Raw genomic sequence first — 70000 nt, forward strand, 5'->3', positions numbered from 1 at the left:
AGCATATTTGTATCAATAACAAAATATCACGATGCGAGAAAATATTGTTATATTGCCCAGCTCTACTAAACATATGAATTTCATAGATGCCAAAGACATTTATAAAGCACTTTACATGGTACTATACACAGCATTATACACAATGTTTTACTCAACACTTTTTTACTCACACAATTTCTATACACAGTTCCTTCCACAAATCTATACACACGTCCTAATACTGTTAGTACTGTGTATAGAATGGTGTATAGCACTGTGCATAGAAGGGTGTATAGAATGGTGTATAGCACTGTGTAAGGAACTGTGTATAGAAGGGTGTATAGTACTGTGTAAGGAACTGTGTATAGAAGGGTGTATAGTACTGTGTAAGGAACTGTGTATAGAAGGGTGTATAAATTGTGTAAAGTGCTGAGTAAAACACTGTGTATAAAAGGTGTGAATAGAATATAGCGTGTATAGCTGTGTGTGAAGTAAAGTACTTTGTAAAAGTCTTCTATGAAATATTTTTATTAGAAAAAAATAGAAAAACAAATAGAAAAACATGATCAAACACAAACATTAGAATAAACACAAATAGTACTTTTATGTGTGTGCCCAGAAGGCCAGTATTTTCGGGCAGGATTTTTCAGCTCCCACCTGACCTAGTTTATCTAATCAGTCCTTTATTAAAGGAAATTGAGTGAGTTGCTGGTGGAACTGAGCAAATCCATACAGTGTCTGGATTTCCCAGAGAAGATCAGCACTGTGTTCTTCAAACCAACATCTCAATAACTACTGTCAAAAACACAGAAATTACTCAGATAAACCGTTCAAAACATTTAAAACCCTTGTATCTCCATTCTTTCTTGTTTTTCACTTTTCCGATGTAATCTGACAGTTGTTCTTTATATTGTGTCAATTTCATGATGAATGGACCAATAGAAATGCTCCAGAATATACTTAGAATAAAATCTTTTTGCATTGACTTCCATTGAAAGGTTTTTTCTTTCTCCTAAAAGAAAAACAAGGATTTGGCGTGACAGCAGCGATTTACCCAGTACTGTATTTCAGACCCAACTGCAATCAAATATGCCTTCAAGCACTATTTTTTTATTTATTCAGCTTCATCAATATATGACCACAGTACAGGGGTCTTTATATAAGATTCCACTAAAATGCTCCCTTTTAAAAGCTCATAGTGCAGAGGGGCGTTTTTCGTGTAAATTCTATAAACACTGGCAGCTCCCAGCCGGCAGTGGAGCTGAAAAATTGGATCTTTTCATCATAATCAATTCAATCTCTCTTTCAACCCGTCCTCCCATATCCCTGCATTAAAGTCCAGCAGGTGATAAACTCCCTCTCCAAGACTTCAACCAGATTATGCCATCAGGACAATTACAGTGGAGCGCTTCAGTGTGGGGATGTGCCTCACCCGTGTGAGCCGTAATAGAGATAGTGTGTGAGCTGAGGGGTGTGTGTGGAGGGGGGGTTGTGGGTTTGCTTGAAAGGGAGAGACCCCCTGCTGGGCTGAAAAGTAGAGATGTACCCCCGCCCCCCTTCACCACATTTGGATTTCTGGGTTTTTGCGTCTCTGTACTGTATCAGTTCAGATTACTCTTATCTCTGTTCTTTAGCACAGTGCTCTTCTGCCCAGCAGTACGTACAGACTGCACCCTCAGACTGCACATGTACAGACTGCACCATTGTCATGTACAGACTGCACCACTGTCATGTACAGACTGCACCACTGTCATGTACAGACTGCACCCTCAGATCAAAATGCAACATTCAATTAATGGATACTTCACTAAAATTAGTATTCATCTGTCTGTCTGTCTGTTCATGAATCTGCCCATCTGTCTGTCTGTCTATCCATGAATCTGCCCATCTGTCTGTCTGTCTGTCCATGAATGAATCTGCCCATCTGTCTGTCTGTCCATGAATCTGCCTGCCTATCTGTCTGTTTACCTGTCTGTATGCTTGTCTATACATGGATCTTTTTATCTGTCTGTCTGTCTGTCTGTCAGTCTGTCCACAAATCTGCTCGTCTTTCTGTCTATCCATAAATATGTCTGTCTATCTGTCCATTTTTGTGGCTGTCTATCCATGCATCTTTCGGTCTGTCTGTCTGACCATGAATCTTTTTGTCTATCTGTCTGTCTGTCAGTCTGTCCACAAATCTGCTCGTCTGTCTGTATATCCATAAATTTATCTGTCTGTCTGTCTGTCTATCTGTCCATTTCTGTGTCTATCTGTCTATTCATAAATCGTTCTGTCCATTTATGAATGTCATCCTACCTAGTAGTCTATCAGTGTTGATATGTGCCTGTGTATCTGTCCATATGTCTGTTTGTATATCCATGATTCTGTCAATATTCCTATCTGTTGTCTCTCTCGCCATCTTTATGCCTGTCTGTCCATATCTGTGTCTCTCTGTCTGTCTAAATCTCTGGCTGTCTGTCTGTTCATGAATCCGTCTATATCTCTGGCTGTCTGTCTATCCATGAATCTGTACATATGTCTTTCAGCCTATCTATCTGTCTGTCTGGCTTTTACCAATGTCTGTCGGCCCTGTCTGTCTGTCTGTATGTCTATCTGTCTGTCTATGAATCTACCCTTTCATATCAAGCAATCTATCAATGTGGATCTATCTGTTTATATGTCTGTCTGTCGATTTGCCTGTCTATCTGTCTGTTCATGGTATCTGTGCGTCTGCCTGTCATTCTATCTAGCAATCTATCAATGTTGTTCTATTTGTCTGTCTGTCTTTGTGTCTGTCAGCCTGTCTACACATCTAATTAACCAGTGTTAGACCAACACTGAACTGAACTGTGAGTGTTAAATTAACTGTGTATCTATTTGTCTGTATGCCTGTCTGTCTATCTATCTATCTGTCCATCGTTGAATCTAATATTTCATCTCTAATATTTCGTCTCTTTGTCTGTCTAGGCATTTTTCTGTAGGTCTGTCTGTCTGTCAGTGTATCTGTCTGTCATTCTATCTATTGTTCTATCCAACTATCTGTCACTCTCCCTCTCTTGCTCTCTGCCTTTGCATGTCCCAGGGGTCGTGGTAGGGTGGTGTCTGGGTGTGTGTGAGGTAGGTACAGTGTGAGAGTGTTTGGGGGTTGGGTGGTGTATGTGGGCTAGGTACAGTGTGTAATGGGTATTGGGGGGCTGGGGAGGGGGAGCGCCGCGCCCCTCTGCCATGCTGTCACGCTCTGTGGGGGGTGCGCTCTCGCCTCCTTTGGGACATCTAGGAGCAGCCTTGTTTGTGAGTGTGTCTCATTTGCCTCCAACTCTCTCTCTATCTCTCTCTCTCTTCCTCCAGAGCACACACACACACACAATAAATACAGCAGTAAGCACACACCCTCGCATGGAGAACCCTCAAACTTTTCTGCTATTTATAAGTGTTCTCTCCTTTGTGCTAAACTTTACCCTCCTCCTTTCTACAAAATCCACCCCCCTCCCTCCGAGCTTGGATTCTCACTATCCAGCCCTGATTGCTCCAAGCGAATTGCTTCTCCATGTCATTTTTTGAGAGGAGGAGGCTCTTTTCTTCTTTTCTTCATTAAAGCTTCTTTTTGTTTCTTCTCCATGGCTTGGTTTTAGGGGCGTCAGAAGGGGGGGCACACCCTAGTGTCGCAGAGGGTGGGCCGCTTCTAGGGTTCAGGCCCGGAATAAAAAGGCTGTTTGTGGAGCTCCAAAGAAAAAAAAAAGCTCTTATGATTTCTTTAAAGGCATCTTGGCTGAAGCGTCAGAGTGCTGAGACAGTATTGAGAGGCCAAAGCTGATTCAGAATGGAGCTCCTTGCTTGTCATTTCAGTTTTCACCCTGTTATATCTCCTGCAGCCGAATTAACCTTTCCCTTTCCAGCTTTCCTTCCCGGACAAAAGTCACACGCTGAGGCGCTTTTATTTGCCTCAAACAAAGATGAAAGTGTGAGAGACTTTACTGTTGTGATTTAGGCCATGGTTTAAGCTGCAGAACTGTTCTCGGGAACCCTTACGAATCTGGGTTATATGGACATAGAAATTCTAAAAGTGAATTCGCCATGAAATGACGTTTTTTTCATCCGTCGTGCTCAAGAGCGCTTCCATCGCGCCAGACATTTCCAACTGCAGAACGTTGAGGAGAATTAAAAATGCATAAAAGTGACTTTAGAAACTGCCGATATTGTTCCTCATAAATTATTCATTAATGCATTAACCAACAGTCAGTCAAAACTGTGCCCCGTAATTTGAGAGCTGACAGATGACTCCCTTTAACTTAACCCATTTACACACACACACCCCCACCCACTCACACACACACATTCTCACACTGCCCACATTAAGGAGTGTTGAGGTCAAGTCAGCTGTGAAAATGGAAAAATAACAGAGCAGTCCCAAGCTAGCGCTCACACATAATCAATGTTATAGGTCTGCCCACCAGTTTTATACATTTTATATATACAAGTATTGTATTCATAAAAATTGATTTATCTGCACATTATTTTTGTGAAATGATTTTACTGCCTTTAAGGAGATTATAATACATGCCATTTTTATATAAAATATAAAAGTGTAATGATCTGCCAGTGCAGTGGGGTGATTTCACTAATAATAAATTAAATTTCCCTTTCATTTTATTTTCAGATTTATGAAATATTTGTATGATGTTTGTGGAGTTTTAGGTACTGCAGTCACATTTTATTTCATGTGACTATCTTTCAGCCTTTTTGTTTTAGTTCTACTTAGTTCAGTTCAGGTCAATTAAAATTAATTTAATTCAATTTAGTATTCTTTTGACTTTTGTGAAATATTTGTTATGTATATTTATATAGTTTTATGTACCACACATTCCCATGAAATTTATTTTACATAATAAATGTATAGCCTCTATTCAGTTCAGTTCAATTCAATTCAATTCATTTAAATTCAGTTCTGTTCAGTTCAGTTCCATTAAACTCTGCTAGAGTCAAATCAATTCGGTTTTGTTCAGTTCAGTTTGAATCAGATCAGATCAGTTCAATTCAGTTCAATTAAACTCAGTTTGAGTCAAATCAGTTTTGTTTAGTTCAATTCAGTTAAAATCAGATCAAAACAGTTCAGTTCAGTTGAATTAAACTCAAATCAGATTAAATCAAATCAGTTTGGTTCACAATTCAATATTCTCGTACATTCACATTTCACCATTTAAATAATTATGAAAAATCATGACTGTACCCATGTTGTTGCATCATAATCTACAACTGATGACACATTTTTGCATTGCTTTATATTTTGATGCATTGTTACACCAGTAGAAAACATGTCTGTGTTTGTGACTTCACAAAATTAATGCATTCAAAGCAAGCCTTTTCCATAAATGGTTGGCATAGACTGGATGGAGGGGTGTATGGTATTGTTTTTGCTATTAAACTAAACTATTTAACAAATCTTTTATTTTCATTTAAGATGCTAACACTACAAAATATGATATCCTGGCATGTGAATATCACCTTACAGCTAGTCCACATGCCTGCAGTTGTCCCAATATTTTTGTCCATATAATGTATTATTAACCAGACAAAGATAAGCCCTAGTCATGGAAATTTGGTGGAAATTCTCTATTAAGAATGCTGGACTGCAACCCTGGACTGGGCTTAATCCCTTCCCGGGAAACCCCGACCCTATTACACCTTATTCCCAATGCCTCTGACAGTAAACCCAACCTGAACTTGCACTTAAACTTGAAAGCAGGACACATTACACAGTACACGTCGTCAATCACCAAGGGGTTTTGGAATGCGTGTAAAGGAGGTGTGTAGGGGGCTTTATGGAGGAGAATGGAGGAGATGATTGTTGAGTTTTTAGCCTGTTTGAATGCATTGTATGTTTTTGTGCTCATCTTATTGTTTGCCTGTCATTGACGGTCATTGTGAAGATTAATGGTGTTTAGTGCAGCTTTGCACCATAAAGCACTTTGTGGTAAACGCTTCCTTTTAATGTCACTGCAAATTTACAGGACGCATAAATAAAGCACAAGAGAGGAGCATAAAAAGCGACTAGAGCCTGTTGTGTTAGCAATCATTGTAAGAACAAACATAAGCAGGCTTTATGTACATATATTTTGCGTTGCAAATGCATTCGCATTATACTACGCATTGTGCTTTAGCAAGCGTCCTCTCTGAAAGCCTCTTTGAGAGCTGCATTAGAGGGGCAGTTGTAAAATCTCTGCTGACACTGCATGGCCTGCCCAGCGCACTGGACGGTCGTAAGAAGCCTTTCCGGAGGCCCCGCATTGCTGGAGCCTCTCAAGGAGACATTATCTAGCATCTCTCAGTGTTCGCTTTAGTCGTCCGTGAATATTCAACGAAACCTAATTAATCCCCCCCTTCTTCATTTGAAACAAAAGCAAGGAAAAACCCACCAGGAGTCCTTTGCACCATTTGGCCGGTTCGGTCCATCTCAAGTGCCGCTTTGTCCTTCGCTCCCGAACCATATGGTTTGCTTTAGCATTCCAGGCTAATTGTTTTTAAGGCTACTTCATTAGCTATTGATGCATCAACTCAATCAAGGCGGAGTTGTGCAGGGCCTAATTACTGCTGGCCCGGCAGCTGGGGTGCCAGAGCGCAGGCTGTGCGGGACCGAGGCTTTGTGTTTGTGAACCTGCTCGCTAACAGATCTGTCGCTAAGAGACCTCCGCTTCCATGCTGAGTGTGTTATTGCGCCACGTCGCAGGCAGTTGAACAGAAGTGCTGGCGTCCAAACAAAAATGCTCCAGTGCAATCAATGGACAATGATCCGAAACCTGAGCTAATGTTGTGCGCTGTGTTGTGCATCTGCTAACTTCCAAACAAAGAGGAGAACGCAGATACCAAGGGGCTCTTCAGTAAAGAAGATTTCCTCCATTGCATCAAGTGAAGCAGTTATGCTCCTTAGCACAACGTAACACCTTGAGTACACTTCATTTTACCCATCAGCAGGTCTCTCCTGGGCAAGACCGGGCAATCCTTTAGTCAGAGCGGTAACAAAGCTTGGCTAATATTAGAGACAATGAAAAAGGGACTGATTACAGAGTGATTTTGGAGTTGCTTCTCAGTGTGGTCAATAATACCTATTGAGTTGAGCCTCAAAACTCAAAACATCTAAAATTGCCACCCCCTCTCAATATGTTTACTGTTTATTCTCATCTGGAGGTTAAAACTTCCCCTAGGCCCTAGTGAAGGCCTTCAAATTCCCAAATTCCTGATCATGGAGTGCTGTGGTGTTGGCAGGATTTCAACTAATGATCTCCTGTCTCTTGACAAGCAGGCAGGTAGACTGGGAAACCATGTGCATACACAACATGTCCAAATATTTTAATGAATGCATTCAGCTACTTTAAGATTTAAAAAGTGGAGTAAACCAAAGAGTAAGTCCATCAATGGCTCAGTGAGTCAACGAGACAATCTGTCAAAAAGCCAGTAAGTCAGTAAGCCAGTCAGTGAGTCAGTGAGAGAGTATCTTAATGTATCAGTCAGTGAATCAATCAGTCTGTGGGTCTGTGATTGGTTCTTCCATCAGTAAACAAGTCTGTGAGTCACTGAGTCAGTCGGGTTCTTACATGACCTGACTATCAGTCTGTCAAAAAGTGGAGTAAACCAAAGAGTCAGTCCATCAGTGGCTCAGTCAGTCAACGAGACAATCTGTCAAAAAGCCAGTAAGTCAGTAAGCCAGTCAGTGAGTCAGTGAGAGAGTATCTTAATGTATCAGTCAGTGAATCAATCAGTCTGTGGGTCTGTGATTGGTTCTTCCATCAGTAAACAAGTCTGTGAGTCACTGAGTCAGTCGGGTTCTTACATGACCTGACTATCAGTCTGTCAAAAAGTGGAGTAAACCAAAGAGTCAGTCCATCAGTGGCTCAGGCAGTCAGTTAGTCAGCGAGTCCATCAATTAGTGTCTTAATGTATTAGTCAGTGACTCAATGGATCAGTCAGTCTGTAAGTCTGTGAATCAGTGTGTCAATTGGTTCCTCACTCAGTAAACAAGTCAGTGAGTCACTGAGTCAGTCAGTGAATCACATGTCTAGGAGTAAGCCATGGAGTCAGTCCACCAGTGGCTCAATCAGTGTCAATCAGTGCTTTAATGGATCAGTCAGTGACTCAATGAATCAGTCTGTCTGTGATTCAGTGGGTCAATGAGCAAATCACAGAGTCAGTCCTGACCTGCCTAGCAGTCTGCCGAAAAGTGGAAGGCGAACTCACTTTAGAAAGGTGGAATAAGGTAGTGGAGTGTGTGTGTTCATGCGGGACTGAGCAGTGGAACAGGCCAGTCTATGGAAGCCATGCTGTTGCTAACTAATTACCTGCCACGTGTGTGTGCCTCTCCGGCCCACTCCTCAGGAGAAAAGAAGTAATTTGGACGGAGAAGCTCTTGCGCTACCCCCCTCTGTCAGTGGGGCAGGTGACATGGGCACAGTGGGAGCGGTGGACAATTACCTCAGCCTGGACGCTGTCACTTCAATCTGAAAACCCTTCGGGCTGCACACTTTATTCTACACTGTTTGGTAGTACACACAGACATACACACACTCTCTCTCTCTCTCTCTCTCTCTCACACACACACACACAGTCTCTGGTGCCAAACTTCTAGTACAGTTGCAGAAAATGCAGAAATGAGCACAATATTGTTTTCAGAAGCAGCATGAATTTCATTCTGATCAAGTTAAAAGCGAGCGGGTTCTCTTCTCCCATGGTATTGCCTGTGTGTTTTGTGTCTTTTCACACCGAAGGCTCTAGACCTCTCATGGACGTCATTCAGGAGCGCCCACAGGCACAAGGACCCAAGGCACATGCAGCACAGGTCCGCAGAGGTGTGTGTGTCTGAGGAAGAGAGAGTAAGTGTTAACATACAGTAATGAGTGGAATATAGAGTGTGATGTTAATGCATGGCTGTAACTCTGTTTGAAAAGTGCCGGGGGCAAAGATGAGATGAGCACTTAGTGAGGGAAAGGGGCTGAACAGGGATGCAGTTACGAGAAACGGTGCTATCTCTGCAGCTGTATCTTTACTTTGTCTCTGTTCTATCAATCTCTCCTAAACTGAAGCTCTCTATATAGCTAAAATTACAGTAGATGTACCGTGTACTGTATACTGTACAGTAAAGATACTGTAATACACGGTCTATATGTACACTATAACTATACAAATGTTTGTGGACACCCCTTCAAATGAAAGTTGCACCCATTGCTGACACATCTCAAGGCTAGTGCACACACTTACAGCTTGCCCAGTCCCTATAGAGAGGTACTGTCAATAGAATAGGACTATCTGACGCAGATATATGACCCCCCTATTGAACCTACTGGCACCATGCCTAATGGCAGGCATGGACTTGAGGGGTATAAAGCCCCCCAGCATTGAGCTGTGGAGCAGTGGAACTGTGTGGAAGATAAGGAATGAGTTGGGGTGACGAGCAATCTTAATGCTGAATGCAATCAAAGCTTTACAGCAATGCTGCAAATACCTTCACTGGACAGTAGAGACTGATAAACACCTTTTTAATACCCTTGATTTTGGAATAAGCAATGAAGGAGCAGGTGTCCCAATACTTTTGTATATATATATATATATATATATATATATATATATATATCCAAACATGCTGTTTCCTCATCCTAGTGCTTGAGCAGGACCCAGGAAACAAACAGAGGTCCCAACCAATGCACCTTCCACAAATCAGCTGCACCACACACAGGCTTTATTTATTTACTGATTTATTTGCATTGAATGGTCGGGTAGGAATGGCCTGCAGGGGACAGGAGGGTAATTGATGTTTTGAGGGTCATGGTTTTGACGCTGTGAATGGAGGCCAAGGCCAAATGTACTGCTCCGGCAGGGGAAACAGAATTACTGTATACTGTACACAATGCACCAGCACCGGCACAAAGCACTAACAGAGCATGAAGGTAATACTAATAAATTAATGGCATTCTAATATAACTAGCCCTGCAGGTTCCTTCCTGCCTCTCTCTTACCCTTTTCTCCCCCCCCCCCTCGTACCCGTAAGGCCTCGTGTTGTCGCGACCGTGATTAATGAGAAACGACTCCGCAGCTTACACTCCGAGCTCCCTGAGCTAATCTTCAAGGGTGGTGTGTGTCACACGCTTACGCTCCTTTATCACAACTAGACTCTTTTCCTCACACACACACACATGCTTGGAACACACACAAACACACACATACACTAGCTCCAAGTGGCTTATGGGGTTGTTGGGGATTTTCAAGCTCCTTTGAAGGCAGGGAGAGGAAAGAGGGGGCATTTTTTAGGGGGCGATGCATTAGCATGTTGCTTTTGGGAGAAATGCTTTTGGGACAGATGAAGGGAGGATGGGAAGAATGCTCTGAAAGTGCTGCTGGGGACACAAAGATGATGTATACCCACATCATCTTTGAGAACAGTGAGTGATGGCTGTGATGTGTTGTGTCCGTGCCATAGAAAGCAAGGTGCTATTTTTGTAGCATTGTGTGCTAATCAAAGGAGTTAGGGAGCGGACTGTGGGGAGGACTGTTGAGTTCACTGAGCTAAGCTCGGACACTTCCTCATCATCCACCTGGGTCAGCACTGGTTGCATAAACCGGTTGCATAAAATGACTGGGCCATGTTCAATGCTACGCCATATGGACAAAAGTATTGGGACACATGCTCTTTCATTGTTTCTTCTGAAATTAAGGGTATTAAAAAAGAGCTTATCCTGCTTTTGTTGGAGAAATTAATGCTTTCCACTAACGTTTGCAGCATTGCTGTGAGGATTTCATTGCATTCAGCAACTAGAGTGTTAATGAGGTCAGGATGTTGAATGATCACCACCCCACCTCATCCCTTAACTCCCTAACTCATCCCAAAAGCATTGGATGGGGCATCATCATTCCAGAGAACACACTTCCACTGCTCTACAAGTCTGAGGTCCAGTATCAACACCATATTTTACTACCTGGATCACATAGCAACCCATATTCCCATAACTAGCAGAGTCTGGAGGTGATGAGCTGCTCTCTAGTATCAACAACACCATGTTCTCCTGAAGTCATCGTCAAGTTGTACTGTTCTTCTAGTGGTTGTACTCTCCTCTAGTGGGTGGAGTTTATGTAAATTATGGGGGTGTAGTTATAAGGAGTCAAGACTGTTACATAACAGTTTTGGGGTTTTGGAATTGGCTCTTTTTCCAGCTGTTTCGGTTATACCTAATTTTCTTCTAAAGGAGGAGCAGCCATGTTAGAGGCTGACGGTTTGTCAGTTCCATGTATCGACTAGAGATGCACCGATCCGGCTTTTTCAGTTCCGATACCGATACATAAACTCTGCATTTCAGTCGATACTCAATACCGATCCAATACCATTGCTGTATTAATAAACCGTAGACCTCACCATGTGGGAGAGACTTAGGGCATCAGGATTGACTTAAACATTACTTTATATAATATAACAAATTAACACATAGATATAAATGTACTAAATTGCCATTTATCATTTATTTATTTGCACATTTATTTAGTGCAGTCTCACACCAACAAATTAAAGAGACAGGATTGGTTCCATGGATTGACTTGATTATCTGATACCCGATCCAAATCATTTTGTTTATATTGGGACCGATATCCGATCCTAATATCGGATCAGTGCATCCCTAGTACCGACCTCTCATTATTCAACTCTGTCAAAAATTTGAATACAGTTTGATACTCTAGAGCCCCTTTAAAGTTTCTTGACCTCGGTTGCACTCAGTTGCCGCAGTTCAATCAGTTTGTAATGTCTGGGGCCAAAGTTTAGTGCATGTAGGTCCTGTAAGTGTGTACGAGAGCAGTGAAGAAACTGAAGCAGGCAGCTGTAATGTAATGCACTCGGGCCTCACCGCTCTAATGATGATGATGCTAATGAGGGGTTAGAGAGGGCAGCAGCTTACACAGCGAGTCTCTCTCTCTTCCCTACTCTCTTTTACAAACACACACACACACACACACAGTAATGCTGATGACGGTAATGAGTGTGTGTGGAGGGCAGGAGGTTATGCAGTAGGGTCTGTTGGGAGTGCGTTCTGAGCTGTCGTCATGAACACGGTCAGCAGGGAGTCTCTCATCTCAAGGTGAATCACTGTGTGTGTGTGTGTGTGAGTGTTTGAACTTCTCCAGACCAACAGCTTGCTTCCAGCTTGTGTGTAGAAACATAAACAAAGGGGTGTTTTCCAGTCCAGTTACTCCCACAGACATGGCCTTGTATGTGTCTGTGTGTTTTTGCGTGAGTGTGTATGTGTATATACACTGTCATTTAAAATTTGACATTTTCCATACTGTAAAACCAGTGTATTAAATGATTTCATAAATTTATAAATAATTAGGACAATGTTAAAAGCTGAAAAAATGAAAATGAGCTTGAGATAATTCTAATATTACTGAGAAACTGAACAGAATCAAGAAGAGAGTTATGATTAAACACTTAAAAACCACAAGGTAGGTATGAGAAACATTAAGTAAACAGAAATAGATAATGTGCTTTAAAGAATAGTTGAAATATTGAATAAAATGTCTACTACCACTACACTACAGACACCTCTGCTGCAATGTTCTGTTGGATATACACAATATAGACAAAAGTATTGGGACACCTGCTCATTTATGGTTTCTTCGAAAATCAAGGGTATTAAAAAAGCTTATCCTGCTTTTGTTAGAGTAACTGTCTGTACTGGTAGTGAGGTCAGGATGTTGGATGATCACCACCCTACCTCATCCCCTACTTATTCCAAAATACTGGATGGAGCACCTCCATCATTTCAGAGAACACAGTTCCACTACTCCGCAGCTTAATGCTGGGGGGCTTTATACCCCTCTAGACCACACCTGGCATTAGGCACAGTGCCAGTAGGTTCATATTTATCTGCTCTAAGAGTCCTATTCTATTGGCAGTGTACTAGTCTATATCAAGGTGTATGTATATATATATATATATATATATATATATATATATATATATATATATACGTATTTGTAGGTGTGCGTGTGTATTATAAATATTTTGTCTTGTGTGTTAATTTTGTATGCACCTATACACACAAGCAAAAAAAGAGTGGTATGTGTGTGTCTACATGTATGTGTGTGTGTGTGTGTGTGTGTGTGTGTGTGTGTGTGTGTGTTCCAGTTCAGCTAATTGTCAGGCAATCCCTCTCCTGGATGGTGTCCTGCTCCCTGATGGTTTAAACCCGGCTGTTTGTTCAGAGCGCCTGTCAGCCTTCATGTTGCTCAGATAGTAAACACAAGCCTCAGTCACAGCATTGGCCCCCTAGCTCTCACCCCCGTCACAACCTGACAATGCACCTGTTCTTCAGCCAACAGCCCTCCTTTATCACTCAGTACAGGTTTAACTCCACTTAAATTAGAGGACGCTGTAACTACTACAGACTATAGACCTTTACAGCTATGTGTCATTTTGTGGTCGGCGTGATGCTCAATATAAGGAACTGCCCAAATTATAAGCTGTTGTTTTTAGGAAAATGAGTTCTGTAAAACCTCCATAAACCTTTATAGCTGGCCTTTTCTGGGACATGTTATGATTTCAAACTTGAACCATACCAAAGAATTGTATTTATGATAACAGTGGCTGTATGTGGTGGTCCTGCTATCTTTTTGGATGCCTAAATATTTGTTTACCTGTTCTTGTGTTGGGGGTTATGTACCTGTTCTGGGAGGGTGAGGATCTGCACATGCCACCTCTGACACATGCGCATGCAGCCACCGCCTTATTTCAAACTGTCACAGATACTCTGATACATTGGCTAACAGATGCCCATGCTGGACAGCATCATGCTAAAGTGATGTTGGGAGATAAAGAAAAACGTACCCACCCAGACAGAGTAAGGCCAATTATTCTCTCTTGGGCTCGAGCTGCTGATTGTCACCTTTACATCAGTGATAAAACACACAGCCAGACAGACAGACTAGACTGACAGATAGATAGACAGATAGACAGACAGCTGACTGGACAGATAGACAAACAGATAGATAGACAGACAGACAGATAGATAGATTTGACAGACAGACAGACAGACGAGCAGAAAGACAGATAGATAGACAGATGGACAGACAGCTGACTTGACAGATAGACAAACAGACAGACGAAGTGGCAGAAAGACAGATAGATAGATAGATAGACAGACAGACAAAGGGGCAGAAAGACAGATAGATAGATAGATAGATAGATAGACAGACAGACAAAGGGGCAGAAAGACAGATAGATAGATAGATAGACAGATAGACAGACGGGCAGAAAGACAGATAGATAGATAGACAGACATACAGCAGAAAGATAGATAGATAGATAGATAGATAGACAGATAGACAGACAGACGGGCAGAAAGATAGACAGACAGACAGACAGACAGACAGATAGATAGATAGATAGATAGATAGATAGATAGATAGATAGACAGACAGACAGACAGATAGATAGATTAGGACACTGTATATATGCCTCTGTCACAGTATATTCCCCAGCGCTGCGACACTGGCTATGTGCCCGGCACTGAGCCATTACACACTGAAACAAAATGATGCATTTCAGCATGAATAAAATATGACATCAACACTGAACACAATTATTGTTTCTGATAGGTAAATAAACTAAAAGACAGATCTGTGTTGACGGAAATGTTTTTATCTAGTCACCGCATTAACTTTTCACTTCCGATACTTTAATATTATTTAATAAATTTTGGTAATAGAAGTTTCCAATAACACTTTTGGCTGGCCAGTCGGACATTGGCTTTTTAAGGGGTTAAAGTGCATCCATATATTGAAAATTTGTTCTACAGGACAAGTGTGCTGAGCTAACAGTAGTGAGGTGTGGAGAACCCTTCTTTAGTAACAGTGGCTTGATGTAGATAGTCCGACCTTCTGTTTGGATGCTTAAAGTGTTGTTTGCCTTTATTTATTTATTTATTTATTTATTGCTATGTAGATAGCAAATTACCCAACCCACTCTAGTATTTTCAACCTATCACGGGTGATACCCCGACACTGGGCGGGTGAGGACTGACACAAGCCCCCTCCTACACGTACTACCATCCACTGCCTCTTTTGAACTGCAGCTGATATTGCAATTCAGGAGGAAATGTTACCTGCCTGACTGCATTGTGCCACTTGTAAAGTTTGGTGGAGGAGGGATAATGCTATAAGATTGTTTCCCAGGGGTTGGCCTATAGGTCCCTTAGTTCCAATGAAGGCTAATCTTAATGCTTCAGCATACTGAGACATTTTTGACAATCTTTTTCTCGGCCTGCACAGAACCCTAACCTCAACCCCATCAAACACCTTTGGGATGAACTGGAACGGAGATTGCGAGCCAGGCTCTCTCATCCAACATCAGTCTCTGACCTCAGATATGCTCTTCTGGATGAATGGGCAAAAGTTCCGTCAGACACACTCCAATAGCTTGTAGAAATTCTTTCCAGAAGAGTGGAATAAGCTGATAGAGCAGCAAAGGGGAGACCAAATATTTAGACATAATATCTAGATGTCTTACTATGTCAATATATTGTATTACCAAAATGGTTCAACCATTGTTGAGTCAAATAACACTTTTCCAGAACTATACTATAACTAATACAAGGTCTTGATAATCGCCATCAGGTAAAAATGGGCCAGTCCAATTTTTTTTGTAGGCCAGGGTCATGATTTTGCATTTGAAGGGCAGGTACAGAAGGCCAGTGAAGAGAAGTAAAGGAATGACAGGGCTTACAAGTCATTCTGCTGTGCTCTGGATCTGAGGCACCCATAGGTACAAGACCAGAGAATAGATGATTGCAGTAGTTGAACCGGACTGTGGAGGTAAGTGTAGGCGGCCTAATACAGCTATTACCTATAACACATAGAGTCATGCAGAGTCCCTGCTTATCATTCTGATGATGAAAAGATGAAGATGTTTAGGTGGAAGGAAGATCATAAGGATGTTTCTTCTATCTAGTCAGTTGATTTACTGGTGCACAGCAGTATTAAAACTCTTCCCAGTAATGGGGACAGTACTATGTCCTGACAGTATAACTGTACATAAGGCTTCCTTCTGACAACAACAGTAAATCATAGGTGAACTGATAGGTGAACTCTGCTATAATCCTTGCTCTCTGCTTCCTCCAATAAAGTGGCGGAACGCACACATGGGTATGAGAAGTTAATATACCTTCAGAGTGCAGCCTCCCCCTGCGAGCAGGGTTAAGTGCACCAATAAAACCAAAAAGACCAGCACTGCTTTTTAGCTGAAACTCAGTGTCCAACTAGGAGGGGTGGGTGGAGGGAGCATAGTGTGGCTGAAGACAGGAAAACACCATATGTCCAAATGTTTGTGGACACTCATTGTAATGAATGCATTAGCAACTTTAACTGCAGCCATTGCTGACACATCATAATGTTTAATTTGCATTATGATTCAGTGCCATATCTTGTATATTGACGTAGCCTAGTAGTCATATAAACATTTTATGTAGTCAAATACAATTCAGTATATTTTAACTATGTTTATTGTCAGTTTGCACACTGAACTGGACCAGTTATTAATAGCGAATACTCTAAATAAATCTTTCTTTCATTCTTTTCAGAGAATGCTTAAAAAATGATAAATTGCACCTTAATAAAAAGAGCTTAAAACTCAACTCATAGTGTCACTTGACATTACTGCTATGATCTATCTCTTTTTTAGTGCGATAATGGTGCGTAGAGATGCAGAGTGCCTCTCTGTCAGTGACCTTTAAGTAAAATTTCATAGAGTTAATAGAGAACTCTAAATAGCCACAGCTGCTGCATTAATTTGACAAACATGAAATTTTACCTGTATGTATCTCTCTCTCTCTCTCTCTCTCTCTCTCTCTCTCATTGCATTTGAAGATCCCTTTAACTAGGGCTTAAAGGGCTTAAAGGGCTGTAGATACACACCAGGCCCTGACTATTTCCTCAGGTTTTTTGGTCCTGGCTTTGTTGGCCTGTCAGGGTTTTTTAAATCTGATGGACAGCTACAGAAGGCTACAGTGTAGAGAAGTAAAGAAGTGACATTGCTGACAAGTCCCTTTTTAAAGCCGCCATGTGATTTTACATTTTTCTCTGGCGTTTTCTTCTCCGAACCCTGTTCTACTCTGAGTCGCTAAGTGTAATTGTATCGTTTCCAATGTAGGAGAGAAATTGAAAACAACCAGAGTGCACCATAAAGACAGACACAAACTAGTGTCTTGTTATCGTGAGGTTTTGGAGTAATGTCCTTTTTCCGTAACACATTAGTTTAACGATGGCCGTATACAGTAAGTAAGTAAGGCTTACTACAAAGATGCACTTGCTCTGACTCTGTAATCTCTACTCGTAATAAATGGCTGTGTATTGAAACTAAACACAAGGTCAGCCTAGTAGTAAAATAAAGAGTTGGTGAAAATGAAATAATTGTCAATAGTTTATCAGTTATAGGTCCGGATAAGTCAGCCCATTAATGACCTCTGTTCTACAGCATTGCTCAACACTGTCGTAGCATCTTTATTTTTAATAGTGTAATTCTACCCTGACTATAAAGGCACCCAGTTCTTCACTGAATGTTCTCCAGGTTTTCTCTTGCCTTCAGGTTGTCTCACAGTACCTCCCTGTATTTTGAAACCATCCATCCTTCGTTTTGGACAAGATGCCCAGCACTGAGGAAAAACATCTCCACAACATGATGCTTGGTGGAACACTGAGACTGCTGAGATTGATGAGATTAACATTGTTGAAGGAGTTGGAGCCCTTACTAGAAGCAGATCTTATCCAAGGCCTTTTCATTTCCATACACAGTGTGTTTCATCAGATGGAACATCTTGTCCATGCATGACATCTGTGACGACATTATGGTCCTTGGGTGCTACAGTATCTCAGGGACTGTACTGTATGGTCATATATGTAGCCTTCGCTCTGTGTGTGTGTGTTTTTATGCGTGTGTGTGAGTGTGTACTGGGGCTAAGAGCACAGCCTTCAGGACCCCTGGACCACATCAATATTACAACACTGGGCCGAGGGCACACAGAGGAGCACATGAAATATTTATCATATCACCTCTCAGTACTCCACCTCCATTCTTGTTCTCACTCTTGCAGGGGTTTTTTCCTGAAAGGACACCTCTGGGTACCTTGAAGCCTGCCTGGATGACTCGACCTGGATCCAGTCACAGGTTCTTCTTAGAACAATGAGAAAGTTTAGGTGAGGACACGGGCCATTCTTAAAAAGCACAAATTCTAGGAAAATGTTGGGGGAAATTCTCCTTCTTCGCTGCAGTAACAGCCTCTGCTCTTCTGGAAAGGTTCTAGATCTAGAGGGGTATAAAGCTCCCCAGCATTGAGCTGTGGAGCAGTGGAACTGTGTTCTCAGGAATGATGGAAAATGACTGACCTAATTGAAGCAGAGGTCCAGGTAATTGGCTAGTCGTAGGAAAAAAACTTCAGCAGCTTAGATGGGAGAAACTCTGTAAACGACAACTATTGCCTGGGTTCTTCACCAGTCAAAGCTTTATGTGAGAGCGGCAAAGACAGTGAAACTATAATTCACCTGGAGACACCAATGTCACCTGGAGGAGGAATCTTTGATCTGATGAGACCAAAATTAAGCTTTTTGGCCATCAGACTAGACACAATGTTTGGGGATCACCACAAACACACCACCCCCGCCGTGAAGCATGGTGGCGGCTGCTTCAATTTACATCCTTCAGAGTAGCCTTTTTGCTGGCCTCCCTCACTAGTCTCCTTCTTGCACGGTCACTCAATTTGTGAGGACGGCCCATGTGCCATATTCCTTCCATTTCTTAATTATGGATTTAACTAAACTCCAGGGGATGTTCAGTGAATTTTCTGTATCCATTAGTTAGTTTTTTCTGCTTAATTTCATTATGTTCTCATGGTTCAGCAACTGGACTGCTACCAACTACAGCACAGTCTTACACCACAGTAAACAACTTGGGAAAGTAATAGGCCGTTAAGAAAGGCAGTATATGTGGACATTCCTTCAACTACTATTATACTAAAAAAGTTAGATCCGTCTGCTTTTCAATTTTGTTTCTGCTGTACTTCAATGACGTCAAAATCAATGTCTTATTTTCTGTCAGCTTATTGAAAATGACTGAAAAACACGGCCCAGTAGTGAACTTCAATACTGTAAGTAAAAGCAACCCCCATTTTTTGCTGTTGCGAATTCCCACCCACTAGTTAGGGCTCCCATGATGCTACCAGCACTGTTAGAAGCTGCATGTGCTACCTCCAAGACAAACCAGGCACCACATGTTTCCAAACAGATGCTAATAAATAAATTGTATGTAATGGTTATGAGAAATACTCGTTTTACACAACTCTCCACTGATGCAAGTGCATCAGTTTGCTACTAGTCAAATGAATGAAACAGTCAAGTCTATAAACAGTATGTTTTGGGTACGTTTCAACCCAAACCTGCCTGAAATTGAAGAATGCTATATCAGGAATGCAATCAATAAAATATTAAAGACCCAGATCTTTCCTTGAAGATTTGCCTGAGGCCAGAGACCCTCTGTTTGGGTCAATACAGCCACCCATACAGCAGCGGGCTGTTCGTCATTGGCACAACACTGACACCTGCAGGATTGTTGAAGGCATTGCAGACCCTATTTGAGTCGAATTTATAGTTTTTTTTATTTTTTTTTAGATTGGACCATTGGATACCATTCTTCTCACATATCAGATTACATATCAGATTAATTAAAAATTAATTATGATAATAAAATAAATACTTTTCTCGTAGTTCGGTGACGTCGTACGTTTGCGTGATGCGCGTCGTCAGGCAACGGTGGCTGCAGGTAGCAAGGCTAACAGTGAAGCAAATGACCACTTTTAAAGCTAAAATTGAACGTTTTTGAGTGAAGAATTCATATTTAAGCATTAGAAATCTGCATAATGCATGTTTTAGATGAAAACAGTGTTCAAGGATTGAGAAAAGATCGAAAATGAGAGCTCAAAGGGCGAAGGGAAGCTACCGGCTTGATGCGGCCATAGCTTCAGCTGCTGAAGCATCAGACTGAGCTGAACGCTGCAGCTGCTGCAGCTGCTGCTGAGGTGAATCCCACTGGTTTGTCCTTTATAGTTAGCTAGTAGTTTTCTGGCGAATTATGTAACACAGTTAATGGTTTAACATGTCCCTGGGTTTGTACTGTTAGCTGTCAGGCTGTCGTGTCTCTTGTGTCCTCTCCTAAACCTGCTGTTCAGTCCAATCCCCATTGCTTCTATAGCTGTAACGTTCATTTGATGATCTAACCAGCCTTTTATGGCCCTCTTCTCTTCCAGGATGCTTTTTGCTGTGGAAGAAGTGAAATAGGAGCTGAACAGGTCCAAAGGGAATGGAGCTTCCAGTCACTGACCCTGCTGACCCCAGCAATGTGCAGCAGCATCAACAGCCGTGGCCTGACTGCAGGAGCTGGGCCCCTCTCCCCTCCCCAGCTGGCTCGCCGTCTGAGATGTCCAGCAGTTTTCCTGCATCCTACCACCCCCTCCATCTGAGCTCTTCGCCTCAGAGCAGACCAGCTAACATGGGCCCAATGTGGCCATTACCTACAGTGGGCCCAGGCTATCCCCAGCAAGCAGCATGCTGGTCTCCATCACAGCCACAGTGTAACGGTATGTCAGCCTTTTGCTTTGCACTCACATTTACAGAAAGTCCCATTTTTCTGCATTGGTAGGTCGCATTTATTCTTGGGTATTTTGTTGAACTCTGGTCTGCTGGCTTGACAAAATATTAGTTATATCACTGTTACTGTTGCTATTGAAAATGAAGATTAATACCTTTTTAAGCTATTGCACAGCAGTACAACAGAATATAACATATTCGACCCATCCATGGTAGAGAACACACACACTTTAATGATTAGGGGCAGTTAGCACACACAGCCAGAGCAGTGGGTACCCACCACAGGAGCAATTGGGATTTAGGCCGCCTCAGCCAGGAATGCTGAGGGAGGAGAAAGGGCTCTTTCTGCACTCCCCCACTTCCAGGGTCCAGGGGCTTGTACTAGTTACCTTCCATTCCCAAGCCTACTTCTCTAACCTTTAGGCCAATAACGTAATAATGCAATAATAATATAATAATAATAATAAAGTTGCTATTCAAATCAAGATTGTACAGAACTTGAATTTTCTTGTTCCTGGGCTCCCCCCTATAGTCGGAAAATAGGATACACGAGAGTAGGACACAATTGCATGCGTTTCTGGACATCTGAGAGATACAGAAAGGCATTGATAGTGAAAGAAGCCTGTGGACTGATGCACAAACTGAGTCAGTATTGTGTGAAACCCTGTAATATTGCCCTACCACCTCAGTCCATATGTGTCTTTCACTTCAGATGCTGGTTCTGTGTCTCCCAGCTTGCCAACAAATGCATGTTTATAGCTGTTCATAAGTGGGAGCTCATAGTGCATCACTTGTATGTGTAGTTAGAAGCTTGAAAGAAGCTTGATGCTGGGTGCTGAGCTTGACTGTTGCGTTACAGGTGGAACTGCGTTCCATGGTTCATTACAATATCCAGTAAAATCCCTATAATAATAAATATTTTATATAAAATAAATGTTTGTTCATTTCTGTGGCTATTAAATTTGTTCAGTGATCAATCAATTTCATTATCTTGCGTCAAATACATGGTGTGTGTGTGTGTGTGTGTGTGTGTGTGAATGATGTATTGTTTTAAGTAACAATACCACAGCCAAAATGTCCACATGTAAAGTCAATGGGCAGTAAAATGACATCAATTTTACTCTGACTCTGATGGTAGTGTATTTGTTCCTGGAGTTACCTTAATAAGGTTCTGAGAAGAAGGAAACTGTTGGAGTTGTACATTTAAGGTTTATGCCCAGAACTGTTGGCTTGTTTGACATTGCCTGTGTGTCATTTTACGTTTTTCTTTTAATCCTGTACTGTTATTGTCACAGGTGTATTTAAACCTGTCCCTGATGTCAGTAGTCCAACACAGATGGCACCACAAGGAATCATCTCCCAGCCGGTGAGAGTTATATTACAGCTGTCCTACTTTGGGCTAATATCATAGGGTATACAGTAACTACTATAAATATCTATTATCTTGTCTTACGTTTCTCCACACGTATGGATTTGTGTGTGTGTGGTGTGCATTGGGTTTATGTTAGATAGTTCTGTTGTCTGTTACTGTGCACAGTGAACAAAGACAAATTCATTGTATGAACTAACATACCTGGACAATAAAACCTGATTCTTATTCATTCAGACCAGTCCTCTGTCCAGCCCCAGGTCAGAGTCTCGTTATGGCCTGGACCCTCAGATACTCCCCAGTGTCGTAAGTCTATTTTTATTACAATATTTTGTCTGTTTTTAAGCAAAAAGTTATCATATTCATCTTCATTCATTCATACATTTCTATGATATGTGCTTGTTCACTTTCACATTCATGCCTTATTACATCATTTTATTGACCTCAGATTTTATTGACCGCAGATCTGCTCTTTCTACCAAGACATTAACATTTATTTTTGTAAGTGAAACTAGTCATTAGTGTAAACAGTTCTCGGCATTCTCACATTGTATGTTAAAAAAATGATGTAAATGTATCTGTTTGAAAATATCTGAATTTTGTGTTCATACAGCGCTGATGAAATCTGATCTATTACACAGCCCATATGCGATTAGTGTGAACACTTCTGCATTGAAAGATGGATGAAAGTATAGTTTGAAAGAAGTAGCTTATTGTGTTTACATAGCTCTAAAACAAAGCTGATCTGTCACATTTTGGGCAACATTTGTCCCCCTTTTAACCTGTAATTTGTACATAACCTGTGAATTGCTATATTGCAAGGTACTATACTAAAAGAATCCTGGGTACTGTATTAACCTGTGATTTGTCTGTACTGTTGTTGTCGTGCTGCAGGTGCAGGGGATGGGTGAGGACAGGGCTCAGTGGGAAGGAAAAGTGTTTTCATCAGAACCTCAGTCTTCTGTCCCACCACTCTCCACTACTGCCTGCACTCTGGAGGACAGAGGTACTGCTTAATGCACCTAGCCACACACACTGAAATGAACATAACAGAAGGATATGGGTGTGTTTTTGACTTTACTTAATTTAACATATATGGTAGTGCATATACACATATGATCCTCTTGATGAGCACTCATCAGCACTCTTCGAAACCACCTGCAGTTTCAAATTAAAACTTTCACCATACGCTTTAAACCCCTAAACCCCAAGTTGTGTGGAGTTCCCTTCAGTTCCTCAAGGTCATAACTATTTAACTTGTATAATTTCGTTGTGTTTTTCAAGTAAGTTTAAATTACATCATTACATTTAGCTGTAGATAAAATACATAACATGTTTTCAGATCAACCACCAATTAAGTAATAAGCCTTATAATGTATGGGGTTACAAAATCCTGTCAGGACAAAACCTGTCATGTCCATATGAACATGAACCTGAGGGTTATACAGGTATATATTAGTAATTAATTAAAAAGTGAGAGAGACTCTTGACAGAATGTTAAGTAAAGTATTATTTTGTCATTGTCTGTCCCTTGCAGGTAATGCTACTGCTCGGTTCGTCCGCTGCACATCCTACAGCTTTCCTGTTGAGGCCCAGTTAGCACAACAGTGCCACCTGCCTCTAGCAGCCATCTTCTGCCCTCTGGCCAGACTTGAGAAAGAAGAGGTATGGGTGCAGTTAGACTCCTTACTTCCCAAAAGACACAAAGACTGCCTACACATTTTAATGTTGTTTTAATCAGCTATGTTTGGAGTAAAATAATGAAAACTGGAGTGTAAAGTTGTTGTTTTTGCCTGTAGTGTTTCGGTGTTCAGTTTTGGATCAGTGTAGTATTGTGTGTGCAGCGAGCAGTGCCGGTGTGCGAGGCGGGGGAGTGTATTAAGGGCTGTACAGATTGCGGCGCCTTCATGAGTCCTGCAATGAGCTGGCAGGACTGTGGCCAGCGCTTCTACTGCCCCTTCTGCGGCAAGCTTACAGAAGGTCAGAATGAATCAGATGATGTTCTTTATTCATTCTCTTCACATCCTTACAGTTTGTCTGTCTTTTTCTTCAAAGCTTTACCAATCATAACAACAAATAGCACCACTCTCTTATCCTTAGTCTTCCTTCAGTCATCACCACCACACTACAGAATTTATCCAGAACATCAAACACTTTTAGATATGCTTACTAACCACTGGCCTGACCTGAGATCTTACACATGTGCAAGTTCACACACACACACACACAGCTTGTCTAGTCCCTGTAGAAAAGTATTGCCAACCCAACACTGAGCTGTGGAGCAGTGGTTCTGTGTTCTGTGAAACAAAGGTCCTTCATTCAATACTTCTGGGATGAGTTGAGGTTTAGGTGGGGAGGTGATCATCCAATATCCTGACCAACACTCTTGTTGCTGAATTCAGTCAAATCCTCACAGCAGTGCTCCAGAATAGAAAGGTTTGTCTGGACAGGAGAGACCGCTCCTACAGCTCCAGAATAAATGTATTTTCTTCCCCCTTTACTTTTTTCAGAAGAACCACTTAATCAACAGGTGTCCCAATACTTATATATGATGACAGTGCTGTTGAGTGCAGATATGTTTTTATGTCTCTTTTCCTTAATAATAGTGACCAGCCTGTCCACCTTTTGGGGACTTGAAAGTGCTGATTCTGAAAGAAACTGGCCAGCACTGGTAGAATTTGATGAGTATTTATTAGTCTCATAAAACTCAGTGCTAAAACATGTCTCTGCTCTCAGTAGTCTCATTCAAAATCTTTACTTTTTCTTCTATATCTTATTTGTTTCTCTCCCTCAGTGCCGTGGCAGTCATATCAGCCTACAAACAAGGGGCATCGAATTGACCGTGAGAAGAAACCAGAGCTCAGTTTGGGTTCATACGAGATACTGGAAACGCAAAAGGTTACATGGGTCTTAAATGTGATCTCTGCCCTGTAAATTATGTATTATGTATGTCTCTCTGCATCCCTGTCTTGTCCTGTTATTGGCCACCAGGGAGGCACTATCAAGTATAAAGGAAACTGTGACCAGGAGAGATATTTAGCTGGAAGAACATCCTGTTCAGTCCAACCATGCTTTGGTCTTGGAGTGGATCTAAGGATGAAGGATGTTACAGTCTGACCCTAGACTGGATCATAACCGCTGTATACAAACCGCTAATGAGAGAAGCCTTAAGCTTGACTTACTCTCATTGGTGATTGGTGGTGTTATTTACACTTCTTCTCTGATTTATGCATTCTCCTCATGCTTCGTTTATAGAGTCATGTGTATTTCACAATTTTGGAATTTGGAGTAAATATGCTTAATCCTGCTTCCCAAGTGGACTTTTGGAGGATACATTTGGAGAAGGTCTGCAGTATTTGCTGTGCAGCCTAGATAACTTACAGAATTGTGGCTCTGTGTAGTGTCTGCAAGTCCTGGGAAGTCCAGAGATTTTTGACTGGGCAGAGGTTCCATCTGTGTGGCATCATTAGGAGCCATATCACTTTCAGCACTTTCTGTAGTGTATAGCAGTTTGTCAGAGTGTCATGTGTGCATTACAGTGTGTGCAGAATTATTAGAATTATTATTAAGTTGTATTTGAGAGGATTCTTTTTATTATTGAACAACAACTATGTTCTCAATCAACCGAGAAGATTCATAAATATCAAAGCTTAATTATTTTGGAAGTTGGAGTGGGGTTTTTTAGATTTGGCTATCTTTGGAGGATATCTGTTTGTGCAGGTAACTATTACTGTGCAGAATTATTAGGCAACTATTAAAAAACAAATATATACCCATCTCACTTATTATTTTCACCAGGTAAACCAATATAACAACACAAAATTTATAAATAAACATTTCTGACATTCAAAAACAAAACCACAAACAAATCAGTGACCAGTATAGCCACCTTTCTTTACCATGACACTCAAAAGCCTTCCATCCATAGATTCTGTCAGTTGCTTGATCTGTTTACGGTCAATATTGCGTGCAGCAGACACTACAGCCTCCCAGACACTGTTCAGAGAGGTGTACTGTTTTCCCTCCCTGTAGATCTCACATTTTATGAGGGACCACAGGTTCTCTATGGGGTTTAGATCAGGTGAACAAGGGGGCCATGTCATCACCCTTACTGGCCAGCCACGCTGTGGAGTATTTGGATGCATGTGATGGAGCATTGTCCTGCATGAAGATCATGTTTTTCTTGAACGATACAGACTTCTTTCTGTACCACTGCTTGAAGGTGTCTTCCAGAAACTGGCAGTAGGTCTGGGAGTTGAGCTTCACTCCATCCTCAACCCGAAAAGGTCCCACAAGTTCATCTTGATGATACCAGCCCATACCAGTACCCCACCTCTGTCTTGCTGGCGTCTGAGTCGGAGTGGAGCTCTCTGCCCTTTACTGATCCAGCCTCGGGCCCATCCATCTGGCCCATCAAGAGTCACTCGCATTTCATCAGTCCATAAAACCTTAAAACCTTAAGATATTTCTTGGCCCAGTCTTGACGTTTTATCTTATGTTTCTTGTTCAAAGGTGGTTGTTTTTCAGCCTTCCTTACCTTGGCCATGTCCCTGAGTATCGCACACCTTGTGCTTTTTGATACTCCAGTAACGTTGCAGCTCTGAAATATGGCAAAACTGGTGGCAAATGGCATCTTGGCAGCTTCACGCTTGATTTTCCTACGTTTCTTGCGACCCTGTTGGCTATTTGCCATGAAACGCTTGATTGTTCGGTGATCACGCTTCAAAAGTTTGGCAATTTCAAGACTGCTGCATCCCTCTGCAAGACATCTCACAATTTTTGACTTTTCAGAGTCCGTCAAATCTCTCTTCTGACCCATTTTGCCAAAGGAAAGGAAGTTGCCTAATAATTAAGGACACCTTATATAGGGTGTTGATGTCATTAGACCACACCCCTTTTCATTACAGAGATGCACATCACCTGATTTACTTGATTGGTAGTTGGCTTTCAAGCCTATAGAGCTTGGAGTAGGACAACATGTATAAAAAGGATGATGTGATCAAAATACTCATTTGCCTAATAATTCTGCACACAGTGTAGTGAGAAGTATGGAGTGCTCTTGTTCAATGTAATATTATAATAATATAACTTCGAATATTGTCTGTGCTCGTTTTCTATGCAGGAAGAGGCTGCTGTGTTGCTTCTGGCGATTGATGTCACTGCCATTGCGATACGATCAGGACAGCTGGATTTCATCTGTCAGCAGCTCTGTTCCCTACTGCAGTTTCTAGATGGGTATGACTGTCGAAGGATATAGTGCCTTATATATGTGTAGCATACACTAGCATACACCCGCAAACCCATACGTTCATCATAACCTCAGTGTTGACTGCTTTGACTTTGTTTTAGAGGGGGAGATGCTGACCAGTCCAGTCTCAGAGTTGGTTTGATGACATATGATGGTAGGATTCACCTCTATGACCTCAGCCCAACTTTGTCCCGCCCCCACATGATGGTCATCACAGACACAGACCAGCTCGAACTTCCTGTGAGGGAAGGGCTTCTGGTGCCGCTGAAAGACTGCAGGCATATTGTAGAGAGGTACCAACACAACTCCTCACTAGTAGACTAGCAGACATAGGGGCCTTTTCATGTACTTTTTTTTACTTTTTGTTACCTTTATGGCACCATTCAACTTCCTAATCAGTTTCTAATCAGTGTTTATGATATGTGCACTAATCAATAACACAGTAATAATAAATTAACATGTTTTTGTTCAGTGTTCTGCAACAACTGCCACTGTTTGATGCTGAGACTCAGGAAAGCTCAGGCTGCCAAGATCTTCCTGTTTCAGCTGCACTCAAGATCCTACAGGTAGAAAACATCTGACCCTGTATACTTCTGGACATACATTTGACATTATGTGCTAGTAGCATGTGCTCTTTTCTAATTCACAAGCCTTAACAATGCATTAGACATTATTTTTATTTACAGAAAATAGCTGTGTCCATAAATAGTAAATAAGTGAATAAAAATCTTTATTTCTTAAACGGCTATACTTCTCCATAATAGCAGCTTCATGCATCTGGTTTCTTAAAGTGATTGCAATTTATGAGTCAGAATGCTTTAAATTATCTCCTTTACTAGAGCGTCACTAGCCTTTGGTACCTTTTCCCAACAGACCACAGATTGTTCTGGGAGGCTCCTGATTTTCCACTCCTCACCTCTTACTGAAAGCTTAGACAAGCAAAGCTCCACAGGCTTCTTCACCTCCAACAAACCAAAGGTGAAATAAGCAAGGATAGAATAAATCATTGCTGCATTATTTGTTTAATATCTTTCTGTCTACAAGAAGGCCTGTCTTCATGCATCTGTATTCTTTTTCTTTTTTTCTTTATTTATTTATTTTCTCTCCTCAGTCCATCTTTCAGGCTCCAGACTCTTCCACGTCATTGGCTAAGGCGTGTGTCAGTCAAGGCTGCAGTGTGCAGCTTTTTGTGTTTTCTCAGCAAGATGTGGGCGGGGCTTGGCCCGGACACATTCCCTTTATGACAGGTGGCAAGCTCATCTGCTACAACAGTTTACAGGTATTACAGTATAAAGATTAATTGATGTACACTTTTTCACCTTCACTTTAACCCTTAGCTCTTGAATGTCCCCTTCGTCACTGCACATTGGCAGCCCAGACTCAGGGCAAGACTTAAGATTCATCTGTCCAAAGCACATTGTTCCAGGAGTCCTGGTCTTGTTCTAGGTGATCTCTAGCACACTTTACTCTTGCCCTGATGGTTTTTTTTCTTTATTGACAAGAGTTTCCTCCTTGCACACCCCCTTATTGTGCAGTCTTTTTCTGATAGTAGAAAGAGACTAGATGCTGTACTTTGACATCAGCTGTGGGACGAGCTCCCTTTGGCTGCATGTACAGTGGGGGGAAAAAAGTATTTAGTCAGTCACCAATTGTGCAAGTTCTCCCACTTAAAAAGATGAGAGAGGCCTGTAATTGACATCATAGGTAGACCTCAACTATGAGAGACAAAATGAGAAAAAAAAATCAGAAAATCACATTGTCTGATTTTTAAAGAATTTATTATAATGGTGGAAAATAAGTATTTGGTTCATCTCAATACTTTGTTATATATCATTTGTTGGCAATGACAGAGGTCAAAGTCTTCACAAGGTTGACACACACCGTTGCTGGTATGTTGGCCCATTCTTCCATGCAGATCTCCTCTAGAGCAGTGATGTTTTGGGGCTGTCGGCGGGCAACACAGACTTTCAACTCCCTCCAAAGGTTTTCTATGGGGTTGAGATCTGGAGACTGGCTAGGCCACTCCAGGACCTTGAAATGCTTCTCACGAAGACACTCCTTTGTTGCCCTGGCAGTGTGCTTGGGATCATTGTCATGCTGAAAGACCCAGCCACGTTTCATCTTCAATGCCCTTGCTGATGGAAGGAGGTTTGCACTCAAAATCTCACAACACATGGCCCCATTCATTCTTTCATGTACACGGACCAGTCGTCCCAGTCCCTTTGCAGAGAAACAGCCCCCAAGCATGATGTTGCCACCCCAATGCTTCACAGTTGGTATGGTGTTCTTTGGATGCAACTCGGCGTTCACTCTCCACGAAACACAACGAGTTGTTCCTGAACATCCAAATGCTCTCTAGCAAACTTCAGACGCGCCCGGTTATGTACTGGCTTAAGCAGGGGAACACGTCTGCACTGCAAGATCTGAGTCCCTGGCGGCGTAGTGTGTTACTGACGGTAGCCTTTGTAACGTTGGTCCAGCTTTCTGCAGGTCATTCACTAGTTCCCCCCGTGTGGTTCTGGGATTTTTGCTCACTGTTCTTGTGATCATTTTGACCCCACGGGCTGAGATTTTGCGTGGAGCCCCTGATCGAGGGAGATTAGCAGTGGTCTTGTAGGTCTCCCATTTTCTGATTATTGCTACCACAGTAGATTTCTTCACACCAAGCTGCTTGCCTATTGCAGATTCAGTCTTCCCAGCCTGGTGCAAGTCTACAATTTTGTTTCTGGTGTCCTTCGACAGCTCTTTGGTCTTCACCATAGTGGAGTTTGGAGTGTGACTGTTTGAGGTTGTGGGCAGGTGTCTTTTATACTGTTAACGAGTTCAAACAGGTGCCATTAATACAGGTAATGAGTGGAGGACAGAGAAGCCTCTTAAAGAAGAAGTTACAGGTCTGTGACAGCCAGAAATCTTGCTTGTTTGTAGGTGACCAAATACTTATTTTCCACCATTATTTGCAAATAAATTCTTTAAAAATCAGACAATGTGATTTTCAGAATTTTTTTTTTTCATTTTGTCTCTCATAGTTGAGGTCTACCTATGATGTCAATTACAGGCCTCTCAAATTTTTGTAAGTGGGAGAACTTGCACAATGGGTGACTGACTAAATACTTTTTTCCCCACTGTAGGTCCTGTGATGGCATTTCAAGACTTCTTCACACATTTTGCCATCTGCTCTTGAGCTGAACTTGCTAAGAGGTCCTGACCTGGCCATGCTTGTTTTAAATGTTCTCCACTTGCAAATGGTTTAGCGAACAGTGAAACGACTGATTTTTTTTTTATTTAATCTGTTCCAAGATCTTTGTAGCCTCGTTCTATCTGAAGGCATCAGAGAGCTCTCTGAATGTGGCCATGGTGATCTTCAACACTCACTTCAACAATCAAGAGCAAACCAGACTAAATGTCTGAGGTTTAAATAAAACAGGGTCCTCCAGAATCCTCTCTAACCATGTTCTAATCATCTGCAGCTGATGATCTGCATCGGATTCTGATTTTAGGCATTTTAAGTAATGATATAATATATTGTAATATAGTAACTTTTTCCTCACAAGAAAACTGTGTATCTGTTAATTACATTTTAAGCTTGTATGTGTTTAGTTAGATTACCTCCATCTCTCATTATTGTTCAAATGAAGATCAAATGTTTTTTTTTATGACTGTATGAAGCTCTAGATATAACTGTAATTTGCTGTATGTTTCCTTTTTTGAAGTCTGAGGTGGAGAGAGAGCGTTTCTGTGGAGACCTGTTGAAGAGTGTGAACACTGAGATGGCATACAAAGCTCAGCTAAGAGTTTTTGTCAGCAAAGGTAACCTAAGGAATCCACTAGCATCCCATCAAAGCATTTTTGTGCTTAAAATAGGAGAATTCTCTTTATAACTTATGACAAAAACATTTCAAATAAAGATTGATGAGTGTTAAATATAATGGTGAAAGGGTTTTGTTGACAGCATGTGACTTATGTCTTATTATTACAATTTTTTTTTGTAGAATTACGTGTGTCTGGTTGCTATGGCTCCGTCATTGCCGGCCCCAACTCCTGCTGTGTTGCCATGGCAGCACTTGATTGGCGCACAGCCCTGGCATTTGAGTTCACACATAGTAAATCCCTTGATGAAACAAGAGGCGTGGCCATACAGGTGAGAATGAGACTGACAGGTTCACGCTAAGTTGCAGACACAAATGATAAATGGCTTATCAAATGAACACAACTTTCACAAGTAAATGTTTCAGTATTAAGGGCAGATTTGTCTGAGGAATGTTAGCCAACTGAATAAATTGTAGTCTTGTGTAGTTGTGTTGAAATGTACAGTACATGTGCATATGCAAAAATCTGATTGTCTATATAATAATCTGTAATAATGGGAAAAGCGCAGTGTGATAATGTCCCTGCTTTAACATATTGGTTTGACCTGGCAATTAATGGGTGAGTTGACCCAAGTGTGCTTAAGCAGGAAAAGTATACTCCAGGGCTGGAGGTCCCCACCCTTGGGATCAGGTATTGATTTAGAAGCATTTTTTCCCCCTAAATTATTACCATGTATGGTCATTATTGTTATGCTTTCACAAGCACTTTCTGAAGTGTTTATTAATGGGTTAGTTGTGTAGGTTAAAAAAATAAATGTGTGATGAATTTACTACATAAACCTATGCATGAACCTTCATACTGTACATATGGTCCCAGTTGTGTTTATCTATTCTTTCAAATCCAGAAACAAATAATAATGGGGCCCATGTCCAACAGTTTTCTTGCATTATATATTTTATATAAGGTCCACTTATAACATTTGTGTGACTTTATGTTCCCTCCAATGTCACTTTATCACTATATCAACTAGTTTATCAACTATACAAGCTGTTTTTGTGCCTCATTCAAAAAGCAGTCTAGGCTGAAACTCTCCTGAGAACTGCAGTAGGCTGAATAGGTGGAGATATGTAAATTAGCTGGTTCTTGTGACCTCAGAGAAACCGGACTGGGGAATGAGCACACTTGCATATATAGAAACATTGCAAATTGATAATACCTGAAAAACAAGTCCAATCTACTAACTGGGTCTGCAGAGGATTGCAATCTTTGGAATGAGCCACATACCACATGCTGTCCTTTTAGCGTGTACCCTAATGAATATGCAGTGTCTGTGCAAAACAAAGGATGCAACAGTGCAGTACACTTAGCCTGAAAGTAATTTTGAAGATGGCAACTGCAAGTGTGCTATTAATATCAGTGAAGGAGAGATACTGATCTGTTGTTTTATGCTGTGGCTGCAGTCATTGTATTTTTAGCTCTTTCTTAGTTTCAGAATGTACAGTGTGTGATAAATACAGTATGTATAAACAAATAAATATGTAGTTATACTATAGTTCTTCACCGAATTCAGTCACATTTTACTCAGAGAATAAGAATGCCTATATAATGTTCATAAAGCACTTCTCAGTAACATATGCAGAGTGTAAAGAGAAGACTTCTCAGCCATACTGTTTCACAGTCCTAAAAATAAAGATTCTTAATTTATTTTTGGCTTGGACTTGCTGTTTTAGGAAAACTCTTTAATTGGTGTAGAACCCGTACTTATGCTGAGTTTCGTTAATTTAAGTACCTCTACACAAAGTAAAGGTTTTATCCCAATTAACTGTCGTTCCAACTTCTCTGTGTTAAAGACTAATTTGGGATGTTTTTGATCGTGACAAGTTATACTAAATGGACAAAACTATTGGGACACCTGCTCATTCATTGTTTCTTACAAAATCCAGGGTATTACGAAAAGCTTATCCTGCTTTTGTTGGAGTAACTGTCACTTCTGCCCAGGGAAGGCTTTCTATTCTGTTAGCAATACGTCTCTAAAGAGACTAGACTAGACATACTGTGTGTTTGTGTATGTGGAGCTGAATCTGTTTCAGCAATGGGTACAACTTTAAGTTGCTGAATGCATTCATTGGAAGGGGTGTCCACAAACATTTGGACATATAAGTAAGTGTGATGGGCTTTATGAGTAGCTTCTTTTTGTTGTGTTGTCTCATCTCTGTGTGTTTCTTGTGTTTGTCTGTGGCTGTAGGCAGTTCTGTCTTACAGTAGCTCTAGAGGAGAGAGGCGGACACGGGTCCACACTGTTACTTTGGCATGCTCCCAAAACCCACTGGAGACGTTCCGAACCAGCCAGGCTGAGACACTGCTCACTTTCTACTGCAAAAAGAGTAAGCTAAGACTCTGTTCTGTAGCGCACAGCACCAGTCATATGTTTACACGCCTACTTGTAATTTTTCATTTTAATATTTTCCACATTTTAGAATAATGGTGAAAATCAAAACAATGAAATAACCCGTATGGAATTAGCATGCAGCTTTACCCAGTCTTGGCATTCTCTCAGTCAGATTCATGTAGAGCCAGCTGGGATATTTCTTCACCAGACTTGAGAAAGTATGTGCTTTTTGTCTGGAATATAAATACATACACAGACTGTAAGGTATTATGTTTTTTCCTTAGAAACAAACATCAAGGCAGTTTTTGTATTAGGTGTAGTAAGTACACTACATGGACAAAAGTATTAGGACACCTGCTCATCAGTTGTTTCTTCTGAAATCAAAGGTATTTAAAATAGTGTATCCTGCTTTTGTTTGAGTAACTGTCTCTACTGTCCAGGAAATACTTTTTTAACTAGATTTTGGAGATTTTTTTACTGTGAGGATAGGATTGCATTCAGTGACAAAAGGTCAGAATATTGGATGATCACCACCCCACCTTATCCCCAAATCCCAATCCAAAGAAAACACAATTCTCCTGCTCCACAGCTCAATGCTTTATACCTCTGTAGCTCACACCAGGCATTGGGCATGGTGCCAATAGGTTGATGTTCATCTTCTGCAGAGAGTCCTTTTGTATTAGCAATACTTCTCTACAGGGACTAGACAAGCTGTGTGTGTACATTGGGTGCAACAATGGGTGCAGCTTAAACTAGCTGAAAGCATTCATTAGAAGGGGTGTCCACAATACATATAGTGTATCTATATGTTCATGGATTAGCAAGTATGTCAGCTTCAGCTTCCCTGATAACTGGTAAGTAGCCAGGTATCGTATCTCATCTTTGTCGCACAGATAAAACCTTGTATCACCAGTCTGCTGTTTTTGACTTTTTGACGGAACGTGCATCTGGCTGGTGTCACTTTTTAAAAAACTCCTTGCTACAACTACAGTGGTTTTGGTAGTTGCTCGCCATTCTGAGGTTTGTGTGTCTGTGTGTGTGTGTGTGTTTGTTTGTTAGTGTATTGTTTAGCATTGGAGACCCCTCTGCAGTGTCTTCGTGAGGAGCTTCAGATTGAGATAACTGAGGCTTTAGCCTGCTACAGAAAACACTGCTGCACTACCTCAGTCTCCCCTGGACAGGTGAGCCCAAGAGAACACAAACACTCACAATATTTAGTTCAGTGTGTTCAGTCTGACTCACGTTGACACCTCTTGCTGGTTGGGGCTAGTATAGTGCTAGGTGCTCCAGTACACCTCCTCATGTTTATGTAAGGAACGATTATATCAATTGTAGAAATCATACAGTGTGTTTGTCTGCTGAAACCGAGCGCTTCACAGCTGTTTCTGTAGACCTTATGACTCATGAGTGGATCAGTGGCCCTAATTTTATCTCCATGGTCTGACTGCAGTAATTGCGCTGTCGCTCTCACTCTCTCGCTCTCTCAAGAGTCAAGATTCAGAATAGCTTTATTTTTTATGACTGTAATGAGTACAATTTGCCAAAGCATTACAACAATAACAATGCAAATGACACTAACATCTAGGCATATCGCAATAATTGTTTATTGTTGGATGATATATAAATAGTTGCGATAAACAATATTATTGTTGTTATTGTTGATATGATAGAAGAATAAAACAATTACTCCCTTTTTAAAGAGCACTGAACTTGCAACTGTTTAAAAAAATAGGAATTGAAATATAAAAAAAATGTTTAATCCCGGCTCATGTTGCTCCACCCTTCAGCAGCCGGAGCCCGAGAGAGCACAATTGACCATGCCTTCTCTGGATGGGTAGATGGCGCTCTCTCCTCTCATCACTACCATTGTAATGTTGGCTGATGTATCAGAGCTAGGGATATTGTGCTTTTCTTCCAGCGTGTTGGCCGCATAGTCATGCTGCATTGGCAGCAGTTCAAAAAGAGGCGGAGGCTGACTTCAAGTATCTGAGGAGGCATGTGCTTGTCTTCACCCTCCTAGTGTTTGGGAGCTTTGCAAGTGATCCTAGTCCTAGTGAGTGAGTGGGTTAATTGGCCCAGCTAAAATTGGGGAGGGGGGTGCTGTTTTTTGGCAGTGTATAGTTGCAGCATGTCTTTGGCCATATAGCGAGTTTGTGCTGTCACATGTATGTTTAGAGCCAACTATCCAGAAAGCCCCTCTCCGACTCCTGAACCTGATGGTTGTGGTTTAGAGGAGCTGTTAAGTTTATTGTGTCTGTTTGTAAACACGTCTTCACCTGTCTCTGTCTGCTCTGTGTGTATGGAGGCGCTGTTATTGATGGAACAGCGCTGTTATTGATGGAATGGTCACTGTGTGCGCTGCACTCTTTTCCTACATGATGGCGCTGTCAGCTCGCAGTCTCATGTCCCACCTCAAACAGAGAGCACAGAACAGAGCGACTGGTTAAAATATTGATGACTGCTTTCTTCTATTTACAAACACTCAAGTAAACACAGTGGGCAGCGGAAATACTGGGCCAGCAAAATGAGATTGAGAAATGTTATTACATTTGATGTTTGATGTTATTACAATGACAGAAGTGACATCAATAGTAGAATAAAGATGATGACAATAAAAATTATAATAATAATATAGAAATTATACATAAAGTAAACCATTTGGCAAATGTACTCTCTCCCTTGCTGTTTCTCTCTCTCTCACTCCATATCTCTCTTTGTCTGTTTGCCTGTCTGGCACTCTCTCACTCTCTCTATTTTTCCTTGTGCTCTATCGCTGTGGCTGTCTGTGTGTTTAGTTTTCGCTCTCTTTGCCTTTGCTCCCGTGCTCGTGTCCGTCTGTCTGTCTCTTTATCTATCTCTCACATTATTGTGTCTATGACTCTCTCTCTCTCTCTCTCTTTTATATTATTGTCAGACTCTCTCGTCCTGTGTGTCTTTGACTCTGCTATATTATTTGTCAGTTGCTCACTCATATTATTGGGTGTCTGACATTATTTTCTGTGTTTGTAGTTTTTCTCTCTCTCTCTCTCTCTCTCTCTCTCTCTCTTCCCCCCCCCCCCCCCCCCCCCCTCACTGTGATTTCTATGAGATTTTCCCAGCCTTGCTGTTTTCTTAGTGGTTGATAAGAGTATCCGTCTCTCTGCTCCGCAGCTGGTGTTGCCTCAGTTTCTGAAAGCCCTTCCAGTCTACATCAACAGCCTGCGAAAGAGTGAAGTGCTACTGCCCGGCCTGCGCAGCTCCGTGCACCAGCGTCTGCAGCTGCGCAGCCTCACCGTCTCCATGGATACGCGCAGCACCGCCGCTCAGCTCTACCCACTCATTCTGCCTCTGGTGAGGCGTCCCGAACACTCTGTTCCACTGCAATTAATCCCTGCATTGAGCTCATTCTCTGTAAAGTGCTTAATGAAACCACACAGCTCTGCTGTAGAGGCTGGTAATTCAAGAGCCGGTTGAAGTTGATGTTGATTCACACGTCGCTTTGTTTGGCGGTTGATGTTATGATTCTCCAGTCCTGCTTATATCATTTCGTTTAATCCAACTCGCTTAAGTTTGAAAATCAGAGGGGTCGAGTGAATACTTGTCGCTTGGCTAAGATATGTGGATGGAGCTTGTTGGCACTAATGATTTTTGATTTCCTAAAGAAACAATTATTTTGGTTCCCACACGTCCTGGATAATCTGGAAATGGGAAATCACTGAAGATGCCCTAGAACTATTAGTAAGATTCTGGAAAAGTTGATCTATTGGGCCACTGAAATTACAAGATTGCAGCTACTGATGCCTGATTTATTTAAGTTTTTAATGCTGCACGAGTGTCTAGTGGACAGATACGTTATACCACCACCATGTTTCACAGTGTTTAATGGTGTAAGTGGATACGTAAGTCACTATGCATTATAAATATACACAGTCATATCAGAATATTATGACCACCTACCTAATAGTGGGAATAACCACCCTTGACTTGGATGACACTAGCAAAACGTCATGCCATGGACTGTATTAGTTGAGGGAAGGTGTTCATTATAGAGGTTAACTGCTCCACAGTGGTGCGTCAATTGCTCTGTACCACTCGTCGGAGTCAGCATTCCCCTCTAGCATCAATAGCTTATGGGGCACCACTGTTATGCCATTGGGAAGCAATCAGTGGGTGAGTCCATTTTCGGTGTACCTTCACTCACGGCTATTGAACATCACACAAAGTTAGTGGTTTCTGAGATGCTTTTGGACATCAGTCAAATCACGTCTATTTCCCATAGCGATTGCTTTGCACTTTGCTACAACTGACTGGTGTGCTTGCTTATTTCTATTCCATTCAGTTCAGGTGGATTTATGTAGTGCTTTTCACCCCAGATGTTTTCACAAAGCAGCTGTACAGAGGTCTGAGTCTGAGCCTCTTTTGAGCAAACCAGTCAGCAGTGGCAAGAAACTCCCTCTGATCAAGAGAAAGAAACCTTGAAGTGAATTAAGACTTAAGAAACCAATCCTCCTCTAGTCGACACCGAATAGCGCAACAGATTACAGAATAGCCATAAAATAACTGGTCAGGTAGGGTGAGACAATGAAGAACTGTTACTGATGTGAAAGCAGGCCATGACTTGAACATGTGAATGAGCGTAGCGTACCATGTAAATGTAAAGAAAAACTGTTGTATTCATGTAAAAAAAGGAGAAATGCTGACGATATGCTAAGTATGCAAATGAACCATTTACATAGTAGTCTATCGTTCTACATTTAAAAAGAGTGAATTTCCACATTAACACCCTTAGTTCTTCGGTCTGTTGTCTGACGCAGTGCATGTTGTTTGTAACTGAATTGTCCAGTCAGTGAAGTATCAGTAGATGTTCTGATTGTAGTAATGGCTAATTGGTCTTTCCCTGCCTCCAGCCGGTGAATGCTGAGAGATGCAGCGTGTCCTCCATGGATCCTGCAGTGCGCTGTTCTGCCTCCAGCCTGCAGTCCGACTCTCTGTACCTGCTCTACTGCCCCCTCACTTTGCTGCTGTGGGTGGGCAGCAGGGTTCCCCCCCAGGCCTTAACACAACTCTTCAACACCTCCTCCTTCTCATCACTCATGTCCGGGGAGGTGAGACACACCTGGAGCTGTGACTCTAATTTGATGATTCACAGAGTGCTGTATTCAATGTCCGGTCTGTTCGTAAAATGCCTCTCCTGTGACTCCTCTGTGCTTATCTGAGTGAACAGTCCCTCCTGCCTGTGTGTTTTGTACATGCATAGTCTAAAAATGCTAAATTGGTCAAATGTGTGTTGATGCTCCAGGTGAAAGTCTGAGAACACACAGAGTTCCTGTTCATTTGAAAAAAATCAATATTGGGGAAAATGAACAAAATGTGGCATGTACACAAGCTAATTTCCCAGCAAAACATGTCATTTGGACCAGGATATCCAATCTTTTGCATATTTACATGTTTTTGGAGCATTAACATTGAGCAGTTATTTTCTTTATTATTTGTTCATAACAGTAGTAATTATCTGGGTAATATACTATTTACCAATTTACCAGGTTAAACTACACCTGCAATTTACATATATATCTGAAATACAGTTGGGGTTTATTATTGCTGCATCATTACTAATGAATAGCCCATATGGCACAAATGAATATTACATATGGATATTTATATTAATTATGTATTATGTATTATTATCAATTATGTATTATTATCATCATTAACATATATTCATACTTACCTATATGTACATATATACATACACTATCGCTCAAACGTTTGGGATCACAGTGAAATTTTCTTGTTTTCAATGGAAACACACTTAATATTATGAAATAAAGCAAATAAACAGTACATGCAGCCATTGTCAGAGTAAGAAATATTGATTTTAATGAAAATGATGACATCAAAGAAGCCACCTTTTGCAGCAATTACAGCCTGGCAGACTCTAGGCATTCTAGGCACTCTAGGCGCCTCACAAATGTTCTTCTGTTTGATCCAAAGACCTCAAATGGTCTTTTCTTTTTATTGGCCAGTGTGAGGTATGGCTTTTTCTTGGCAATTCTAAGATAGTCCTAAGATAAGATAGTCCTTTATTAGTCCCGCAGTGGGGAAATTCTGCTATGAAGTCCAGTATCCTGAAGTCGCCTCTTAACCGTTGATGCTGACACTGGTGTTTGACGGGTTCCATTTAGTGTAGCTGTCAGTTGACAGCCTGTGAGGCGTCTTTCTCTCAAACTGCACACTCTAAGATATTTATCTTCTTGCACAGTTGTGCATCGGGGCCTCCCCCTCCTTTTTCTGTTCTTGTTAGAGCCAGTTTGTGAGAATGGCTGATAATAGGACTATGTGCAAAATAAGCCTCTATACAAAAATAGGCTTTAATACAAACTTTTTATTCATCTGATACACTTAAATGTAATTGTGAAATGGACAATATTGTTTGTGAATTGCATGAAAATGTGTTTCTCTTTTAAAAAGAGGGAAATTAGCAAGTGATCCTAAACTTTTGAGCAGTAGTGTGTGTGTGTGTTATTGCATCCATCTATATGGGGCAAATTATTGCATGCACTTACAGATGTCTATTTATATTTACTATAAAAATAAATATATGTATAAAAACAAAACTGTGTGTGTGTTCTGCAGATGAAACCTCCGGTGTTGGATAACCCTCTTTCAGTTGGTCTTCGGAATCTCATCAGCACCCTACAGCCCTATGCAGCCGTTACCCTCAAGGTGTGCCTACCTATGATTGACACTCATTTCCTCCTCCACCTTATTTCCTCTTATTATTCCCATTATTCCCTCATTATTCCCATTATTCCCTCATTATTCACATTATTCCCTCTTAAAAAATAATTGTGGTGATCATGATTTATCCATCAAATATCATTGTAGTCATACTGCAGCCCTGCCTACGGGATACCTGTAACTGGTTTGTTTTGTAGTGCCTAATCTGTTAAAACATATTTTTAATGTACCAATATTTGTACAAAATTAGCATAAAGGTTAATAAAGGTTTAGACAAGTGTTCTGTTTATGAGACAGCACTGACAATAACGTGCATTTCGTATCCGGATATTAGCTGGATTTACTGTTTATACTTTATAACGCATTAACAGTTTCACTTCCTGTAACTGATAGATAGACAGGAGATAGACAAGGTAGAGGGAAAGAAACTAGTATCTATAATAGTTATAATTACTTGTGTTAACTTTTTTTCTGCAGACCTATTTCCACTTGCCTGACTGTATACAGACAAAATCCAATGCATAATCCAATCACAATGCGTCCACACCTGGCTTTTCTTATATGGTCAGCTGAAATCTGAACATCACAAGTGCACGTTAGCTTCGTAGTCACTGAAATACTGCTATATCAGTATGTGAAAAACATAGAAACTGTATGTTCATCTGTGTGTGCAGCTAAAGGTGGTGAAGGAAGGGGACAGTTGTGAGGAGTGTCTCCAACGCCTTCTAGTGGAGGACAAAAGTCCTAATGGAGGTGCTTCATACGCCGACTTCCTGTTCCACCTTCATGTCAACTCACTGCGCCGGATTGCGGGATAATGCCGGAGTTTCCTCTTGTTTTTTCTCTTACCTCTGGCTCGGCACTGTCTTCAATCAGGGACAAGAACCTACTTCTCCTAAAACGTCTCCTTTCTATTTTCACAGTTAAGAAAGAAACGTGTTGACGGTAAGGACAGTACAGGGGAGACCGTCATGACCGCAGTGATGGGCTTAAGAGAAGGAAAAGACTGCTGGCATTAGACTAAGGACTGTGTATAATGTATGAAAGTCGAGCTCAGCGATTCCCGGTTCTAGCAGCCTGTGTGCAATTCTGAAGAAGTTAAATTTAACATTTCAGTCATGAATTTTGCACTCGCCGCCTTACCGGGAGTGGGGAGTCACAACGTGCATGTTAAGGTTTGAAGCAATAAGATATTTATTGAATTCTGTGCTCACTACATCAGTGTATCTGTAACATTTGTGTGTTTTTATTCATTTCATATTTATTTTTGTATTTGACTGCAGGTCTCTGCCTCGTGGAAGTGTTTGAATAAACAGAAGTGAGTGAGACGAGAATTTGCAGGAGACTCGGCCCTCGTGGTTTCTGTTAGTCTTGTTAGGAAAGCGGATGTTTACCAGGGGATTGCTAAGGACGCCGGTGATGTTGAACGGTGTTCAAGCATATAATCGCTTGCTGAATGAGTGTTATAGGTCTGTCTCAGTGCGGGCTCTGTCTGAGCCGTGCCTCAAAAACAGCCCTCATGACTCATGCCCAGCCTAATTAGTGTAATCAAGGCGACTGTGGTTAGCTTTGTACTGAATATGAAATTTTATAAAGTGGATGGCTTTGTTCATCATCCAATCTCAGCCCAAATTAAAGACCTGACGACAGGAGATGAAGAGCTTTCTCAGTGAGGCGCCTGCTCCTCTGCCGCATTTCTCGTGAGAAGACTTAAAGTCTATGTGACTTTATGAAGAGACTCTTAGGGAGCTGAGTGTTCTCTCTCAAAAGGAACTTTACAGGAGACATACACTATGCGTGCACTGTTTGTGGACACTTGAATGTATTCACTAATTGCACTAATTGCTGACACAGATGTGCAAATGCACATGTACACATAGCTTGTCTAGTTCCTGTAGAGACGTATTGCCAATAGAATAGGATTCTCTGAGGCAGATGAAGAACCACAGTGTTCAGAGCGCCGTCTGGTGTCCTCAAGGCGCAGTTAACGGACATTAAGGCCCAGCCTGCAGCAGCAGCGCGGACAGTCTCAAAGGGTAGTGTAAAGCTATTTTACAGTGGAAACAGACCATAATATCTGACTGCGGGAGAACCGCTCACATTTCATTCTTTTTAAACCAGTGTCCAAAGTGATTAAACTGCAGTGTTGTAAAGAAGCTGGGAGCTGACTGGTCTAGTAGGAGAGTCAGACTGGATTATAAGATATTAAACACTAAAACAGTAATTAAAAAAAAAGCCTCAACTAACTAAATCAGTCCAGAATATTACTAAACTGATTAATGAGCAGCTCATCTAAATCTGATCTAAACTACATTAAGAGGCTCTGGAGATCCATAAAAAACAAGTACACCTGCAGAAAAAGAGACTTCACTAGTTTAAAGGTGGAAACCTAGACAAAGACCAGAGCTGTGGCCGAAACTGTGCCCTATTCACGATCCCCTACATGTGAGAATCCAGATCACTATATAGAGCACTATTATAGGGAACAGAAAACCGATTGCAGAGTGCCTCGCATAAACAGTCCTGATGTCTGTCTTCCTCACAGAAGCTGCGTGCGACCAAACAACGCAATGAATCATGGGTATTCCATGTCCATTTAGTGTGCACTGGGAAATTCTTAGTGCAAAGTAAGGTAAGTTCGGCTCGCGAGTACAAACTCCTGAGGCCGGGAGGACACTGTAGGGCAGCGTGGTCCACAATGTATTCTCGGATATTTGGCAGTGCCAAGTCAACACAAGCCATGTCCTCATGCATCCTGGACAACATGGGCGGAGCAAGAACACATCTGGGTATTCGGACTGAAATTGGCCAGATGTGAACTTTTGAAGGGAACAGTGCTTGGACTGCAACCGCAGACGTTTCACAAGAACACAGACTGAGAATCTGCCATTGTTTGTACACTATATATTACGGTGCATTGTGGGATTGTAATAGTGCACTGAAAAAAAGTAGTGCACTAAGTAGAGAATCGGGCACAGTTTCGGACAGAGCTCTCGACATCTGGGACAATGTGCTTTGGGCAGTCTTGAGACTTAAATCTAGGCCAAAAAAACTTGGGATTCAACAACTTGCTGAAGCTCTTCGGATGTCCTATCTGAGTATCTCCACCCAGTACCTTTACTCGGCTACGATTGGCTTATTGCCCTGATACTAACTACACGGGTTTTGTGTCTTATTAACATTACCATTAGCTTTTCCAGCAGTTTATACTCTCATGTGCTTCATTTCTTACCCGTGTTTATGTTGCAGGTATCGGGAGCTTTGAAAGCTTTACAGCAGGTCATGGTTCTTCACGCTCACACTTCACTGAAACATACATGGTTCTTCCATGGTAAACAGCGCATTGTAGCACCTTAATTTTTAATAGTGTAGGCCTCTACACACACTGTTTTTAATTAACATCCCAGTCTAGTGATGGCGGGATCTCTTCCAAGGGTGGAGGGAAGCAGCAGGATCTCTTCTGGGGAGGGAGAGGTAGCCCCCTGCCCAGCAGACCACCTGCATGTGGCTGCTTAAGTGCTTATAGTTAAAGATTAACAGTGAATTACGATCCTGCTGTATCGCAGTGCAGCGGTAATTGCAGCAGGCTCTCCTGCTCTAGCACAGCTGTGCATTTACACTCTACCGGCATTTACATCACACTGATCAGCCATAACAATGATTCACTTCATCTACAGTGGCATCTGTGATGGGGGGGCTATAGTAGGCAGCAAGTGAACAGTCAGATCTTGAAGGTGATGTGGTGTTAAAAGAAGGAAAAATGGCCAGACATAAGAATCTGAGCCACCTGTCTGTGATGGCTAGACGACTGGGTCAGAACATCTCCAAAACATCAGGCAAGTCTTGTGGGGTGTTTCTGGTATGTAGTGGGCAGAATCTACCAAAAGTGGTCTAAGAAAGGGTCATGGCTCATTTACGGGTAATAATGGAGACCCCACTTCTCACGTCTTAGTGCCAGAAACCCAGGACACCTTCAGAGGTCTTGTGGAGTTCCTGCCTCGAATGTTCAGATCTGTTGGGGTGGCACAAAGGGGATCTTTTTTAGCATTAGGCAGGTGGTACTAATGATGTGGCTGATCAGTGTATTTGTGTGTGAAGCAGGGATGATTTACAGCAATTAATTATCAGCTGTTACACAAAACACCTTCCTGCAGAGATAAGTACATGTACATATACACTGTGTATTATATTATGGGTATCATTAGCACCTCCAGAAGACTGACCAACAGCCTAGATTAATTAGAAGGAGGCTGTGAATGACAACAACAGCAACAGCAAGCGGAGTATGGAAACAAGCAGTCCACTGTCTGTCTGTCTGTCTGTCTATCTATATTGTTTGTCTGTCTTTCAACAGTGTCTGTTGGTCAGTCTGTCTCTCTGTTTGTCTGTCTGTCAACAGCGTCTATCTATTTATATATCTATAGTGTCTGTCCTTCTGTCTGTCTTTCAACAGTGTCTGTTGGTCTGTCTGTCTCTCTGTTTGTCTGTCAACAGCGTCTATCTATTTATATATCTGTCTGTCCTTCTGTCTGTCTTTCAACAGTGTCTGTTGGTCTGTCTGTCTCTCTGTTTGTCTGTCAACAGCGTCTATCTATTTATATATCTATAGTGTCTGTCTCTCTGTCTGTCTGTCAACAGTGTCTATCTATCTATCTATCTGTCTGTCCTTCTGTCTGTCTTTCAACAGTGTATGTTGGTCTATCTGTCTATATATCTGTCTGTCTGCCAACAGTGTCTATATATCTATAGTGTCTGTCTCTCTGTTTGTCTGTCTGTCAACAGTGTCTATCTATCTATATATCTATAGTGTCTGTCTCTGTGTTTGTCTGTCAACAGTGTCAGCCTATCTGTCTATCTATCTGTCTGTCTTTCTGTCTGTCTTTCAACAGTGTATGTTGGTCTGTCTGTCAACAGTGTATGTTGGTCTGTCTGTCAACAGTGTCTATCTATCTATATATCTATAGTGTCTGTCAACAGTGTCTGACTATCTATCTGTCTGTCTGTTTGTCTGTCTATCTATCTGTCTGTCTTTCTGTCTGTCTTTCAACAGTGATTGTTGGTCTGTCTGTCAACAGCGTCTATCTAGCTATATATCTATCTATAAATCAAATCAAATCAAATCAAATTTTATTTGTCACATACATAGTCATACACAGTATAACTTGCAGTGAAATGCTTTTTTGACAGTCTGCCCACATCAAGCTATACAATAAAAATCTACATTTAAACTTAACTAAACCTTAACTTAATGAAGTTATATATCTATAGTGTCTGTCAACAGTGTCTATCTGTCTGTCTGTCTGTCTGTCTGTCTTTCAACAGTGTATGTTGGTCTGTCTGTCTATATGTCTGTCTGTCTGCCAACAGTGTCTGTCTATCTATATATCTATAGTGTCTGTCTCTCTGTTTGTCTGTCTGTCAACAGTGTCAGCCTATCTGTCTATCTATCTGTCTGTCTTTCAACAGTGTATGTTGGTCTGTCTGTCTATATATCTGTCTATCTGCCAACAGTGTCTATCTATCTATATATCTATAGTGTCTGTCTCTGTGTTTGTCTGTCAACAGTGTCAGCCTATCTGTCTATCTATCTGTCTGTCTTTCTGTCTGTCTTTCAACAGTGTATGTTGGTCTGTCTGTCAACAGCGTCTATCTAGCTATATATCTAGCTATATAGCTATAGTGTCTGACTCTCTGTCTGTCTGTCTGTCTTTCTGTCTGTCTTTCAACAGTGTATGTTGGTCTGTCTGTCTATACATCTGTCTGTCTGTCAACAGCGTCTATCTATCTATATATCTATAGTGTCTGTCAACACTATCTATCTATCTATCTGTTTGTCCATCAACAGTATCTGTATACCTGTCTTTATGTCTATCTATCAACAGTGTTTCTCCACCTGTCTATCTATCCCTCTATCCATCTTAGACAGCACCTGCCATTGGTCCTGGTGACCTTCGACCCACCTAAGGCTCCAGAGTGTCCCGTTTTTGTCCACAGTACACAAGCGCAGTGTCCAGTTCAATGATTCCTGTCCTGCCTGGAAACGTTACGAGCACTGGTTCCCAACCCAGGTTCTGGAGAGCAGGGGGTCCTCCAGGACCAGACTTGGCAACCACTGCTTTTGGACATTAGAGGCTGCTCTCCTGCATAGTCCAGGACTAAACTCACGTCACGTCAGTGGTGAATGCTCTGATACATACCGTGCATTGTGTGCACGTCTTCGAGTATCGCCCACCCTTAGAGTCCAGACGGCCCTTCTCACTGTTTTTTTGTCCCTATTTGGAGTTACAGTGAGGCGCAGCGCTGCCCACGCCTGCAGCTCCGCGCTCGGCCGGCAGGTGTCAGTAGCGCGGCGGCGCGGGGCGCAGCACGGCAGTGTGTTCAGCGAGAGCGAGGGGAGAGCCACCGCCACCACCTCCACCACTACCGCCGCGGTTACCGTTACTGCTGTACTTTCATTGTTCACGGCGATAAAACAGCAGAAAGAGGCCGCGAAGCTTTTACACGCAACCTGAGCGTTAGGTGTAGAGTCCTAGCTCGCGAAGGGCTGAGGTTGAACGCGGAAAAGGGTGGAAACGAGGAGAAAAATAACCCAAAGCGAAGCTAGAGACGAAGAGAGAGAGGGGCGAGAGACAGAGGCAGAGGCAGAGACATGGCTACAACGACCTGTACGCGATTTACAGACGAATATCAGCTCTACGAGGAGCTCGGCAAGTGAGTAGCCTTCACACTGGACGGATTTGAAGCCGTGTGTCCGGCTGTGCCTTGTGTTTCTGGGGCGGGAGGGACGGTTTGCGTGTGCGGGGTGAGGTGTGGTAGTGTTGGGCAGAGAGCTGCCAGCGACCGCGGCTGGCAGGCTGGAGAGAGGGGTGACAGTGCAGATAGCTAGCTTATTTTAACCGAATTAGAGCAGGTATAACATGTTTATTGTGCTTTATAACGGCGTTATAAGCGTTTATTGGTGTCCAGGCGGAGTTGGTGTTGGTGTTGGTGCTACGCCCCTTTGCAGACCCCCCCCCCCCCCCCTCCGCCCCCCTTTGCTGAAATGTGTTCAGCCGTCTGTTGCTCTCTGGCTGTGTTTTGGTGCAGGACATGTGCGTGCATATGTCTGTCTGTAGGATGCACGTGCTGATATCTGCTCCGTAACGTGAAGGGGGTTCTAGATAGCTGAAATGAGGAGAACAGGTTCTAAGTTCAAGTGCAGCTGTAGTGAGTGCATGCCTTCTGCAGTCAGTGGGATTGCTTGGGTTTGCTGCAATAACAGTTTCTTCTCTGTGAGTGCTTTAGAGTAGATTCTGGAACATTGCTGTGAGGATCTGATTGCATTCGGCCACAAGAGCATGAGTGAGGTCGGGTTCTGATGGTGGATGGTTGAGACTGCATCTCCAGCTCATCCCAGAGGTGTTGGATGGAGCCGCTCACTCCAGGGAACGCCGCTCCCCTGCTCAGCCCAATAGGCTGTGGTCCGTTGGTGACCTTAGAACCATGGGAGGCTTCTTCAGGACGTCCCGTTCTTTGGAGATTATGCACTTATGTGGAAGATGATCTAGATAGGATGAGGAGAACAGGTTCTAAGTGATGACACTTCAGGTTTAGTGGTTGTAGGAAGTGCTGATCCAGCGATGTCCACCAGCTCAACCAGCATTTCTTATGAAACCAGTGGTATTATTAGGAACGTCTACTCTTCTGGGAATGATTTACACTAGATGTTGAAAGATTGCTGTGTGGATTTGATTGCATTCAACTACAAGAGCATTAGTGAGGTCAGGTTTAGATGTTAGATGGGTTCTGGCACTCCAGCTCACCGAGAAGATGTTGGATATAGAGCTGGGCAATATGACGATATTTTATCGTATTGTGATCAATGTTTTTTGCCTTTCTAAGCAAGCACTGTTCTGTTAGTGCTTAATAAACACTGATCAGCTGCAGGTTTCATTACAAACTGTGTAATTATGTTGAATATAAATTACTGTACTCCATACTCTGAGTTTCTGAATTGTAGTTTATCAGAATCTGTCGTTACTGATGTTTTTTACGTCAGTGTATTGTGATAAATATTGTGATTTTATTTTTACCATATCGCCCAGCCCTATTTGGATGGAGCTTCATCACTCCAGAAAGTGCAGATACGCTTGGCCTTGGTTCCTGGGTGACTTTAGTGCATTTCTGTGGAGATTTTACAAGGTTAGAGTCCGACTGAATGCTTAGACGGGGTGTGTAGATACTTTTGGACATTAGGGACTGGTCTTCTGCATAGTCCAGGACTAAATTATAACATTGAAAAGCCTGTTCAGTCTAGGATTAAGGCTAATCAGGGTGTGGTAAACAGGCTTTTAGTGTATTTATCCAACTGTATGCCAAAGTTTGGGTCAAATTACACATTTTACTTGCCATGTGAATTTAGGTGCACATCGTCTAGAAAGAACACACTGCTACATATGTATACGCGCACACATTTGCGCAATATACATAATGTATAATTTATTATTTTTATTATAGTTATAATTTATTACTTTATTATAATGTATAATAAAGACTAGAGTAGTGCGGTCATACCATCTCAATCACCAGGGAGTGATGTAAGCTATGCAGGTAGCGACGGTGGTACTGCATTTGTGTCTTCTGTAACATCTCATCCTGCATTTGGTCCCAGACTAAGTGAACACCATGCACACCTCCTAAACCTTATCATTCAGTAAATATTAACACATCAGTCTGAATGAAATGTTCAACTGCTCTGAATCAGGAGAGAGAAGCTGATTGGCATTAGCTTAGTTAGCAGGATAACAGTCTGCTCACTACAGAACACACTCAAGTCTGGACTGAAACCCCACTTATAAGCTGTGAGACAAGAGTGACTCAGATCGAATGACTGCTGCTGAACGGATAAAACGTTTTTTCTACCTGTAGCTGGATTTTCTAAGCCTGCCTTTGCTTAAGTAGCTCAGGAGAAAACAAACTGGCATTAGTACGTATGCTAAAAGGACGCTAAAAACCTGATCAACTGGTGTTAAGAGCAGCAGACAGGTGAAATAAGACGGGTTTTGACCTATAGCAAGTCAAGTCAAGTCAAATTTATTTGTATAGCGCTTTTTACAACTGTTGTCGTCACAAAGCAGCTTTACATAATTAGTACTTAATAAAGAACAGAGACAGAGAAGAAAGAAGGAATAACATGAAGCGTCAAAGACCCCCGTGAGCAAGCCAACGGCGACAGTGGCAAGGAAAAACTCCCTCAGAGCTGGAGGAAGAAACCTTGGGAGGAACCAAGACTCACAAGGGGGACCCATCCTCCTCTGGCCAGACCATTTAAACATTAATGGTAAAAATTACCAAAGCAGATACAACAGAAAGTTGATAGTGGTGATATTAATAGTGTCAGACAGACACGAGTCCATCTAGGTTTCAGCACGGCCACCAAACAGGCAGCAGCGGCAGGCGGGTGAGCCACGGGTGGTGGCGGGTTGGGGGGGACCCGCTGGCCGGACTGGTAGGTGGCAGCTGGTTAGATGCAAGTAGAGGGGACCTCAGCGGGCAATCTTCCAGCAGATCGGGCTGGGTGGTCATTTACTCGAAGCCTATACTATAGCAGGCAATCTTCTATAGCAGGCAATCTTCGCTTAGAGAAGTTAGCTAGCCAGCTAACCAAAGCTCAGATCACACACGTTTTCCACTGTGTTGCCGACTGGATCACCCAGGTTTGCTTGCTTTCTCTTTCATTTAAAATTAGCACTTCACAAAACTTGCCACTCTGGCCGTTTTTTCCCCCCACCTGTTTTCGGAGCATGCCATCACCAATCAGTGAGCTCCCATATCCCCCCCCTGCACCCCGTCTCTCTCGTAAAGGCACATGAATGAATGAGCTATTTTGGCCGTGTACTAGATAGACACAGAACAGAAATAATAACGGTAATGAGCTCAACACCGCGGTAGGCATCACATGACCGCGGTATTGCAGACAGAAAGACTACTGTGGCACAAGTCTCAGAAATGTTTAATGATGGTTGCGGAAGAAATTACTTAATACACACAGTGCGTCACACCCTGCTGTGTAGCTTAGATCAGATCAGTCAGAGTGCCCATGCTAACCCCTGTCCACTGTCAGAAGTGCCTGCAATGGGCACACAAGTGTATGGGCTGGACCTTGGAGTGATTGAAGGAGGTCATCTTTTCTGAAGAGTCCAGTTTTCTGCTACAACAACAACGATGGAGGGGTACATCTGCACCGTTTGTGAGGCACAGATGGTCAGATGGTCTTAATGTTTTGGCTTATTTGGTGCCAAACCAGTCTGAGTAGTATAAGTTGTGTATGTCTTGTGTTCAGATGCAGGATTGTGCAGATTCAGGAGAACATGGTAGTGAGCTGATGGTAGAGAAGTGAATGGGATTTCGGCTGATGGCTCCAGCACAGCCGGGCTAATCCCACATCAGAGGCAGTGGAAGGGCACACGGTGCTGTAGGCTGCTCTCTGTGAGGCTTAATGATCGACTTTCTCCTGAAGTGTGAGTGTATCTTGACTCTGGCTCGTGTCTTAAGATGGGTGCAACCTTGTAGAGAGAGAGAGATCACTTAAAGAAGCTGTAGTAGGCCAGGTTATGTGTGTGAGAGTAAGACGGGGAGATATGGTGGAGAGGAATGCATGGGTAAAGGTGTCTATATAAACACAGTATAAGTCCAAATGTATGTGGACACCCCTTCTGATGAATGCCATTGCAAATGCTCACACACACAGCTTGTCTAGTCAGTGTAGAGAAGTATTATCAATAGAACAGGACTCTCTGGAGCAAATAAACATGGACCTGTTAGCACCATGCCTAATGTGTGGCTTTAGTTGTGGGCTAGAGGGGTATAAGGCCGCCCAGCATTAAGCTGTGGAGCTGCGGAGCTGTGTTCTTTGGAATGATGGTTGGTGCTCCACCCAGTACTTTTGGGATGAGTTGGGTAGTTTGGGATGAAGCAGGTGTTGATCATCCAACATCCTGACATCACTAATGCTCACTTATCGCTGAATGCAATCCAATTCTCACAACAGTGCTCCAAAACTTAGTAGAAAGCCTTTCCAGGACAGTACTCCAACAAAAACAGGATAAACTCTTCTGTTACTGCCTTTCATTTCATTCGAAACAATGATAAGTAGGTGTCCCAATACTTTTGGCTGTATAGTACTATTTTAATAAAGATTGGTTAGAAATGAACTTGGAATACAAGCTTTTTACATTGGCTTCCATTGAAAGTGTCCTTTCTAATTTTAGATTTAGCCAATTACCCGACCCACTCGTTAGTGCTCATCACCTATCACATGTAATCCTCCAGACCCTGGGAGGGTAAGGATTGACACATGCCTCCTCCAACACATGCGCAACCAGCTACCGCCTCTTTTCAAACTGCCATCGATGCAATGTCACCAAACGCACTAGAAGGGAAAGCGCCGGGTACCCAGCTGTGTTGTAGACGCCCAATTATACACTGATGTGAAAAGAGTGGGCAGATAGAGCATAGCCAATTCTGCTCTCTCAGGCTCTGGCAGATATGGACAATATTTGATATCTCAATGTTTAAAGACATTTTTACGGTATACTACATTTATCGCATTATTTTGTCAGTTCTCTTAATGATGGTAAATCAGGTGAGCTGCTGCTGCTGCTGATGGAGTTGAACACATCCTCCACGCTGTGCTGGCTGGACTGGGGGGGGCGTCCAGGAGAAACCTGGAGGACCCGAGCTCTGTTCTTCAGACTAGCTCACAAGATCTCACCTACTTTCTTCAGAATGAGAATCTCTTGTTTCTTTTACTGTATTTATGTTTCCCTGCATCTGTTCTAATGAGATCTGGAGTTCCTACAGTAAAAACTCTCTTATTGCCGAGATGCCTGAGTGGCGTTTTAAATAATGAGCTTAGGTGTCTGAAACGTCTGCGCCGTGCTGTATATTATTCTGGTACTGACACAGTCTGATACTGTGATCCCCCTGAATTTAGAAAATACTGCTGTATTGGATTTCATCAGTAGCACCCAGCAATGCGTACAACAGATTGCTCTTTCCTAGACAGCTGCAACAGGGTGTGTGTGTGTGTGTGTGTGTGTATGAGTGAGAGTGTGCGTTCCTATATGTGTTAAATATAATCCCATTCCTATAGGAGTTGAATACGTTGGTGTAAGCGCTGCAGATTGCAACCCAGAAACGTTCACCCTGTTGGAGTGCGATTTGTGAAGGGCACTTCTTTATTGTGCAGCTTTAACTATCCTGCTAATGCGGCCAAAGGTGGGAGAGAAGAGGAATTAGAGCCTCCAATGGAGACACACACACACACACACACACACACACGTCACACTCACGCAAACACAGATGTCATAGATCACTTTAATGTGTCCTAAGAGCACTCGGGGGGAGCTTAATGAAGAGCACTTAGTCTGCACAGTGATTATGACCAGCTAAAGACCGTCTAGAGACTTCCTCTGATAATTAAAGACCTCTGGGAAGACCGGGAAGTTGCTCTGATGGGTTGTTAGTGTTTTTGTTTTAATTGAATTCAGTTGTAGTACTTTGACAGTTACCTTGGACAGCTTTAATTGTGCGAAATATGCATTTATTGAGTGTTTTAAGTGTTTTGTGATGTATAAATCGTAAACATGTGACTTCAGACATTGTTTAACGAGTCTGTTTACCACCCTGTTACTTTGCCACGGAATAAAACATACTAACTTTCCTTTTATGGAGGTCTAATGGGGGTGGTGGTGTGGGGGCATGGATAAACTTTGTTTGGATAAGCTCTGATTGGCTGATTGACGGCAGCAGAGATGGCTCACAGAAGCAGCAAATTGTAGCATAGTTTTAAGAAAAGTTTTTGAGAAAAATAATATTAATATTATAATATAAAATAAATAAATATTAAATGTATAAAAATAGACCAGTGCTTTCCCCTCTGATGTGAGTTTAGCTCCAGTTTGGGGGTACAGATACAAGGAGTCTAAACTATGATGAAACAGTTTTGGGGTTTTGGTTATACCTGAATTTCTTGTGAAGATGTAATAACAGTGTTTTGAGGTTTATGATTGGTTACTTGCATGTACTAAACTCTCATTATTCAACTCTGCCGAAGTAAATACAGTTGGACCTTCTAGGGCCCCTTTAAGAATAGAAGATGGTAGAAGAGGTTCAAGTATCTGTCCTGTTTAGGATTTTTGTATTTTATGGCATGAATGTGATGGTTTTAATGCAATATAGACAAGAAAAGTAACACTGCCAGCATTTTAAAGACATTTATATTGCTGATATGCCCCTCATGTATATTTTATTACTGCTGTAATGGGTCCTGATGGCCCAAATCCCAGCTTGGAGAGCACACTGTGTTATATCTCCTCCAAATCACCTGCTTGCTTGCAGTTTTCTGTTTTTCATTAATTGTTAGGTTGTGCAGATGTTACTTTGCTGACATTAGAAACCCAGGTTTGTGTGTGTGTGTGTGTTTGTATGTAAGTGCATTGGTACTAGGACCAATTCTTACACACTGCAGAATGTGCTGAGGCTGCTAAGCAGGTCCTTTGGGAGCCTATTAAACACAAATAAATGTAGCACAGTGTATTTACCGTAATCTATTCCATGCCCAGACCTGTATATTTTATCAACACCATACGCCAGAATGTTGGTCCTGATGAGAACAGCTTCATTCTCATCAGCAGGGCCGAGTGTGAAGGGAGAACAGGAGGAATGTGTTGGAGGAATGACTGGAATGAACACGTTGCTGTGTGGAAATAAGTCAGCATTATTAGCTGCTTCCTCAAGTAAAGATGTGCTCTGTTCACACAGCTCCGATTGTAATAAAAATCAGTGTCCATGTTTTCGCGATATCAGCACTTTAGATGCTTCTCGTTTGGCTTGGATATCAGCGCATATATCATGTATTTGAGCCTTTGCCTTTTTAACTACAGGAGATACTTTAAAACTCTTAAAACTTTATTTCTTTCCTTTTTCCTTAGGGGAGCGTTTTCAGTGGTGCGGCGATGTGTGAAGCTGTGCACAGGCCAAGAATACGCTGCCAAAATCATCAACACCAAAAAGCTATCGGCAAGAGGTGAGGCACTTCTTTTCTAATCAAGCTTGGCTGGATTTCCCAAAAGCGCCTTAGCAAAAAGATGAGCCTTAAATGGTTGAGTGAGCATCACACTGAATTGTATCTCTAACGGTTAAGATGATCTTAACTCTAAGATGCTTTTGGGAAGCTGGGCCCTGTACCGTGTCCTGTTCCTTTGCATGTTTCCTTCCTGTTTATTTATCATTTTACGGCTGATTTGTCATGTTATAACAGCATTCGGGTTTCGGATATTCTAGTGAATTTGATTAGCCGTCTGTTATGGAACCCTCAGCCTTGGCCCTGGCCCTCCTCTTTCAGAAGGTTCAGAAGTCTAAAGTTCTGAAGAGTGTGGTGTTGTTTACTTCAAAATAAAAGAGCATTGCGTTTACCTGTACGTCATATGGTCATATGGTCATCATAGAGCAGTTTGTATGACCACTGCTCTGTAGTGTTCATATTATATGTTCATTAGAACATTCTAGACAACTGGAACCCCAGGACTAGGATTTGAGAACCACTTCTCAATATAATTTCAATGAACATCATAGAGCATTGGTCTAGAATCCTCCTCCTGGGGTTTCGCTGCCCTGTACAGGCTCAATGATTAGAGCTCTGGGTTATTGATCACAAGGTTGTGGGTTCAATACCCATGTCTGCTAAGCTGCAACTGTTGGTATGACAGGAAAAGGTACTGTACTGTACTCTACTTTTACATTTTGAGATTTCCATGTCCTCAACTCACCTGATGAAACTAGTTCATATAGATTAAATTAAATTAATACGTATACTATACTATACTACAACTACTACTAATAATATAATATGTAATATAATAATCATATATAATATTATATATAATATAAACTCATAATAATAAGAAGAGCAGAAATTATTTCAGTTGTCTGCATTTTATAAATTTTTTATTTTGCTGCAAATGTAACCCTCTACAGATGATATGTGCATGAAAAATGTACATTTGTAGTAGGGCTGTTTATTGGCAATGCGATACATATCACAGTACAGGGGCACGATTCAATAAATTGCCATTTTAAGAATCTTTACTTGTAAATTAAAGTTTGAATGACTGCCATGACTGTGAGGAAACTGTGGAAAGTCTCAGTGAATCAAATAATCATTGGTGCATTACTGTAGTATAGAAATAACCGTTAGCCGCAGCCGTAATTCGAAGCTCTGGAGCATTATACTGACTGCGCACAGGTGCTGGAGTTGTCTAATGACTACCGGTCAGTGGCACGTGCTTCTGTGGTAACGGTTACGGCCAAGGCCAAGGCCAAATGCCAGAGCAGTGAGGCCGACTCTAGAGCTACACCTCTGAGCGCAGTTTTTCATACTGCATCCTGCAGAACAGGGGTGTAAATATGTCACCCGTGTGTAACCTGAGCCTTGCAGCTGCCTTGCCAGGTGTTGCCAAGCATTTAACAGCCCTCACTGGTCATTGTGGCGAACGAGCGTTTTGACAAGTATTTGACTCCTGCGACTTTTGCTGTGTAGTGAGCAGCTGATTTGGAAAAGTGGTTCAGGGTGTCACTGGTGGCGTAGTGCAATTTAGGGAGTGATTGAAGTGCACCAAATTAGAGTGGGTTGGATGAGGTGGGCCTCTCCTCTAGAGCAAAATTCAGGTTGTTGGGTGAAATGCTTTTTTCCTGCAGTGCTCCACACTCTGAAGGGTGCTGGCATCGGGAGTACAGAGGACTCTACCAATGCTGCCAGTCAGTTACATGTGCAGACATCAAGAATACCAGACCTACTTTTACTTTACCTTCTTATTAATTACTGAGATTGGACCAATTTAGACCTGCTGTACCAGGATTATTACAGTTAACAATATTATCCACTGGAGCATTAATGTTACAAAGCTTGACTTTATGTATTTGCTTGTGAAATTGTGGGGACCCTCTCATCTAAGAAGCTATCAATCAAGGCAGGGGAAGCTATAAGGAATTTCAGCTTGTGATATCTACAGGGCAGACTATTAGACTTGCTCATATGCTGGTAAGAAAGGCAAGTCTGAGAACCTGCAGGATTTGGTGGGGCCGTTTTGGGGGTTGAGCTCATTTTCCTCATGTTAAACACTACCATTCTTAGCTAAAGCTATGCTAGCGTGTTGTTTAACAGTATAGTTGAGATTCATGTGACTGCAGAGTAGGCTGGGTCAATTAGCTTTTTCTCATGACTTATTGAAATAAACCTGAATGTCTGGAAATAACCTTCCACCTTTCATAAGAAGTCATTTTAAAGTATTTCTACCGGTCCATTCATTATGCAATTCTGCACCAATGTAAACAACAACTCCCAGATTCAAATTATGCCAAAAAAAAGATAAAATTAAGATACAAGGTTTTTGTCCGACAGCAACAATATTCTTAATGAAATGATAGGTCAGAATTTGTAGCTACTGAATCAACAGTCTGTTTGCATTGTTACAGGTAGTTCTAGTTTATGGATCCCTGCCATTAGAGCTTTTGGCTTTCTGAGCCCTAGGTTTGCAGAATGCATCACTATGCAGTATAACATTGCAATATCTGCCTCTGAGCGTTTTATTATTTGCTCCTGGAGTGTTCTGTGGGTGTTTTGATGAATAGAGGCATCATGACCTGGCTTCACAAACACAAATAGGCCTTTTAATCTTTCAGGAGCCGTTCCGCAATCCCAATATGTTCAATTATGGCATCATGAAATTATGTTCACTGGGCACTGTGTATTTAATAAATTGGCCAGCTTGCAGTGAAAAGTGGAACCAGAGGCTGGGAGGTTGTTGTTAAGCTTTTGATGTGTTGAAGGTTTTTTATTTGTCTCTTTGAGTTAAGCTCAGACGCTCTCTCGCTTTCACCCAGCTGAAGAAGGAGGATGTGATGCTCTAAGCTGCAAAAGTAGGCTAATGGAGGAGAGATTTGGAAGAGCTGAATTTTTTGAGGTACAGTTGTCAGGGCGTTTGTGTGGAAGGTGGAGGTGTGAGGATGACTAGTGAACTAGTGTTCATTAGAAGTGAGAAGCGATATAATGAGAAGTTAGACGATATTTAATCATCATCATGGTCATTTCGGTCTGAGCATTTCATTAATACGTCAACAACACTGAAAAAGAGCCTAACTAATAGAGATGTCCTCATCCAATCCAGAGGTATATTTAATGAGTCAGGTAAGGGCTATAGTAAGCCTGATTCAGTTCTGATCATTTATTTTTGGAGTTCCAGCTGAGCGCCCTCTAGGTTACAGTGAAGTGCAGCTCCTGCTGACACACAGTAGTGTTATCCCCATAGGAAAACACTGACCAATAGAATAGGACGCTCTGGAGCATTAGTTAGTACAGTTTGTACTGCTGCTACTTTATACATCCTTGGTTTGATTTTTTTATTTATTTTTGACAGATAAAATATTTATAGAGTTTTATTTATCTTTAATGTTATTTAAAATAAGTTATTCATCTTTATTATCTTAATTGTTAGTTAGCAAATATAAAAAACAACCATACTTTAATTTTAATAGCTAATAGCTACTTGAGTTATTTGGTATTTCAGCGATTGGTAAGCCGAATGAACTGTTATTCATTTTAATAATAGGTTATTTGATGTTTGTTGCAGCCCTAATTGTTATTTTTATTAAGTCTTTTACTTTTACCAGCTGTTTGATTTCCATTAAATTTTATCTCAAATTATTTTGTAAACACAGAATTATTTTTACCAAAAACACATTATTTTGTATTAAAAAATAAATTGTTTTGCTGTTTTTACTGTTTGTGTAAATTGTAGGTTATGGTACTTAATGACATTTTCATGACACACCATGTATATCCTAATATTGACATAAAGATAACCAGAAAGACAGTAGTTGTGCCAAATTTTATAAACTGCCAGTTTTTATTCAAATGTTATTTCACTACGGTAATTTAATCAGGACTGATTATGTTCCTTGCAATGAAACAAGCAGTGTGCAGTGCAGTGTTCTGACATTATACACCACGATACACTAAGAATAGAGCATCATTTATCACAATAAAAACATCAGAATCATGATGCCAATAAAATACTGCCTTTTTGCCCACTCCCCTACCTGGCACTGCTGTTTATCTGGTGTGTTTTATTCATCCTCACTCATTTACAAACATCAGAAAAAGAAATGTTGTAATGTGTTTACTGTGTTTACTGTGTTTAATGTGTCATGAAAATATCTTCATATATCATGATGTTTATATTTTTTGTCACCTTGTTCAGCATTAGTGGATTCAGGAGCGTGAGAGCGAGGCTGAGAAAAGAAAGGCAGGGGAAGAGCTAGAGAAAAAAGAGAATGAGGGAGAGCGCGAGAGACAGACACGCACACGTGAAACGGCCTGAGCAGGTTGATGTGTGATGGAGACGGAATGAAGCTGATTGTGAAAGAGCGAGTGTGACGGGGCGAGCAGGAGAAATGATTGTGAGTGATTGCGCGAGTGAAGGAGAGAGGAGTTTTAAGAGCGCTCTGGCTGTAGAGGCAGCCGTGGCACTCGGCAGCTGCGCTGTGCATGCGCGCGTGTGTGTGTGTGTGTGTGCGCGTGTGTGTGTGTGTGTGTGTGCAAGCGAGTGAGCGCGTGAAAGCATAGCTACATGCCTGGAGCACGGGACACTCATCTGACCCAGAGAGCCACAGAGAAGAGCCATGGCCCGGGCAGCACACTCCCAGCCAGCGTCATCAGTCAAAAGAAGAAACGAGTAGCGACCAAAAACAGTTCTGATTAAGCTCCCACTGTGTGCTTCTGAGCCACTCGGGTCAAAACCCTGGACATCCGGCTGGAGGGGCATTTCAGTTTTCACCTCAGCTAATGTTACTAGACTGGTCACTTTGCAAGGCCTTCTTTTACACCTTTATGTCCGTATTTGCCAAGATGACATTTTCATCTAAAATATTATTATTTTTTTAATCCCCCAAATTTATCTCCGTTTACATAATATATGCATTTATTTATTTATTTATTTATTTATAAATGTACCCCATTTTCTATCTTATTTGGAAGGCCAGTTACCCAATCCCCATTTATGTGAACCTCCCGTCACTAGCAGTGACAGAAGCCCATCTGTAGTTAGTGTGTATTTAAAGAACTGCTAAGTGCTGGAGTGGAGTTGATACACTGGACAGTGAGTGTACAATCAAAGTGGTGGTGTTAATGTTATGGCTGATGCGTGAATATTTACAGTGTTGTGCGTTAGCAGGGCTGCCCTTCCTTACAGACAGAATTACAGCGTAGCTGACTGCTCCGTTACCCAGAGGTTAAAGTAGGGTGTTTGTTGTTTGTGTCACTGCTGTGCCTGTATTGCGACAGCTCTGTCAGTATGTGTATAGTGTAGAGAATGCCCTGCAGCCAGACAGCTAAGGTCAGCGCTCATCAGCTGAAGTGACCAGTGGGTGGGTGGCATGTATGTTGGTGCATGTGAGTGTTTGTTTATTTGTTGGGGAGAGAGCTGGGACTGGATGTCAGGGTCAAATAACAGTATTGAATCTTTATGATGAACCAAAGTTAAAAAATAATAATAATATTTTTTTAATAACTTGACCATGGTCACTGAAACAGAAAGCTATACCAGCTTTTTGCATGAAGCTGGTTCGTCTCAGACCCTGTTCACACTTGCCATTAACACGTGTCCTGGGTGTGAAGTACAGGTGTGAACGGGATACAGTGCGTCTCAAGGACACCTTGTAATCTGATCACTCAAACCACATTTGGAGGTGGTCAGAGACACATATGACCACATTATTCTCATAGTTTGAACGCCAAAGCGTCTCTCATTTCATCCCCGACAGCTACCTGCAATTATGTAATAATCATGAGATCACACCGTCCATCTAAGATTTCAGCCGTCCTGCTGTCTTTCCATTGTTAGGGTCCTGTAAGCACTAACTGTCCTCTTAGATGAGAGGCCTGGTCTCTTCTGGGATGTTTAGAGCAGTGCCTTGGTACTTCTCCCCCTTTCAGTTTGCTCCAAATGTAGCATCTTCTCTACCCATGAGGATCTTTCCAGGATCACTCATGATTTAGTATAGTATGGATCCTGCTTCTCATGCCCAGGCCTTAACCTTTCTATTACTGTAGGAGGTCGTTGTTAAGGACCACTCACTGTGCACTAACAGCAGTGTGCTAGAGCTCCTGTGAATGAGGACCTGGATTTGCCCACATTTCTCAGGATACAGCTGTGCTCTATTCTTGACTGGTGTCCCATTTCTAGGGTCCTGTAAGCGCTAATTGTCCTCGTAGATGAGAAGCCTGCTCTCTTCTGGGATGTTTAGAGCAGTCCCTTGGTACTTCTTCTTCTTCCTTTGGTTCGCTCTAAATGTAGCATCTTCTCTACCCATGAGGATCTCTCCATGATCACACAATAACTTCTAGCCAAGCAGGATTTGGGCAGATACACACCGTTCCTTGAAAACTCAGAAACTCCAAGTCTGATCAGTGTTTTTAAAGCCGAGACCAAATACTGTTCTTCTTTCAGCTTGATCTGCCAATTGGTGTTTGTTAGCTCTGCTGTGTTCTGATCCACACTGTACTGGGCTGAGTGAGGAGGTATCCGAGTCTCATGAGGGGTAATATTAGCAGGTTTCATACAGGTCTTTACTCTGCGTATTCCATAAGGCAGCGTTAGCTTTACACATTCTACAAAGGACGAAACGGAGCCAACACACGGAGTGGAATACAACGCTGGATTTAATGGGCTTCTGCAGCCGTACGCGAGCTCTGTAGTTCCATCTGCTGGTTGAACAAAGAACTGCAGAATCCTGTGATCGAGGAGCCTTGCACAAGACTCTGATTGGCTGTCAGGATCTGTTCAGTCTGATCACCGATCGCATATTTGGGATTACAGTCGGCATCTCTAGCAGAGCGTTAGAGCTGTGTTGAGTTCATCAGGTGTTGTTTTCACCCCCTTTGAATTCCGTCTTTGTAGAAATTCACCCCTGGTGGGCCCTCAGCGATATCTGGGGTTTTGAAGCCGTTTTAATTGCCTGAGCTGTTCTGCAGGATTCATTCGGTCTGAAACACTTCAATTTTCACACCAGGTGATGATGATGCCTTCTCATGTACATAAAAAGCTCAGCATGGTCACACACACTCGTTCGCTCTCTCTCACACACACATAGTGGATAGTGTATGGCTGTCAGGGTTTTGAGGCGGCAGCCTTGGCTTTTCTGTGGATTTCTCACTCAGTGAACATATCACTCATGCCCTTTATTCTCTCCCTCCATTCTCTAGGGTTCTCTCTCTCTCTCTCTCTCTCTCTCTTTCTGTCTGTCTGTCCCTCTTTCTTTACTCCCCCTGTTTGACCCTGTGTCTCAATTGAGGAACTGTGCACTATATTCGTACACTGCACGCTATATTGTTTGAGCAGTGCCGCAGAAGAGACACATTTGGCTCCATAAAAACCTTTTTAGTATATTTGACTTTAAAATCTTTTAAAGGGTCTTTACAATTCACACGCATCTCTTATACTAAAAAGTTATTTTATGGCATCACTCGAAGAACCCTGTGGTGCACCTCTTGTTTTAAGAGTGTATGAACTTCACAGTGCACCTCATTATCTAGTACCTGGTTTGAGGGTAGGACTGTCTCGATTCATTCACTGACACTTTGCGATGCACAGCAATAAATTACAGATCAGATTTGATTGTCTGATAAACGTCCTAACCGCTCTGATATTTGTGATAGCAGCACTGTTTACACTGCGGCCATCTTGCAATTACACCATGCAGTCACGTAAGACCAGGCTTCCATGTCTATTAATGTGGAGAGACCAAACTACTGGAAACTGAAGGGATCAGATTAGTGTTTCTACACCATATTATAAATTACTGATCAAATCTGGCTAAAATATTTGTAGCATTCAGCTGAATAATGCACAGAAAGACTTTCCAGCTTGTTCTGGCTTCTGCAGAACTTCACATTGAGGTGGGTGTTCGGCCCTAGAATGTGTACAGGGCTCAACAGGTACTAATGCTGAGTGGTATGAGCTAAAATCAGTATCACATTGGCTGTCATTGGCTCTGTGTCCTTCAAGAAAAGGTTGTTTGAACAACTTACTTGAAGGTTTCACCAAAGCACCTTAAGAGGTTTCACCACAGTTTCAAACTGAAGTTTCTCCAAAAGTTCCTCGACGATCTTTACTTTTAACTGTGGTTTGAGATGGAGAGCTTCAGTGATTATAGTATCTTAATCCGTATACTTGCACTCGTCACTGGAACGTTTTAAGCCCTATCAGTTTCTGAAGTATTTACCAGCTACTTGGAAAAACTATCAAGCAATTGGCAGCTCATCCCCTCCCAACGTTACCAGCATTCCTGTTCGCACAGATCTCATATAGCGAAATAACAGATCAGTCTGGCACATTATTATTTAACCAAGTCAGTGATAGAGCTGTCTGAAGAGCTGATTTACTAATAAACATATTTGATGATCATTTATTGATTCTATTGCTTATTACACAATTAATAATACACAATTATGAGCAGGTTTAAGGACTTTCTAACATTTCTAAGATTTCTAAATAGTGCACTACCATTAGAAGCAGATTCATTGTGTGGTTTGGGACACAGCCATGTCTTTTTGCATTTCTTTTTGCTGTTACAGCTCTTCATGTCCAGGCCATTTTAGACAGCTGATAAAGTTCTAATAAAATATCAGAATTGTGTGATTACACCCTTTTAAACAGATGTGAACTTATTTGCTAACAATACTCAAACAGACAGTGGAATATCCTAAACCATGGTTTTCTAACAAAGCTGACCTACCGGCTCATTGCCGTTAATGGGCTCTCCTGGCTAAATAGACATTATGGGCAGTATCATGGTCAACCAAAACAATTGCAGTCCTGCCCATATATGCCTATAAGATAACTCAGTAATGTAATTATCATTACCGGCCTACCCAGCACCTTCTTCGCCATCCACAATGCAGCAAAGGAAAACTAAGGTGAGCCTCCTCTCAGAGTCTTGATTACCTTGCTGCATCATGGAAAAGAGAGTGCTGTAAGCAGATCTGCCCAGTAGAGTAGCTTTAACCCCACCTCTAACCTGCTGTCTTCGGTGGGTCTCTCAGCTATAGTTCTTAAGTTCTTGATTCTTCCTCTGATGGTGTGTCCATCCCCGGTGACTACATTAGTGTGCTTTGCCCATACATTGTGTACAGTGTAACCCTATTGATGTTACCGATTTCTGAAAACCGAGGGGCTCTAATGCAGTAATGCTAGGGCTGTTATTATATATTATTATTATTATTATGTGTGTGTACATGTATGAAGTGAACTAGTATATGAAGTGTGTGTGTGTGTGTGTGTGTGTGTGTGAGTAAGTAAGTAAGTAAGTAAATTGGTTTGGAAATAAAAGACAGATTGAGGAGTTTTGCTCAGGCTATTCCACAGGCTGGTGGACTGGGCTGCAGCAGGCATTGCTGCTGGGCTTTGGCCACATGTGTCCATGCTGTGTCTTCAGCTGGACCAGATGGATCGCTGACTGCCTCGGTTGGCTTAAATGCCTCTGTGTTTGGACAGGAGGGGGTGGACTGCGTGTGGTCAGCTCCTCATCAGGCCTGCTACTGCCGGCTGGCTCTGTGGCAAACAGATTTCAGATACGAGGGATTAGAGCGGATGTAGGCTATACACACATTGCATACGGTCACATGCACGCAGGCAAACACACACACACACACACACACACACACAAACACACACTTATGTCACGATCACTGGGCAGAGATCAGCTGGAGGTGAAAGAGTGGGAGAGCTGTAATGATTTATACATGAGCGAGTGCAGTAAGAGGCAGGCAGAGATCTGGGCAGGAGGCTAAAACACTGAGCTTTTCTTGCTCAACACTTAAGGCTTAGTGATCATCATTTCCATTTTCTCTGCACTCAGCTCGGCTTAAAGAAGCTTCACTGGCATCACTGCACTGCTTTAAGGTTTGATGTTAGCCGTGCATTTTGAGTTAATACATTTGAACTATAGGCTAAATGTTCAGTTAGTAAGCTTATGACTGCTGTGCAACTTCAGTAACCACTACAGAGAATGTAGTAGGAAAGTTTACTACTGTAAAAATAATAGAATTATTTCACAGTACATTAATATTAATATCCATCCACCATATTATTCTGTGTCTCTCTCTCCCTGTTAAATGTGTGCTGATCATCACCTTCAATCTAAATTCTAGGGTGACCGTATGTTTGGACGACAAACGACTACACTAGGGACACATGGGTGTCCACCGTACTGCCAATGTTGTGGCTGTGGGATTTCAAGTAGGTCTAAGTTGTAGGACTGTGGCAGTGTGTATGTATGTGTGAGGGTGGAAATGCCTCTCAAATCATGCAGCTACAGTATGTTAATGTATATTAATACATGAACACTTACTCGTTTAGCAAGACCAGTCAAATCAGCTCCTTTCGGTTCAATGTACAACTTATAAGAAACCCCCCAGCCACGACATTCTAACCACTGTGAATACCTGTGCTCCCCCTCTGTCCTCTTTTATAAAAATTCAAATTTGGTCACCAGTTAACCCACCCATTTTTAGCTCCTGCCAACACTAGCAATGCTCCCGATACTTTGAGGGAGGGTGAAGATCAGCATGTCTCCTCCAATGAAGCCAGCCAGCGCCTTTTTTCCAACAGCCACCGATCCACAGCACCAGTTAAAAGATGCCTGATGAGGGGAGAGTGGCACAGCCAATTGTTTTCTCTGCTGATGGCAAAGTGGCATGGCTCGGGATTCGAACTCATGACCCCCTGGTCATAGTGATAGCAGATTATACCTCAACGTGAGGTGTTACCAAACTCAACAGAGGTCTCACACCAGTCCAGTGCTGATGGCTTTGCAGGGGAGAGGACGACACAGTGAGGATCACTGCTTCCCAGTGAAAAACCCCCACTACTAGTGCCTTAATTTCATTAATTTCAGAAGAACGCATTTTAAGGGAATTATTTACTCTCCCTCTCTCTGTCTGTCTGTATGTCTGTCTGGTTTCCAATGTGCTGTGTGTCTTCATCGTAATTAATCCAGATCATTTGGTATTTTGACAAACAACAGCTCTGAGCAGAATGCGTTTCTGGCAGCAGATTGGCCAGCTGATGTTGAAGTCATCATTGTGACGTTATGCAGGTTATATGTGAGGAATGTAGAGAACAGTTGTGTGTGTGTGTGTGTGTGTGTGTGTGTGTGTGTGTGTGTGTGTGTGTGTGTGTGTGGTGTCTTGTGACCTTTTCCTTCCTGCTGGATTAATATAATGCACTCATTCTCCTTGAGACTCGAGCCTCTGTCAGTGCAGCTCACTGCATTAGTCATTGCATCCTCTGCCGGTGCTCTGAGCTCTTATGAAGACTGAGATTACTATCAGTGTTGTGTTTATGTCTGTCTTGCTTTATTATTGTTGTGCCCTTTAATCCCACAGCTGATAGTGCTGCACCGCAGTGTGCCGTACCTGTTCTGGGAGGGTTTGTTCAGTAGTGTGAGTCAGAATTTGCGAAAGCAGGGTTTTGGCTGTCACATTGCCCAACACCAAAACAGTACTGAAGAGTGCAGAGCTCCTCTAATGTTTCAGAAATCAAAACAAACAACCCAGTTAACATGACCCTCATTCAGCATGTCTAATAACGCCACCATGCTCAGCACAAATACAGTGGGTTATATTAGAGGTGTAAAGGCTGCTGGGGTCCGGTTCACACCGCAGTTTGGACCTCATAGTTCAATATGAACAGAAAAAAAGCATCAAGGGGGAGAAGCCAGGAGGAGAAGCCAACCCCTCTTTTTGAACTCCACCACACCAGCTAACAGATGCCTGTGATGAGGGGAGAGGGTGAGACATACCCACCAGTGATGGCAAGACGGCATGGCTCGGGATTCGAACTTGTGACCTCTAGGCCATGGTGGCAGCGCATTAGACCACTGAGCCCCAAATACTTATATTTATAAATAATTGTATAATATAATTGACAAAATATAATATATATATATATGTTATATAATAGAAATAGCACAATAAATATAGAAAGATAAGTTTAGTCCATTATAGTTTGTTATTGGAAAATGATGAATGTAAAATGTGGGATATTTTAATAAATTACAGATCCATAAAACTAAATAAAGCCATAATCTACCACTATATCCGAAGCTGCTCACTCCTACTTACTTAAAAGTGATGTTGCACCGATACTGTGTCTGTATAAACCGCCACTTACACACAGTATTAAACAGCACCGATTACATGAAGCTTACTGACGCCCTACTTTATTATGAAACCGAATGTTTAAACAACCAGTAAAAGCCAGTCATAAATACTTATTAACAAATACTTATTAATAAATACTTATTAATAAATACTTACACCATGTGGTGTCTTTTTGGTTCTGAAACCATAAGTTGAGTTTCAGCAGCTTGTTTAAAGACTAACACACACTGAAGTTCAGTCCTTTTTTTACACAGAGACGTGTACCTGAATGTGAAATTGCTGTAGAAGCACTTTTTGTTTATAAACTGGTGTTTTTTCACTGCTCTGAAATGTGAATTTTAGCTTTTTACACCATTTAAAAAGCTGTTTGGTCGAGTTTAGCAAGATTATGCTTCCCTACTTGCATGTGGCACTTGGTTTGTGTATTGTGGCAACTTTTATTTTTTCATGTGAAAAATGTTCCTCAACCAGTAAACGCTGTTCTTAACTTATTAGATCTTATTTGGGATATAAAAAAATACAGCATTTAAAAATGAAGACTATAAATGTATCTGTATTGGTACTCTGTATTGGCAGATACTTGAAAATCTGGTATCTTAATAAAATAAAGTGGTATCGGTGCATCCCTACGTTAAAGCCTTCATTTTGTGTTTGTTTTCTTTTCAGATCATCAGAAGCTGGAGAGAGAGGCTCGCATCTGTCGACTGCTGAAGCACCCAAATATCGGTGAGTAATTCTGATGCCTGCTCACAGTCAGGGAACGCGTAAACGCTCCAAATTGCATGAATATTCCCAGTTCTGGTTTAGTAACCGATTTGATAGGCTTGGAAAGGCTTAACCACAGCCTCGAAACTTCAGCCAGGCTTATTCAAATGCATGAAATGAGTTGTGTGTCTGTAATGAAATCTCTCTAATGTGTCCTCCCTCTCTTCCTACAGTTCGACTCCATGACAGCATATCAGAGGAAGGCTTCCACTACTTGCTGTTTGACTTGTAAGTGTTTGTTATTCCGATGTTAAGACTCTTGGCATGCAACACCGCTTGACCGCTCCCTGTGAGCTGTGCATTTTTCTCACACTGGCACCTTCTTATGCAAGGCTTTCTTCAGAAGCTTGTCTGATGACTATGGTGGAGGTTTTATCTCTTATGGTTCTCCTGTTATTGTTATTGCGGAACAAGGATGAGTCAGAGTTCTACAAAAATCAATAACTTCAATAGAGGCCGATTGGTTGAAATGTCAAATTGGGAAATCAAAGTGTTGAGGTATAAGAAAGGAAGGGTAAGCATGCGAGGAGGGATGGCCCACATGCAGCATGGAGAATTTACTCGACTGGAGTGTAAACTCTGCATGCTCTCCAGAGTGACAGGTCAAGTACTTGTTGCTTTATGTCGAGCTGCTTTAGGTTGGTTTTAGGCTAAGCCTCTAAAAAGGGGTCAAGAAAGTAGTTCTTGATTAAATCCAAGTAAGCGTGTATTTCAGATGGATTTGGGATTTTAAGTAAATATGTTTATAAGAAAATTGAAAAATTGTGGGTAGAAATAGTGGGTGGCTTTGGTTGGGGTGAAAAATGCTCAGATGTGGTTTAACAAGCCCATTTACAACCCGCTGATTGAAAGCCGCTGGTTTTCCATTGCTCTGTTTTTATTGCACCAAGATCAGCGAGATGGGCTGTTAGCAAGCTGACGTGATTGTAGCGGGTTAGCCTTTAACCTTGCCCCCACTCACTTTCTTGAGCAGAAAAAAACAAAACAAAACAGTGCTTTCCCTGCTGATGTGTGTGTAGCTCCCGTATGGTTCAGCTGAGGTCGTTTTGTTTGTTGTGGAGGGAGCAGAAGATTCAGTTTAGGGCCTATTTTTGATTTGTCCTCAACAGCAAGCGGAGACTGAAGTCTGTAATATATTTCTATTCATGTGTTTACTTGTTTAGAATTGTAGCCTGTTTTTAACATTAATATAGTTTTTATTTGTTAGACTTGTTTTGGTTGCTGTGAATTATTGGCTGGTGGTTTTTGGTAGATAACGTTTTGCGGCTGATTTTTGATTGCTGATATTTGGCTTCTGATATTTGGCTTCTGATATTTGGCTTCTGATATTTGATTGCTGATATTTGGCTTCTGATATTTGGCTTCTGATATTTGGCTTCTGATTTTTGATTGCTGATATTTGGCTGCTGATATTTGGCTGCTGATATTTGGCTTCTGATTTTTGATTGCTGATATTTGGCTTCTGATATTTGATTGCTGATATTTGATTGCTGATATTTGATTGCTGATTTTTGATTGCTGATTTTTGATTGCTGATTTTTGGCTGCTGATTTTTGGCTGCTAATATTTGGTTGCTATTTCTTGGCTGCTGACTTTTTGGTTGCTATTTTTTGGCTGATGACTGATGATTTGGCTGATGAAAATAAATGGACAAATGATCCAATGCCTATTTACAGCTATACTGGTAGTTTAACTTGTGTCTTTGTTCGTAATGACTCTACCGTCTTTGCTCTTCATCTTAACATCAAAATGCTTAAATCTAGGATTAGAATTGCTGAGAAAAATTACAAACAGCCTTTCAGGATCGATTAAACAGAATATTAGCAATGTCATTGAAGATGCTGTGGGAGTACCCTTGTTGCATGTTCAGTTGATCCAGCGCCTGTTGCTTGGAATGTCAGGCCGTTGTTTCCCACAGCTTTAGTAAGTCCTCAGTTCTACCATTTTGTAACATCATCTCGTCTTTCTGACGCAGCGGAATGTGCTAGAACACGCAGCCGAGGACGATAAGATTCCCAAGCATTGTCATGGAGGATTCTTGTTTCCATGGAAATGCTGGGCTGTCTGATGCTCTGTGTGTGTGTGTGTGTGTGTGTGTGTGTGTCTGTCTTCGGCTGCACTCACATTGCCAACCTAAGTGCTCAGTGTGGATGCGCAGATCACATCTGTTTGTATGAGTGAGTGACCCACGTCTGTCGTAAGGTGCTCTTTGTACACTACATGTCCAAATGTTTGTGGACACCCCTTCTAATAAATGCATTTAGCTACTGTAAGTGGCCCCCATTGCTGACACAGATGTGCAAATGCAGGCACACACGCAGCTTGTCTTGTCCCTTTAGAGAACTACTGCCAATAGAATAGCACTCTCTGGAGCAGATGAACGTGTACCTATTGGCGCCACGAGGGATATACAGCTGTGGAGCAGTGGTAGTGTGTTCTCTGGGATGATGTGTGCTGCTCCATCCAGCAATTTTAGGATGAGCTGGGGAGTTGAGGAAGAGTATGTGTGTGTGTGTGTGTGTGTGTGTGTGTGTGTGTGTGTGTGTAACCTGTACTTCCATTGTTCTGCAGGGTGACGGGGGGAGAGTTGTTTGAGGACATCGTTGCCAGAGAGTACTACAGTGAGGCCGACGCCAGGTATGCAGCAACGCTTCCCTGCACTTGTCTTTCTCTCCTCCCTCTCTTCCTCTGTCTCTCTCTCTCACTTTCTCCTCGTTTCCCCTTGTTTTCTCTCCTCCATCCTTCACCTGGGTTAGTCTCCACCCCCACCTACACGTTATACTAGTTCACCTGTCAGTTGTTTTAGTATTTGGACTTATGGGA

The 70000-nt window shown here is 41.9% G+C and overlaps 2 protein-coding genes across 13 annotated transcripts in view; both read left to right on the top strand.

Annotated features, from left to right (window-relative positions):
• Positions 1–19784: 19784 nt before the first annotated feature.
• Positions 19785–41477, top strand: LOC140541853 (protein transport protein Sec24C). The gene is made up of 21 exons (XM_072664651.1): positions 19785–20051; positions 20280–20609; positions 21915–21985; positions 22226–22294; positions 22883–22994; positions 23526–23653; positions 23833–23968; positions 24783–24886; positions 27111–27223; positions 27338–27529; positions 27709–27802; positions 28110–28214; positions 28348–28515; positions 30947–31043; positions 31226–31374; positions 33289–33427; positions 34492–34613; positions 36583–36762; positions 38319–38516; positions 40048–40137; positions 40827–41477. The coding sequence occupies exons 2-21, from the start codon at positions 20333–20335 to the stop codon at positions 40968–40970; spliced, it is 2688 nt and encodes an 895-aa protein (XP_072520752.1). The 5' UTR covers positions 19785–20051; positions 20280–20332; the 3' UTR covers positions 40971–41477.
• A 5020-nt stretch (positions 41478–46497) lies between these two features.
• camk2b1 (calcium/calmodulin-dependent protein kinase (CaM kinase) II beta 1) overlaps positions 46498–70000 on the top strand; it is an 84825-nt gene continuing 61322 nt past the window's right edge. For 8 of the 12 annotated variants that reach the window (XM_072664377.1, XM_072664379.1, XM_072664370.1 and 5 more), the window contains exons 1-5: positions 46502–46863; positions 54126–54220; positions 67079–67138; positions 67351–67405; positions 69749–69814. In XM_072664377.1, coding sequence (XP_072520478.1) covers positions 46802–46863; positions 54126–54220; positions 67079–67138; positions 67351–67405; positions 69749–69814 — 338 coding nt within the window. In that variant the 5' untranslated portion in view covers positions 46502–46801. Of the gene's footprint in view, positions 46864–54125; positions 54221–67078; positions 67139–67350; positions 67406–69748; positions 69815–70000 lie in introns of all 12 variants that reach the window. The other 4 variants (XM_072664374.1, XM_072664378.1, XM_072664381.1 and 1 more) reach the window with 3 other exon arrangements.

The sequence above is a fragment of the Salminus brasiliensis genome, chromosome 20 (genome assembly GCF_030463535.1).
Source record: "Salminus brasiliensis chromosome 20, fSalBra1.hap2, whole genome shotgun sequence".
In the NCBI taxonomy this organism is placed as follows: domain Eukaryota; kingdom Metazoa; phylum Chordata; class Actinopteri; order Characiformes; family Bryconidae; genus Salminus; species Salminus brasiliensis.

Coding starts and splice junctions, on each gene's coding strand:
- LOC140541853 (XM_072664651.1), top strand. CDS start 20,333: ATGGAGCTTCCAGTCACTGACCCTGCTGACCCCAGCAATGTGCAGCAG. Junction 20,610..21,914: donor ATCACAGCCACAGTGTAACG/GTATGTCAGCCT, acceptor TTATTGTCACAG/GTGTATTTAAACCTGTCCCT. Junction 27,224..27,337: donor CTACTGCAGTTTCTAGATGG/GTATGACTGTCG, acceptor ACTTTGTTTTAG/AGGGGGAGATGCTGACCAGT.